Genomic DNA, 72,089 nt, shown 5'->3' with positions numbered 1-72,089 from the left:
TTTGTCTCTTTATTGATATTCTTTATTTGGTGAGACATTGTTCTCATAATTTTCTTTAATTCTTTAGATATGGCTTCCTATAGTACTTTTAACATACAATATTTACAATAGCTGATTTAAAGTCCGTGTTTGAGTCCAATATCTTGGCTTCCTCAGTGACAATTTCTATTGATTACTTTTGTTCACTATGTGTGGGCTATACTTTTCCTGTTTTTTTTTTTTTAACTAATTCATGATTCTTGTTGAAAACTGGACATTTTACATAATATAGCAACTCTGGAAATTAGACTTCACCCACCACACTGGGTTTGTTATTTTGTTGCTGTTTTGTTGTTAGTGGTGATGATAATGATGTTGTTTTGTTGTTCTTTGTTTAGTGAGTTTCCTTGACTAATTATGTAAAGTCTTCATTCACTGGGAAGTGCAGCCATTGCAGTCTTGCTCAGTTAGCTTAATAGTTAGCTAATAATTGAACAGAAATTTTCTTAAATTCTTTGAATCAATAAACCTATTAGCCTTTGCTTAGGGGGCTCTGTTTGAAATTTGGGGCACACCTTCAATGTTCTGGCTTGCAGCTGACAATTCAGCCTTAGCTTTCATGTATTGCTTGTGCAGAGCCTCATGGCCAGCCAGATGTCATATATTAGGGTCTTCTGAGGTCCTTCCTGTGCATCCACACAGCTCTGAACATGTCCATAGTCTTGCAGATTCCTAGAAATATGTTGGAGTTTTTCAAAGTCCACTATGGCCATCTCATTACATGGATTTTCTTAAGTATTTAGGCAAGCCTCTCATTATTTATTTATTTATTTAGAGGATCAGCAGGCTGCTTGTAGCCTCTCATTTGATCCAACTAGTATCGCTGCCTCAGGCAGCTACAGTGTTAACCAATTGCCACTGATTGATTTGCTTGATTTCAACAAATCCCTTGGGAATAAAGCTTTGCCTACTGAGCCTGAGCTCTGAATCAGGTCAAATAATGACAAGCCCTGTGAATGGGGCTTTTTCTGGGAAATGTTTTGACAGGTTGAACAGTGAAAAGTTTCTAGGGATGGGGATTTACAAGGAAAGCTAAACCCAGTCTGCTAGGCTGCTTCTTTTCACAGCTACCATAGTTGCAAAGCCACTGGTTTTCAAGGCTTCCATAGAGACCATGATGTGACTTATGTGCCCTGGCAAGGGGACAGACCTGACCAAATAAGAATTTCAAAAGGCTTATTTCTTGAAAGACCTATGAAGTTCCTTGAAGGAAGGGTGGGCGAAACATCACCAAGGATTGTGAAATGGCAAGGCTATAACTCAGTTCTTCTCCCTCTCAAATATGATCAACTATGTGGTATACTACATCAAGATCAAACTGCACCAAAGAAAGAGTCAGAGCTGCAGATGGCATCTATTTATACAAGAGGGCTTATGTGACAACCCTGGTTTATTCAAGTTCACAGAACTAGAACTTCCCCTTGAAGATCCAACCCAATTCTTTTCTTCTTCACCAAGTCCACTGAAAAGTCTATGAAAACCATAAAATATGTTTGTTCTGTGTGGGTGTATATATGTACATCTGTGAGTGAAATGTCAGGATTAAATCATATTGGGATAAATGTGTAACTTTGTTTCCATAAGAAATTCAGCCTATACTTTCTTTGTTGCCATTTGACAAAATAAAAGATAATATTTAATTTTTCTTTGGCACAAAAGAGTGATGTAGGTCATAGCCCAGGGCAGCAGGATCTGTCTTCAGATAAGGAAGGATGCCACATAGAAAAGGTTGCTGATGGCTTCTATATAGATTCAGGGAGGAGAACAAGGAAGACTCATACAAACTCAAAACAACCTACCAGGAAAAGATTTCAGTTCAACTTAAGAATATAGCTTTCTCCCATCCTGAAATGAAAGTGTGACATGTTGTGGCAGGAAATGAGAGCCTCTTTCCAGGGCTACTGCATAGGGATTGTATGTAGGTTTTGAGAGCAAGATAGAAGAATTATCTTCTGAATCTAAGGTCCTGTGTTCCTACGTACTGGGAAAAGGACACCCTATTCAAAGAATGGTGTTAGGAAAATTGGATAGCCATATGTAGAATAATGAAACTGCATTCATATCTCTCACAACATATAGAAATTAACTCAAGATGGATTAAAGATGTAAATGTGAGACCTGAAACTATAAAAATCCTAGAAGAAAACCTAGGAAAAACTCTTCTGGACATTGGCTTACGCAAAGAATTTATGACCAAGTCCTCAAAAGCAAATGCAACAAAAACAAAATAGACAAATGGGACTCAATTAAACTAAAAAGCTTCTGGACAGCAAAAGAAACAATCAACAGAGTAAACAGACAACCTACAGAAGGGGAGAAAATATTTGCAAGCTATGTATCTGACAAAGGGCTAATATCCAGAATCTACAAGGAACTCAAACAACCCATCCAGAAAAAAGAAATAGCCCCCTTAAAAAGTGGACAAATTACATTAACAGGTATTTTTGAAAAGAAGATATACAAATGGTCAAAAAACATATGAAAAATGGTTAACATCACTAATCATCAGCAAATTAAAACCACAATGAGATACCAATTGACTCCACTCAGAATGGCCATTTTTAAAAAGTCAAAAAACAATGGATGTTGGCATGAATATGGTGAAAAGGAAATGCTTATACATTGTTGGTGGGAATGTAAATTAGTGCAACCTCTATGGAAAACAGTATGGATATTCTTCAAAGAAGTAAAAATAGACCTACCATTTGATGCAGCTACTAGGTTTCTACCCAAAGAAAGTCATTATTTCAAAAAGATACCTGCACTCTTATGTTTATCACAACACAGTTCATAATAGCAAAAATATAGAATTAACCTAAGTGCCCATCAACTGTGATTGGTTAAAGAAAATGTGATACACATGCAAACACACATATACACACACACCATGGAATACTATTTAGCCATAAAAAGAATGAAATAATGTCTTTTGGAACAATTTGGATGGAACTGGAGGCCATTATCCTAAGTGAAGTAACTCAAGAATGGAAAATCAAATACTGCATGTTGTCACTTGGGAGCTAAGCTATGGATATGCCTGGTCATATGGAGTGGCATAAAGGACATTGGAGACTCAAAAGCAGGGAAGGTGTAGGGATGAGGGATGAAAAATTACCTATTGGGTACAAAGTATACTATTCAGGTGATGGGTACACTAAAAGCCCAGACTTCACCACTATACAATATATCAATTTAATAAAACTCCACTAAATATATTGACCCCACCTAAATCTATTAAAATATAATTAAATAAATAAACAAATAAATAATTTAAAAAACCATCAACCAAAACAACAAAGCCTCGTTTCTACTTTCTTCAACCTCTTCACATTCCTGAGATTTTTTTTTTGCATCACCTCCATCTTATTCCAGATAGCACAAGATCTCCCTAGTCTTTCTCAAAGCAAATCCATCCCTTTCAGCCTGGCTTTCCAGGCCATCTAGAATCAGGCCCACCACACTTACCCAATTTTGCTGCTTACTTTATCCTAATATAGACCTTCCATTAGCCTCAGGCCACTCTCTTCACTCTTCCCAACCCATCAACATTTATACCATGAAAAAGAAATTAGTGGATGTAACTAAGCACAATGTGAGTATATAGTAGTGCGGGGAAGGAGCACAGACCCTGGCACCAGCACAGACCTGGAAAGCTGCCTGGGCTCAAGTCCCAGCACTGTCATTTATTAGTGGAGTGACTTTAGGCAAATTACTTCAGCCCTGAGGCTTAGTTCCTTTATCAGTAAAGTAGAGCTATTAATGTCTAGCTAGAACAGTTGTTATAACAGGGATCCCATCTATGTTCATTCTAGAAATCAGATAGGACAGAAATGCCAATAGGATGGCCTCTTCAACTCCACAGAAGGAGCCTGTTTGCATGTGAGATCAAGAAAGCTTCTGGGGGAACAGATACTGCAAAAGATAGGAAAGTCAAGAATAATGACTCAGTGTTTAGTGGAAGGATTCTGAGTACAGTATAGGGTCTGCCACTCACATTTGCTCAATCCCTGAGGACTCATTTCTAAGCACTAGGAGCGCGGGCTTCAAGATATCATCAGAATATTTGTTTGCCTGTGTCACATGGAACTGGTAAAGGAAAGTCTGCTTTTCCCCCTAAAGTGCAAGTGATCCAAGTAGCAAGCAGAAAAAGGAAGCATTGCGCCAGAGAGACAGAGAAAAATGGGGTGAAATGACTAAGACCATGTGGTAATCAGAAAGAATATATTATCAGAATACATGAGAACATCCTGAGGACTCCCAGATCTTTTAAGGAAGTATTTCAGGGGGCTAGAGTTCCCACTGAGTGAGTCTGAGTACAGCCAGAAATATTTTTTGTTTGTTTTTTTCTTTATTGTAGCTCATTTTCCTCACAAGCTGGTATGACCAAGGGTAAACATGAATGATATGAAGATTCAGTGAGATAGTACTTCACAAAGTTCCTAGCTAAGACCTATCCCTTGGAAAATGTGCTTTCTTTTCCAGGTATGAGCAATTAAAGGCAGGCTGTGCCTTGGTGATACCTTGTCTATTTCAGGAGTGCATCAAGATGTACCTTGCTGCTCAGATCATCCCAAGGGTTGCTGCTCCCAATTTTTTTCAATGAAAAGGCGCTGGCTTATAAACCTAGCTTGATGCAATAACCTGTATAAAGGAAACCAAATACAAATTGTCATTATTTTTTCTGTAGCCTAGAAGTAGGGCAGATTATGTAAAATAACTTGTGCTCAATGGTTGGTGGTAGGGAAGAGGTTAAGGTCAGCAAACCCTGCCCTGTGGCATTATTCTCCAGACATTGACTGCCTGGCCTAGCCAATGACATAGATTTTGAACTTCATAGCAAAAAGGAGCCTTAAGACCATATGCTTTGGTGAGATGCCAGGGTGAGCTAGGCTGCACAGTCACAGGGAGAGTTTTAAAAATTCGAATTCCTGGGCCTCACCTTAGATCTAATGAATCAGAAACTCCAGAGGGTAGAGCCTGGGCACCTGTATTTTTTTAAATATTCTCAAATAATTTTTAATAAAAATTTTTAAGCATATACATAAGTAGAAAGAATAGTATAATGACCCCTTACATACCCATTGCCCAGTTTCAACATTTGTCTACACATGGCCACTCTATCTCCCCTTTACTCATTCATCTCCTCACTAGATTATTTCATAGCAAATCCCAAACATCATATCATTTTATCCCCAAATACTTCAGTATGTATTTCTAAAAGATAAGGATTCTTTTCCCCCCAACATTACCACAATATTATCACAACTTAAAAAGTTAATAATAATTCCTTAATGTCATAAATACTTAGTGTTCAGTTTTCCTTGGTTTTCTTATATTTTACAGTTAGTTTGCTTGAATTGGGATCCAATTCTAGATCCAGAAATTGTATTTGGTTGATTTATCTTAATTCTCTTTTAACCCATAAATTCTTAGTGATAGGCAAAATAATGATCCTCCCCCCAAAGATTCCCACATCCTAATTCCTGAAAGCTGTGAATATGTCAGATTACATGGCAAAGGGAAATTAAGGTTGCAGATAGGATTAAAGTTCCTAATCAGCTGGTTTTAAAATAAGGAGATTATTCTGGATTATCTGAGTGGGCCCAATGTCATCACAAGGGTCCTGAAAAGTGGAAGAAGGGGGCAGACGAAGAGAGTGACATCCTGGGTGGTCACTTCAATGCTGCCTCCTGCACCCTTTGGGACAAAGTCCAAGAGCATTTGTCGTCACAATTTGGTTTCTATACATTTATGGAGACAGGAATTATATGTTAAAATCATAAGTCAATACATGGAAAGCATACATTGGTTTGGCCCAAAAAGGTGAGACATCTCAAAAGGGTGGGGGTGCTTATAGGTTATAGGTGGATTTAAAGATTCTGAATTTATAATTGATTAAAGAAATGAAGCTTTGTCTAAAGGCTTGAATGTTTTTTTTTTTTTTTTTTTTTTTTTTTTTGTTGAGACAGAGTCTCACTTTGTTGCCCAGGCTAGAGTGAGTGCCGTGGCTTCAGCTTAGCTCACAGCAACCTCAAACTCCTGGGCTTAAGCGATCCTACTGCCTCAGCCTCCCGAGTAGCCAGGACTACAGGCATGCGCCACTATGCCCGGCTAATTTTTTCTATATAGATTTTTAGTTGTCCATATAATGTCTTTCTATTTTTAGTAGAGACGGGGTCTTGCTCAGGCTGGTCTCGAACTCCTGACCTTGAGCAATCCACCCGCCTCGGCCTCCCAGAGTGCTAGGATTACAGGCGTGAGCCACCGCGCCCGGCCGGCTTGAATGTTTTAAGTTAAGATAAGGATGTCTGTTAATCAGAGACAAACCACCAGACATTTATCAAAACTCAAGTGATCTGTTAAGTAAATTGATGGCCTGCAGATGTGGTTTAAACTTTCTCTTCCATGGCCTTAGGTCCTATTAATCTTATTGTTACAAAGAATAACTCCAAAAGGGAGGGGGCATAATGAGGCTTGTCTGACCACTCTTCACCTCATGGCTAGCAACTGAGTTTAAGGTTTTTCTGGGGTCCCCTTGGCCAAGATGGGACCCCTTCAGTCAACTAGGGGGCTTAAGATTGTATTCCACTTCACACTATTATCCCCATTTTACACATGAGCAAGCAGAGGCCCAGAGAGGTAAAGTAGTTTACCCCATTCACAAAGATTTCAGATCTGTCTGACTCTGCATTCTTGGATTCCCCACCCATGTCCTTCCTTATGCCCCTCATGTATCCACCTACAGACCCCAGTGTAAGAGTGGTGAACTCACTAGGTGCTCACGCACAGGTGGAGAAAGATTTTTCACACAAAGATTAAGATATATAAAAGTAACAAGTTTATTTCACCTTCTCAGAAGGAGAGAGAGAGTAAGAATGAGAGAAAGAGAGAGAAAAAGGAAAGAAAGGGAGAAAGAGAGAGAGAAGGGAGATGGCATGGCACCCAAAAGAAAGAGAAGGGAGGTGCCTGCACTGAGGCCAAGCAGCTTGCCATTTTTATGGGGACAAAGAGAAAGGAAAAACAATAGTGATTGCTGTCAGTTGATAACAGAAGCTGCTGTGGGAGTCAAAGAGTTGGCTTCTCCCCTTTTCCTCTCCCTTGGAGACAGGTTTATCATTGGGGATGTGATGTTGTCAGTGATGTTGCCCTTGAGATATGGCTTTGGGCAGGAATTGAGGCCTGAAGCTCACACCTCTCACTGTCCACTAGGAACTCTTCAAGGCTGTTAAACAAACTCTTAAAAGTAGTTTAATCTATAGGTCTGGTGAATGTAAAAGAAAAGGATTTACACTTACTTTCTGTCTGCTCAGCTCTTTTCAGATGTTGTGAAAACAGAACCCTGCTAGGTGCCAATTAGCAAGAGAGCTCAAATGATTGATCTTAGCCATTACTGAGAGACTGTGGGTTAGATAATTTTTTTCTGTTATTTTGTTAGCAAAGCTGTCCTTTCACCAAGCCCACCGTAGGTCCTGAGCCAGTCCTTATCAGAGCAGTAACTTGGTCAGCGGCTTCTGCCCACTAAGCAATCAGATTTAGAATTAAGCTGTATTGCCACTCAGAGTACTACCCAGGGCACCAGGGCATAAAAGCCACCATTTATTGAGCACCTACTACCTGCCAAACATTTCTTCTAAGAACTCACATGGATACCTTACAATACTATTTTTCACATTTAGCAGAAGAGGAAAATGAAGTTTAAAAGAGATTATTGAATTGCCCAAGGTCACACAACCAATAAGTGGAAGATCCAAGATTCAAACTCAGATCAGCCTAGCTACAAACTGCCCTTCTCCCATAACTATGCTACCTTAACACATGTGATTCTAAGCACGCAAGTGGCCTCTAAATGACAGCCCTCATTCCTGTTCACTTAGCAGCAAAGGAAGGTGACTAGGGGCTAACCAGAAAATGCTAAAGTCCCAGATGGGTTTGGGGACCATGAATGTTTGGGGCCAGGTAACAAGGGGCTGATAAGCAATTCCAGCATTGGGCTGCCCAGGACAATAGCAGCAGAGATCTTTGATTTGGGGGTTCTCCAGGAAGCATGGAGGAAGGACAGGAGACAAGGAAGGAGAGCTGATAGTATTGCCAAGTGAAATGTTGAAGCAATGGACCAAGAGGTACAATCTGGGGAAGGAAAGCAGGATGGGATAGACGGACCACAAATGGGTCTCAGGCCTGAGGCTTCTGTGATATCCAGGAGTAGATGGAGAGGAGGGACTGAGGGAGAGAAGAAGGAGACTAGGAAACATGATATGGGTATGCAGGGGCAGAGAGAGAACATGAAGTCATAAGATTTCAGAGTTGGAGCCCTTTTGTTTGTGGGCAGATCTGGATATTGGGGATTAAGATGGAGCAAAGATGAACAGCTTTTGATCTGGAGCTGAAGAGAACAAATTCCTTCTCTTAAGAGATGGACCTTGGGCAGCGAAGACTATTCAGTCTCTGAAAGTGGTTTAGTCTCAGTTTTCCTATGGGGCTGAATCTCTTCCAAAACATAGTCGACCTGTTTTATAGTGCTGAGCTCCTTTATACCAAACTCCCCAACACAGCTTATTGGCATGTGGGTCCCCTACATGACATGGCATGCAGTAACAATGGCCAGAGGTTTCCTTTGGTCATGTTGGGAACAGGGCCATTTAGGTATGCCCCAGAGAAGAGGGGAACCAGTAGGAAGAAATATAGCTGTTTAGATGAATCAGTAACCTAGAATAGGCTGGAACTCAGAAGAACTCGGTTCTTGCCCTTCCTCTGTAGTGGACTGATTTGTGACCCTGTGCTAGGCCCTTCCCCTTTCTGGGTTCAATATTCCCATTAGTATGTTGGAGTGAAGGGAAATCTTCCCCTTCACCTTCAGGTTTGCTGAAAAATCAATTCACAATAAAGCAGATAAATAAGAGAAAAGCTAAGTTTTATTGTTACTGTGAGCACGGGAAGAATCACAGAGTAATTACCCAATATCCCAGTGAAACTCAAATACTTATATATTTTCATTTTAGAAGGGAGGGAGGAGGTGTAGAATATAGGTAATTCTGTTGAGGGGCAATAAATGATTACTAGAGAAAATGAATAGACACTTGGGAGAATGAATGGATGGAAGGAAACAGATTGACTTGTAAATGATTCTTTTTGGAAGGTGAATTAACCTGAGAGACAGGCACTATTTTGAAAGTGGGTTGGGCCAGGTCTGGTTGCATTCTTGATCTTCTTTCCTGTAATAGATATTGAAATAACAGGGAGGGGAAGGAAAGACAATTGTTCTTCTTGATGGGTCCCTCTGGTCTTTATGGAGATAGAAGGAAACCCCCTTCCAATGCCTGTTGATCTCTGAGAACCTTTAATTCAAAATACTCTTTATACCAAGGAGTAATATTTTGAGGTTAAATTCCTGCACTTCTTCAAATACAAAGATGAGTTGGACAAAATTACTCTAAGTACCTTTCCAACTCTAAATTTCTAGGCTTTAATCTGATGGGGTCAGCTGTATAAGAAATGGGTTCTAATGTCTGGCAAGTTATTAAAGAGATTTGAATGGGATCACACAGGGGTTACTGAATTGATTTGTGAAGCATTAAGTTTTGTTGAAGTTTGCTCCCCCAGTTGGCTGGGAACAGCTGCTGAGTTTCTTCATATTGACACTGATCAAGCTGGTTAAATAACAGTCGTGGCTTCTAAGAGCCCTAGGCTTGTTGAATACCCATTCTATTCTCAGCCTCTCAGGCAAAATTGAGACTGACTTTTCTCCCTCCCTCCCTCCTCCAACTCTGAACTTCAGCAAAAGAAGGATGAATTGTATCTAAATTGGCATTTAAAAGATGGATTAAATAGATGCACGAGGAAATCTCATCAATCTTCCAGTAATCACCCTTCAGCTGGTATTCCAGCATAGCATTAGGTCTCCCCACCCCACTCAACACCTCCCCCATGCTGTGGCTAATCATGACCCATTCTGCAGAATGCTTCCGGGGAAAATAAAAAGGGAGTTTAAAGGGTTTCTAGAGCTGCCTACCATTGTACAGGGGGGAAAAAATCTCAAAGGCAGGACCTGGAATCAAGCTGGATATCTACCAGCTTCATTCCCCTTGTCAATAATTGCCAAAGCATAAAATCAGATAGGGGAAGATTGAGAGCCACAGGGAATTTTCAGCCAGAACTGTACTACTGTTTGGCTGTGGTAGTGCTTGGCATGATGTGGTTGGGAAGCAGGGCAGGGGAAGGGAAAAGGATCCAGTGCCCCATTTCTTATATGGCTGACCCCGTTAGATTCAAGCCTAGGAATTTAGAGTTGGAAAGGTACTTAGAGTAATGTCCAACTCATCCTTGTATTTGAAGTAGTGCAGGAATTTAACCCCAAAATATTACTTCTTGGTATAAAGAGTATTTTGAATTAAAGGCTCTCAGAGATCAACAGGCATTGGAAGGGGGTTTCCTTCTATCTCCATAAAGACCAGAGGGGCCCATCAAGAAGAACAATTGTCTTTCCTTCCCCTCCTTGTTATCTGATTTCCCCTCCCCTCATAAGGCAGAGTTATGGCTGGCCTAGCTATATAATATAGAAAGCCTAGTGATCTAGTGACTCAGGTCAAAGTTATATTCAGAGAGGCTGCAACCAGAGCACAGAGCACCAAGGCAGCACACTGGGGGGTGGGAGGGTAAACTGAGGTCCCAGAATTGGCTCAATCATTCCAAATCCTAAGGCCCAAGGAGGACCAGAGGTAGGATCAAGATCAAGATTTCAGAGGCAATAATGTTCATTCAAAAAGGATAAAATTAGAACAAGTGTAGGTCAGGGACAAGGACAAGGATGCCTTGAGAGCTTACCATAATGGCCTTAAAATATTTATGAGGCATTAGGCACCTAGTGTGTACTTCTTTGAGGTTGGCTTAAATGGCCAGAGCAAAAATGGAGTACCCCTATCTCCAACATGTACGTACTCTTCCCTGGTAAGGACTGGCCCTGGACTTTCTTGGATTTGTTGGTGAAGTAATCTAATGTGTTCTTGGGTGTTGCTAAGATGGACGGTGGCATTTCACAAGTTTTCATTTGTCTGCTAACCCCTTTACTACACTAGACGTTGGAGCTGGCTATGATGCTGACGAAAATGCAGAGTTCATCCATTCTGCTTTCCAGTTTTCCATCTCAGTTACCTGTAGCTGAACACAAGGCTAAAAGATGAAAAATGTGCTCTAGGCAGGCCAAATAGTGCAGCTGGCAGTGGCAGATAAGTGAATCTGCATAGACAGTGGCAGGTGGAAACAAAATGCTGTGGGGTTTGCTTCCTTAGTAATTGTTTTCCAGTTTTTTGCAGGGGTGTGGCTGATAAAGATTACCTCTCTAGGGAGATTGTCTTCTCTAGCACTGGGGACTGAGTGTTGGTTTCGCAATATTCTTCTGGAAACTCCAATGAGTTCTGTAGAAGTTTTTGAGAGTATGCTGCTCAAGCAGGGGCTGGCAGGCTGCTGGTGGTGTGCTGTGCGGCGGGGCAACAGCAGGGGTAAATGCTGTCATCAGGGTAGAATGGAGAACAGCAGCCAATTATACTCAGATACAGCATTGGTGAGGTAGGTAGACCAAGCTTATTGTCAGTAAGAAGTGTAGCAGCTGAAGTTCTCTCTTTCTAGGCTATGACTCATCCTGGGTTGTGGTTGATAGGCTAGAAAGATAGAGATGGCGAGGGCACTAAGCAATACTTTCCATTGTATGGTCACTGCCAAAATCCTGCTTTGGAAGAAGTCTCAAGTCTGTTATTAAGTTCGTGGTGATTGTGTCCAGGAGCACTTCCGGCTGAAAACCAGATGGTGGAGCTCTTTGGCAGGCTGGGTTATGCATTCAGGTTTTGGTGTCTGATTTCTTTTTCTTTTTTTTTTTTTTTAAGTTCTGTTTATTTTTATTTGACTGATTTCTTAGATTTGAGTCTCAGCTATAAAACTTACTGCATGACCTTAGGCAAGAAACTCAACTACTTGGTGCTTCAATTTTCTGTAAAATGGGAATAATAATAGCACACACTTTTTTGGACTGCTATGAGGGTTAAGGGGAGCACTATGTGAAGCACATAGTTCAGTGCCTTAACTGTAATAAATGCTCACTCAATAAAGAAATGCTATTATATTTTGGCTCTTTTAGATCTGTCTTCACCACCAGTGCATATTTCACAAAGGGAAATAATAATATATTAGAAGGCATCAGGTCAAAGGCAGGGCCATCAAAATTCCTACCAAGTCATATTTTTAAAGGGATGTAGAACCCTGCCATAGTAGCATTAAGCAAAAGGAGTGTATTTCTCTTTGGGCTTCTCTCTTGGAAACACATAAGCAGCCGTTTGTATCTTTGGGGTCCCCTGGGCTGGCTCTTCATTTTGCCCAGGTGATGCCATGTATGAGTATCTCTTCCTCCCTCTATTTGGATAAATATAGCTGCCTACCTGCAGTGAAGGCATCTCTTCTGCCTTCTGAATGGAACCCAGACGCCTCCTGGTGGGCAGCGTGTTTATGTGGTCAGGATGTTGAAGAATGCCTGGAATCAGGGTTGGCAGTAGACCCAAGGCACAGACCAAGGGCAGTGTCTCAGTGAGCTTAAAGATGGCAGAGTTATAGGATTTCATGTATGAAAGGTCAGGACTGTGGTGAGGTGTGAAAGGGAAGGGAGCAGGAATAACTACCACTACACTGGGTGTGCAGAGCTCTGTGGGAAAGGTTCTGAACAGCTGTAGCCCATGACCAGCAGGGGGCAGCATCTGCCCAGTTGGCCCAGTTAGTGGGTCAGGGCCAGATCTCAAACTGTCCAGAGCCCTTGAGCATGCTATAACATGAATTAGAAACAAAAGGTGAAAGCTGCTCTTAGCAGAAAAAAAGAAGGCTCACAGCACAGCTGGGCCCAAAGTTGCAGCAGGGTGACCAACCATCCCAGTTTACCTAGGACTAAGAGGTTTCCCAAGATGTAGGACTTTCCATTTTAAAACCAGAAAGATTCTGGGGAAACTGGGACAAGTTTGTTACCCTAAGTGAGAGTGCAGAGCTATCACCCTCTCTCCAATACTCACTTGTTCTCCCTGGTGCTCTGAAAATTCCACTCGGGTCAGTGAGAGCTATGCTGATTATATCAGAGGTCATATTATAAAGTGTCTTGAATGCTGGGAGCAAATTAAGGCTTTAGGAAATGAAGTAATATTACCAGATAGATATTTTATTTTTGCCAATATTTTATTATGAAAATACTGTGAAATATTATGAAATTACAATTAAATACAGCAAATTTTATAGGTAACACCCATAGTCTCCACCTAGATCCTACAATTAATATTTTTCTGGACTTGTTTTATAACATATCTATCCTCTATGTATCAGTCAATCCACCTAAGTTTTGATGCATTTCAAAATAAGTTGCACACATCAGTACACTTCATCCTTAAATATGCATATCTTTAATATTGATATGTACAATAATGAATAGCATTAATATTTTTACAAGTTTTTTCTTTTGAGGTAAAATTTACATACAAATTTGTTAAATACACAAATCTTAAGTGTATCATTCTCTGAATTTTGACATATGTATACACTTGTGTAAACCAAACTTTACCAAGGCATAGAACACTACCACTATGCAGAAAATAGTTAACTTAGCAGGCCTGACTGCTATTCTTTGAAAGGCCTACTTATGAGGTTGGTGCTCTGGCATCTAGGAACTTGAATTTCAGGAGTGTTCTCACCATTCTGTGGTAAGAACGGTTCGCTGTGACTAAACTGATTATGCTTCACATCTGCTTTCCTTTGGAGAGTGTGGAATTTTGGTACTGTTAGGCAGAGGGTGGCTATGTTACAAGCCCCCAGTTATTTAATAAAAAAGCCCCCAATTAAAAAAAACCTTCACATTGAGTCTCTAATGAGACAACATTTCACAGTGTTGTCACAGCTAATTGCTGGGGGAATTAAGTGTGTCCTGTGTGACTCCATTGAGAGAGGATTCTTGGAACCTTACACCTGGTTTCCTTTGGACTTCACCTTATGTGCCTTTTCTTTTTGCTGATTTTTCTTTGTATCCTTTAAGTGTAATAAAATCATAGTGAAAAGTATGAATGTATGCTGAGTTCTGTAGTCCCGTTAGCAAATCATCTGACATGGAAATGGTCTTGAGAACTCCCAACACAGCCACTACCCTAGAAAGTTTCCTCATTCCCCTTCTCTGTTATCTCTACCTCTACCTCCCCAGAAACAAACACTGTTCTAATTTCTTTCGCCATAGGTTAATTTTGCCTCCTCTAGAATTTCATATAAATGAAATCATACAGTATGCATTCTTGTGTCTGGCTTCTTTCACTCAGCAAATGTTTTTTGAGATTCATTCATGTTGTCATATGTATTAATAGCTCACTCCTTTTATTGCTGAAAAATATTCTATGAATATGCCATACTTTGTCCATTCTTCTATTGATGGACACTTGCGCTGTTTCCGGATTAGTGCTATTAAGGATAAAACTGCTATGAACATTCATATATAAGATTTTAGTAGACATATATTTTCATTTCTCTTAAGTACATATCCAGTAATGATATGTACTACTGGATCATAGTGCTGGGTCATAATATAGGTGGGTATTTCATTTTAAAAGAAACTTCTAGGTCTTTTCCCAAAGTGATTATAATATTTTACATTTTTACCAGTAGTGTATGAGAGTATTGGTTGCTGTACATCCTCACTAACATTCAGTGTCATTGGTCTTTTTTTAAGTAATAGCCATTCTAGTGAGTGTGTAGTGGAATCCATGGTCTGATCTTATTTACAAAAGTCAAACATGCTTATTAAAAATAAAACAATTCAGAAGTATAAAGTATAGTAAAAGTTTCACAGTTATAATTCCCCCTACTTACCTCCAACCCCTAACCCTATTACCTATATGGGGCCCTGGGGAAGAGTTGGGTGTTCATTCTTTCAAGTCTTTCTCTGAAGAGGAGTCCCTGTCCCAGCATCAAGGGGCTCCCAGACTTGTATAAGGAATAACTCTCTCTCTCTCTGCTTCAGCCAGGTTGGGATTCCCTCCCCTACACTGGCCAATATGGCCAACTTCCATGTGGGGTGATTTCTTGGGAGAAATGCTCTGGCTCCCAGCAATTGAGTATATTGTGGAAGTCACAGTTCCCAATTGGCAAAGTACCTCTGCCATAATTTATGCCCTTTGATCTCCAAGGAAAACAACAACATCACTCAGAAACTCAGAGTCAGTTCTAAATTCTTGGGAAATTGACAAGCCTGCACTCCTCGTCCTAATGCTATAGGCCAGAAATGCTCTAGTTCCTGATTTTATCTTTGTCCCTTGTTGAACCTGAGGAGGAAGATGCTGGGCCTCAAGGTCTAGAATAAGCCTTCTCATTCATCCTGGCCATGGTTTTTCTTCTCTTCTTTCTCCCAGGATCCCCTTTGCTTCCTTCTGAATTTTGACTGAATTTGTCCCCCTGACAGCATTCCCAATGCACTGCCCTATTTCAAGACACTTTTGCTTTTTGCCTGGACTATTGCAGTAGCCTCCTAGATGATCCCTATGCCTCAGTCTCTCCCTTGCATCCACCGTCCATGTTGCTATAAGAAAATCTTCTGAAATAAAGACTAAATTCTTTTGCCCGATATAAGTACTATGTGTTTTTATGCTTTTCAGCCTTTGATTTTTGCTATCCCCTTAGCCTGGAAAGTCCTTTCTTTTTTGGTTCCACATGCCCAAATTTTTCCCAGATTTCATGCTGCTCCCTCCATGAATTTATTTGTAATTTACCACTCTACCTGCTCAATCTGGAAACAAGCTCTCCATTGGAAGAATTCTATGCCATTTACCTGGGACATCATGGTATCATTTCCTACCTGGTAGTTAAAAACAAAGACTCTGAGGTTGTATAGATCTGAATTCAAATCTTAATCCCACCACTTATTAGCTGTGGGACTAGGCAAATTAATTAAGCAGTTTGAACTTTACGTTTTTTTTGAGACAGAGTCTCACTCTGTTGCCTGGGCTAGAGTGAGTACTGTGGCGTCAGCCTAGATCACAGCAACCTCAAACTCCTGGGCTCAAGCGATCCTACTGCCTCAGCCTCCTGAGTAGCTGGGACTATGGCTAATTTTTTCTATATATATATTTTAGTTGGCCAGATAATTTCTTTCTATTTTTAGTAGAGACAGGGTCTCGCTCTTGCTCAGGCTGGTCTTGAACTCCTGACCTCAAGCGATCCACCCACCTCGGCCTCCCAGAGTGCTAGGATTACAGGCGTGAGCCACCACGCTTTACTTTTAACAATAATTAATATGGGGAGAATAAGAGTAATTTCTGCCCCTATAAAGCTTTTGTGAAGTTTTCATGAGAAAATGCACGTGAAGTACTAGGTACAGTTCTTGGCACATTGCAAGTGTTCAATAAATGCCAGCTGTTGTTATTCTTCTGTTTGTCAAGAGTTCAGGAGGAAAATTTGGGAGAGAGATACAAATATGCAGGTGATTATTGTAGAGGGGCTGTTGGAACCAGGGGTAGATGATATCTCTCAGAGAATTTGTTGTAAATTGCAAAAAGAAGAGAGCTGAGGTTGGCACCACAGGGAAGATCAGCCTCCAGGAAGCCAGCAGAGCCACAAGAGTCTACAAAGAAGAATACAGACCAGACACAGTGGTTCATGCCTGTAATTCCAGAATTTTGGGAGGCCAAGGCAGGAGGATTGCTTGAGGCCAGAAGTTTGAGACCAGCCTGGGCAACATAGTAAGACTCTGTCTCTAAAAACAAAATAGAAAAATTAGTCAGGCATGGTGGTATGCACCTGTAGTCTCCACTCCTCAGGAGGCTGAGGTGGGTGGATGGCTAGAGCTCAGGAGTTTAAGGCTGCAGTGAACTATGATTGTGCCACTGCCACTCAGCAACAGAGCAAGAACCTGTCTCAAAAAAAAAAAAAAGAATACAAAAGAATGGCTATGTTAGAGGAGAAACCTCTACAGAGGATTGCAAGAAGTCAGGGACGGTCAACAGATCAACAATGCAGAAAAAGTTAACAACACACAGGACAAAGAAAGATCAAGTAGGATCAATTCAAGTCCATTGTGAAAGTCATTTTAGATTTCTCAGAGAGTCTCCATGCAATGGGAAACAGAGTCAACTATAGTGATGAGGATGAGAGTAAGGAAGTGGAGACAATGGTCACAGACTAGCTCTAGATAGCCAAACTTCTACATAGACTTAGAAGTTTGGCTAAAAGACAAAAGGAGAGAGAGTGGATGTGAGAGACATAAAGTAGAAGACTGAAACAGGACCCACAGCTTTCACCTCTCACAAAAATCAAATCACGGTGGATAACAGACTTAAACCTTAGGCGTGATACAATCAGAATTCTCGAAGAAAATGTAGGAAAGACTCTTACAGACATTGGCCTAGGCAAAGAATTTATGAAGAAGACCCCCAAGGCAATCACAGCAGCAACAAAAATTAATGAATGGGACATGATTAAATTAAAAAGCTTCTGCACAGCCAAAGAAACAGTCACGAGAATAAACAGACCACCTACAGAATGGGAAAAAATTTTTGCATACTACACATCAGATAAAGGACTGATAACAAGAATCTATTTAGAACTCAGGAAAATCAGCAAGAAAAAATCAAGTAACCCTATCAAAAAGTGGGCAAATGACATGAATAGAAACTTCTCGAAAGAAGATATAAGAATGGCTAACAAACATATGAAAAAATGCTCAACATCCCTAATCATCAGAGAAATGCAAATCAAAACCACAATGAGATATCACTTAACCCCAGTGAGAATGGCCTTTATCAAAAAAACCCAAAACAACACATGTTGGCATGGGTGCGGAGAGACAGGAACACTCATACACTGCTGGTGGGACTGCAAACTAGTGCAACCCCTGTGGAAAGCATTATGGAGGTATCTTAAACAGATTCAAGTAGACCTGCCATTTGACCCAGCAATCCCATTACTGGGCATATACCCAAAGGAAAAAAGGTCATTCTTTAACAAAGACACATGTACCCGAATGTTTATAGCAGCACAATTCACAATAGCAAAGATGTGGAAGCAACCCAAATGCCCATCAATACATGATTGGATTAGTAAGCTGTGGTATATGTATACCATGGAATATTACTCAGCTATAAGGAATGATGAAGATACGACATCTCTATGGTTCTCCTGGAGAGAGTTGGAACCCATTATATTAAGTGAAGTATCCCAAGAATGGAAAAACAAGCATCACATGTACTCACCAGAAAATTGGTTCCCCTGATCATCACCTAAATACACATCTGGGAACAACACCAATTGGATGTCAGACTGAGGTGGGGGGCGGGGGAGGGGATGGGGGTATGCCTACACAATGAGTGCATTGCGCACCGTTTGGGGAGTGGTAACACTTGAAGGTGCTGACTCGGGAAGGGGGGGTGGGGAAGGGAGGGATATATACCTACATGATGGGTGCAATGCGCACGACCTGGGGAACAGACACGTCTGGAGCTCTGGCTTGGGGGGAAAGGCAGAACAGGAGCAACGTATGTAACCTGAAATTCTGTATCCCCCATAACAAGATGAAATAAAAAAAAATAAAAAAAAATAAAGTCCTAAGAGGGTGTCATTTTTCCTCTTCCTTCCCTTCCCTTTCTTTCTTTCCCTTTTTTCTAAAAGATGAGAACTAATTGAGCTTGTTCATAAGCAGAGGAGAAGTATCCAGGATGGGGGTTGGGGTTGGGAGAAAGAAGATAAACAATTGATATAATGAGTAGGGCCCGAGGAAGCAGATGAGTGTGGGTCCAGACAGAAGTGGAGGGATTACTTTTGGCTGGCCGAGAGATCAGAGGGAAGGTTATATGTGGCTGTAGAGAAGTGTGTCTCATACATATCTGACCTTCCAAAGCTCAGCAGGGTGGAAGGTAGGATGCACTCGACATGCAACAGGCCTATTGGAAATGTCAGAGTGAAGAAGGACTAAGGAAAGTTGTGGGGAGACAAGCTGCAAGGGATAGGGACTTTTTTTTTCATTACATGAGTTTCCTGATGCACAAATGATAAAGTCTGATATTGGGGCTGAGGGATGAAGGAGGTGAAAGGACAAAGAAACAGAGGGTGAAGAAGATTGCATGTGTGTGTGCATATGTTTACACATATGACAGGATAGCAATTCATTGGAATGTCATTCCCTACAACCAATTAAGTTGAATTAGGGTTACTTCTCCTCCTGAAAAGGCATCTCTTTCTTGTTATCGGTTAGTACCAAGGCATCTGGAAGGAAGCAAGTCTGGGATTAGGCAATTGATGGCACCTCCTCCTATTTCTCCTGTCTACCCTTCTCCCCACTTTCAACCTAATTTAGATGAAATCTGTCTAGAAGGGGGTTAGATGACCTTTGCCAGTTCTCACTATCCTATTTCCAGCTTTAGAGACCCAAGCTGAGATAGATAAGAAACTATTTATTAGGAAAGAGGGAACTTGTCTAGGTGTGCTTCTGGAAGGCTGTGTTCTCAGTGGCCCAGTACCTCCTGGTGGAGAATTGCCTAAGCAGTTAGAGACACAAATTCTGTCCTCTGGAAGCTCAACTCTTAATGGAGAATGAAGGCAGACAAGCAGGGAAATCACCAAAAAAAGTGCTTGTCAAGAGGGCAAAGGCTAGCTTGAACCCTGGATAGGGAGAGATAACCCTCAGTAGCTTCCTAGTGAAGTATGGCTTTGCCTCTGCCTCAGTTTCCCTCCTTTCCTCATTGATTCTGAGCAAGACAAGATTCACATCTGAGCCTTCAAATTCCAAGTCTAGAGAAGGGAATGAAATGTTAAGGATCTACTTGGTATCACGTTCTTTTCTATGCACTCTTTTTTTTTTTTTTTTTTTTTTTGAGACAGAGTCTCACTTTGTTGCCTGGGCTAGAGTGAGTGCCGTGGTGTCAGCCTAGCTCACAGCAACCTCAAACTCCTGGGCTTAAGCGATCCTACTGCCTCAGCCTCCCGAGTAGCTGGGACTACAGACATGCACCACCATGCCCGGCTAATTTTTTCTCTATATATTTTTAGTTGGCCATATAATTTCTTTCTATTTTTAGTAGAGACGGGGTCTCGCTCTTGCTCAGGCTGGTATCGAACTCCTGACCTCGAGCGATCCACCCGCCTCGGCCTCCCAGAGTGCTAGGATTACAGGCGTGAGCCACCGCGCCCGGCCTTCTATGCACTCTTGAGATATAGAAGAATCAGACAGACCCAAATTCAGACACTTGACCCCTCTCAATCTCGATTTTCTTATCTCTAAATCGATGACACTGAGTGTTGCTAGGAAGATTTGATTTGTTTAGTTGCTTATCAAACACTCAATGCTGTTTACTTTATAAATGTTACCTCATTTACTCTACATAATCTAATAAGGTAAATTCTAGTATTATCTCCATTTTACAGATGGGAATACTGAGGTTTCAGAAAGTTAATGAATTCACCAAAGGTCACATAATTAGCAAGTGGCATTGCTGAGATTTGAATCCAGACTGTCTGGCTTCAGTATCTGTGTTCTTAGCCACCACACTATGCTGCCTTCTCTATGTAATAAAATGTGTGAAAGCATTTACCACAACACTCACCACACTATGAGCATCCAGTGAATGATGCTTCTCTCCTTCAATTTTAAAAATTTCATTGGAACCCCACACAGCAGATATTATCTCTATTTTATAGATGAGGAAAATGGAGATCAGAGAAGTTTAACAACATGCTTAAGAATGCACTGCTAGTAATTCTTCACACACAATGTCAAATTACAGGATAACAACGTATGAATACATCACAGAAAGTCTTTTAATATTTTTCATAATTTGTTCCTTATTTTGATTGGAGCAAAGCAAAAATGAAGGATCATTACAAGGAACCCTGTGCCAAGGAATTGAAAATAATTTCTAAAGGAAATTTTGACAAAGCTTCTTGGTAGGTAACTTTGGGGAAAATTTTGGGGCTAGTTTTTGGGTACATGGTTCAGGAAAGTTTATTTCATTGTCTGACTTCCTAGCTTCATAAATCAAATTAACAGTGTTGAATTGTGGTCTAATAAAATATAGTTGGTGTTTGCCCCCCCCCCCCAAAAAAAAAAAGAATGCACTGCTAGTAAATAGAGGATCTGTGATTTTAACCCAGAAACAATTAGTTCCTGGGACAATGTCACTTCCCTGTACTGTGCAGTATGGAAACCACTGAAGTGCACATGGGACTAGACTACTGATGGGGAGTGCTTGTTTAAGGATAGTGTTCATTCCCCAGCCACAATCAGAAGAGAATATGGTGGAAAGAGGGGCTTCTATCTAGTTCCCAGAAGGGCCTGTATCTTTTACAACCATTAAACAGACTGAATGGCTGATGGCAGCAGAGCCTCACAGTCTCATCATTCTTCAGGAAAGGCACCATGACTCCCAGCTGTCAGGTTTTCCTTTATGGGAGGCCCTACACAGGGACAATCCCTTACCTGTTGAACCCCCTAACCCTTTTGCACATTTGGAATTCTAAGTAAGTCTTCAACATCATTGTCATCACCACCACCATCATCATCATTGGCTTCTCAGGATGTGTCATAATTATTATCATCTTCTTCATAGCTACTATTTATTGAATGCTTTTCGGGTGCTATTCTGGGTACTTAACATTGTATTATTAATAGCTCATTTAATCTTCACAATAGTGCTATGACTATTAATAGTCCTGCCTCTTATGTGAGAAAACAGAGGCCCAGAGAGGTTAAGTAACTAACCCAAGGGCACATGGCCCTGAGTTAACAGCCTTCCCCAAGTTCACCTTGGGAGATGTTGATCATTATAAAAATACTGATAGTTGCTATGGGAAAGCTAAGGACATAATAGTGACATGGAACTGGACTTAAGAGCAGAACTGCTAAAATCATCTGGCCTTTCCCTGTGGAGTGAGTGCCTACCATCAGTGTAGGAGTTGTCAACCTCTGGCACAAAGCATGTATACAATTCATCCCTGCTGTGTCAAGCATGTAAAGAGTGCTGCAGCCTGGGTGATTCCCAGATTGGAAGGCCTAGGTTCTAACTCTGGCTTTGCTCTTACCTTGCTATGTGACCTTGGGTCAGTCAGTTCCCCTCTCTGAGCCTGATCTATAAAATGTGGATGACAATACATGCTCTACTAATGACACAGCGTTATTAATGTAAGCATCAAATGGGGATGTTGAAGAAGGTGCATTGAATATAAAGCATTTTACCCATATAAAGAATAATTTTCTTACTTTTCTTACTCTTTGGACTCTCCTTCCTCCTCCTTCTCTCTCTCCCCAATACCCCTTGTCTTGTTCTTTTATTCTATTTTTGTTCTTTCTCTTCGTTTCTTTATTCTGCCTTAACTGGGTCTTGGGGTTACCTGCAGCGCTGCACTTAGGCAAAAGGAACACAGACTTTCAAGGCAGACAGACTTGGGTCTGACCTGGCTTTTCTACTTTTTGGTTGTTTGTTAGGCAATTCCTTTACCCTTTTTGAGCCTTGGTTTTAGCATCTGTAAAAGTGGACACATTATAATATCTTCCTTGACATGTTATTGGCAGAAAATGTGGTAGATTTTCTACAAATGTGGCTGGAAACAATTGCTCCCTTCTCTGACATACATGCAGCTCCTCCCATCAAAAGATGGAGTCTATTTCCCAACTCTTAAATCTGAACTAGCCCTGTGACTTGCTTTGATTAATAGAGTGCAGCAGCAGTGTTGCTATATGACTGCTAGTTTTGGTTTTCACCTTCTTGGGTGCCAGCTGCCAGGTAAAAAAGTCTGATCACTCTACTGGAAAGAGAGGCCAAATGGAGAAAAAGAGGCCCTGGAGGATAAAATACTACAAAGGCGAGTACTGGGCACCCAGCCTGCAGCTGTTCCAGCCACCCCAGCTAAGTTGCCAGATGAGAGTGCAGCCATCTTTGATCCTCCAGTTCCAGCCAAGCTGCCTGAGGCAGTATCACATGGAACACAAATGAGCCATTCCCAGTTAGTCCTGCTCAAACGGCAGAATCATGAGCAAATAAGCGGTGATTTTTAAGCCACTAAATTTTGGGGTGTTTGTTTCACAGCAATAAATGAACTAGAAAGACTAAATGAGATAACAGTGCCCCACTACGTGGCTGGCAGGTGTAGGTGCTCAACACACAATTATTACCTTCCCATTCAAAAGTTTCCCTGGGAACTGGCTTGCCTGACTAGTGGTGCTCAGAGATCAAGACCTGTTACCTTCACCACAGCAGAATTGACAGACCTGACTTCCACTGTACCAAGGATGCAGAGCAATGACTACGCCTCCTATACTTCACAGGGACCCACTGAGGCTAAGATTAAGGTATACTCCTAGTTGCACAGCTGAGGGCCCTCCCTTTGTCTAGGACGAGCCTGAGCCACCTCAAAAGCAGGCTTGTAGCTGTACAACACCTGGGGTGATAGAGTAATGTCAGGTAAGATGAATTTTCTTTTGACTGGTCATCTAATCTACTTGAACCCAGAGACACAGGAAAGATAAGGAACATTTATTAAGTGCTCACTATGTACTTGGCATTGCTCACCAACCTGATGAAATAGGTGCTATTATTTTCTCCATTTTCTGGATGAGGATACTGAGGCATAAAAAGGTATTGTTCAGCTGTTAAGTTCCCTGAGAAGCACTGAGACAGATCAGCGTATAGGATATTACTTGGGGAGCTCTTGGGATCAATACTAGAGAAGAGGAAGGGGAAGGAGAAGGGGAAGGGGGCAGGATTAGACAGAGGGAAATGTTGACCTGTAATGCAGTCTTAATGACAACCTCAGCTCACCCTGTCACCCTACAGGGACCTCTGAAGCTGAGATGCTCTTTCAAAGTTGTTCCCTATTATATCCCTATAGGGAACCAGGCCTTTATATCCCTGCATCAATCAGTCACTGGATACCTAGGTCCTGATTTCAGGTCCAGAGTTATTTCAACCACTCCCATCATCAAGCCATTCTAAAAGGGAAAAGGGTTTAAAGAAAAAACATGATCATAGAAAAGAAGTAGAAAAAAATGGGCTCTGGAATTGGACAAATATGGCTTCAATCCTGAAATTTCCTCTTACTAGCTGTTTATCTGTGGACAAGCTATTTAACTTTACTGAGGTTAAGTTTCATTTTTTGTAAAATGGTGATAAGAATACTTAGCTTGTAAGGCAGTTTTGTAAATCAAATACAATCATTTATATAAAGCAACTTGCACAGGGATCTGGCACAGAGCAGCTGCTGAATAAAGGGAACTTATTATGATAATTGGTCAAATTATTATGTCTTGGTGTCTGGCTTCCTCATTTGTGAGTTGGAGTGAATAAGAGTGAAGAAGAACTACCCAGAAGGGCAAATGGCATTACATCTTTTGTATTATCCAGTACACAGAAGGCACTCAGTCAGAATTTACTTCAATGAACAAATGTTTATTTAAAAGGATTTATACAGACATAACACTCTTACTTTCAAAGAGCAGAGGAACCATTTATATTATGAACACACAAACACTGTGGCAATGTAAAACTACAGTTAAGTAAGGAAGGAAAAATATCCCCCTTCCCCAGCCAAGGACTAAGACCTGAGGCTAAATTTTTTCATTTAGCCAGCCTCCATCTTCACCGCTTAAGTTCAAGAATGACTTTGGTGGAGAGGAGAGCTGTGGAGCATAGGGAGCCTGATGCCTTTTCTTTTGGGAAGGGAGGCCACCTGAACAATCTACAGGACAGGGGTGGCCAGTGGCTGTCCTGAGCTGAGGCTGCCTTACAGAAGAAGGCAGACCCAAGAGAAGGAGAGATGAATGGAGAGAAAGTCCAACCTACCTGCATTTGTAAAAAGATGGGCACTCACTTGAATCTAAATCCACTTCTCTCCTCCCTGTGACCATTGAGCCAGAGTAATGGTTTGGAACAAAAGCCAACACAGATATCATCCTGGGGCCTCTTTCAGCCTAAGGCAGCACCTAAAGCAGAACCCTCAGGCCCAGTGACTTAGGCAGTGAATTAGGCAGGACTTGCTGAGTGGGTCTGGCTCCCTGATTTTACTGTGGGGAACTTCTACTACTGAAATGCAAATACTAGAGGTATGGGGGAAAGGCCCACAGATCTCAGGATTCCCAGACACACAGCCTGGTACCTAAGAATTTTAGTATTTCTGGCAGACTGAGGTGGGGGGAGCTAAAGAATAACAGCCAAGCCCCCAAATAAATATAAAAAAGAGGACTTTTCTAAGCTCCTGCTGGGCCTTAAAGATGAGATGAAGGTGGAAGTTGGGGAGATAGAAGCACCCAGCCTATTGGCAAGTCCAGCAAGAAGACTGCTGTCCCTTCAGAGCCTAAGGCAAAAGTACAGGAAGGGGAAACACTGAATCCTTTACCTGAAATAATATGTGAGCCTCCCCAACCCCTCAGACCCTACAGCTCCTTAGGCTCCAGGCCTCAGGCACAAGAGACAGAGAATCACATCTGGGCCTTATGCCCTTCCCTTAGCTCTAAACAAGGGCAGTAGTTGAAATGTAGGTGGGAGAGAAGGGATCATCAGACACACTGTCATTAGCACCTGAACCACATCTCTTCCTAAACTAGAAATTCCAAGAGCAGAAAGAAAGAACAGCAAAGTGAGAGAGGAGTTGTGCTTCCATTACATTAAATAGGAGACTTGGTGGGGTGGGGAAGGGTCGTTTCACATCAGGACATCAATCACTCTGGTCAAGGTCTGGGGGTGGGAGGTTTATGATCAGCAGAGCTCCATGTGCTCTCCCTCTCTTCATTCATCCTGCTTCCGTTTTGGCTTTTTGGGGTTCCGGGACCGACTCTTGGCTTTACACAGAGGGCATATAGGTGCGTTCCGATGAATCTGCTGGTGACATGATAAGCAGGCCTGGTGGGGGGCACAGAACAAAGTTAGCAGTCAGATTCTTCTAGGTTCAGACTTCTCATCCCCAGGGGCCCAGAAAGCAACTGTGATTTCCCATCATGAGGGAGCAGTAATCAGTGATTAAGACTCAAGTAGAGATATCAGTGCTCTTGGAGGCCATAGAAGATGTGAGTGAAGGATATAACCCAGTTAGAGAGGGGTATTGAGAACAAGTATCCAAAACTTAAAAATAAAATGAGAACTACATATCCATTCAGCATTATATTGGAGCATTGTCTAACAGGCTCACCCAATGATTACTTAATTTTCTAAGCAAAGTTTTTTATGTAAAGGCCAAGATAGTAAATATTTTAGACTTTTCATGTCATATGATCTTTGTTGCAACTACTCAGCTCTGTTTTACATGAAAGAAGCTATAGACAACAGCTTGTATGCATGTTGCTTGCAATAGCTTGTAAATATAAGCATGCTCAACAAAATTATCTCGACAAAGGTCATTTGATCATCTTCACTGGATATAAGGTCAACCAAAACCACCAACTATAGTTAAACAACAATAGCTAGAAGCCACAACATGTGACACTGGTCACATAGATCTGAGCCCAACTGCTGAAACCGCCCCCCTTAAAAAAAACACTGCATTTCTACTTAAAGGAAGGACGGTAGTCTCTTGAGATGCTAGCTGCTGCCCTACTCATTTGCAAGGAATTTAATAAACTAGTCTTTCCTTTTCCTCAAAAAAAAAATATATATATAAGCATGCATGTGTGCCAATAAAACTTTAACAAAAACAGGGAGCAGGTAAGATTTGGTCTGTAAGCTGTAGTTTGCTGACTCTTGAATGTTCCTTTGTTTGACTATTTACTGACTGATCAGAGCCAGATTCTGTGATGTTACATTGATAAGCTGCAAATGTTTTTTTGCCCAGTAGAAATGCAAATTATTTCTGTTCAGAAGAAAAGGTAATTACAAAGGTCACAGTTTTATTGCCATGTAGGATATAAACCAGTTCTGTATCTAACTTTGCAAATTTATTTCAGCTTTCCTCTCCTTTCCTGACTATATAAATGTCTGTTCCTCAAATGCTCTTGGAACCAGCTTTGTAATCTGCAGGCATCCTCATTTATGATACATGCTTACTACCTATTTGTGTAAAAGTCATGTTTCTAACTTTTAGAATTATACTTTAGCAGGGCCTGCAAATATCCCTGCATTCTAACCCCTCTGGGGAATGTGGGGTAACAAAACCAGTGGGTCCAACACAGCACACACATGCCACCCCTTCCTCTGTGTCCCAAGCAAAGGCTGTTTAAGGAATGCCCAAAATACATAAGGCCAAAGCCCAGCCTTCCACGGGCCTTCCATGGCAGGATACTTTGCTTCCTTTACAACCCCTATCCAGCTCACTCACCTTCATAGGCGGGGGCTGCTGCCTGAAGGTGGCCGTCTGTCGAGTGTCCTGCTTCCTAGCCACTTGGAGTTGTTGGGCAGCAGCGGCTGCAGCGGCCAAGGACTCAGGGATGGGGGGTTCCTGAGGCTCCGTCTGCCACTCAGCTTTCTGTTTCTCAAAGTAACTTTGGAAATGAGAGACATTGGATGAATCATTCTAAAATGACCCTCTTAAAGACTCCATGCCACAGAACCAAGAGTTGGGCTGTGGCTAACTAGAAAGTTTCTGTACCCTCTCCAGCACAAGGTTCTTCACCCTGGGTACCCAGCCCATTGTCTTCTGGGAAAGGTAATCTGCTGCTCCTTGGCTCTGATAGACTCAGAAGAGCAAGAAATCTTTGGGCTAGCAAGGTCCTTAAAGGACATTTAGTCCTATCCTCCATTCCGTGTTCCTTTGAGTATTCCTATTAAGTGCCTTCGGGCCTCTGTTGACATACTTCTAGGAATAGGAAGCTCACCACTTCCATAGGCAACCTGTTCTACCTTTAGGAAACACTTTCTTCTACTGGGCCAAACTCTGTCTCTCTGCAAGGTGAGCCTAGTTCTTAACCTGGGTCTTGAGATGAAGTTCTAGGCTAGCCCCTGCAGACCATGAAAGCTCAGCCTTTTATATTTTTAAAGGTTTCTGAATACCCCTTCTAGATCTTGACTGGGGAAGTAATATCTGAGGAGTCATAGACATAGTCTTATATTGTCAAAATCACACAAAGAATTTAAAAAGCCATCTAGTAATTCTAGTCTAATCATTCTTCTTCTGTTGTAACAGCCAGCACAGAGATTTATTTGCCCAAGGTCATGTAATAAATCAGCCATTGAAAGGCCTGGGACTAGGACTAGGTACCTTGACTTTCAGGCCAGGTTTTGTGTACATGCCTGTGTGCGTGGTGGGGAGGGGTATGTTGAGGGGACAGGGGGCAGGCAGCTTACTCCAATGAAAGTTTCTCCTCCTCTTCACATAAGTCAGGAAGCCTCTGCAGGCCCAGAGTCATGCGCAGGGCATCCACATGTTCCTTCAGCGGCTTATACTCATCATGCAGCCGCCGGGTAGACTCTAGCAGCTTGTTTAGGTCATTTTCAGACTGTTTGATAGTGTTTTCCATCTGGAACGTAGAATGGGGAAGGCACAAAGAAAACACCCCAAGGTTCTTAGAGAGGCCTCTATAGCTGAGTGGATAATAGCACAGGCTCCAGAGCCTGTTCAATCTATGTTCAGGTCCTCAATCTGCCATGTCCTCTTTATGTAACTTAGATCAAGCCTCAGTTTCTTTACCTGTACAATGGTGATAGTAATAGTGCCTATCTCATGCAATCTTGGTACAGATTCAATAATTGAATTCATATAAAGCACTCAGTACAGGGGCTAAGAGAGTAAAGGCTCAATAAATGGAAGTTATTGTTCAAATATAGCATCTTAGATCTGGAATGTTTCAGAGATAATTTAGTCCATCCTACCACCACCATTTTACAGGTCAGAAAATGGAGGCTCAGAAAAAAAGGGACTTCCCCAGGAAAATACTTATTAGGGGCAAAGCCTGGATAAATACTTAGGACATCTACTTCCCAGGCCAGTGGCCTTTCTCCCAGATCAGTGGTTCTCAAAATGTCAGCACCTGGTCAGCAGCATCAGCATCACCTGGGAAGTCAGAAATGTAAATTCTCAGGCTCCACCCCAGACATACAGAATCAGAAAATCTGGGGTGGGGTTCAACAATGTATGTCTTAACAGGATTTCTAGTTGACTCTGATGCATGCTCAAGTTGGAGACCCACTGGCCTAGATTCTCAGCCTTTCTGTGGCAAATATCTTCCTCATTTCATTGGCCCTGTATCCTTGGTTAACTCACAGTAAAACTGTCAATTCTTCATGAGTCCCAGAATTCTGTGATTGCTGACACAGAAAATCCCAGGTGTCTACTGTCTAAACCTCATTTATATTTCCTTTAAGATCCTAGGCCTGACAACATCAGGAAATGAGTATTGTCATAGAAATGAGCTTCCCAAGAATGTAAACTTAGCTCCTTCAAAAGTAAATTAAAAAAAAATTCTCTAGGCGTGCAAAAAGCTCATTAAAGAAAAAAAAAAAGAAAAAATACTTCCTATTGTCATAGGCTCTAAGGGTTGGAAAGGACCTCACAGATTTGCACCTATAACCTCCTTCCCGGTGAACAAATCATCAATATAGCAACCCAGACAGGTGACCATTCAGACTCTGCTTGAATAATTCCAAAAAAGGAGAGCTTATCACCTCAGCTATTAGTTCATTTCTCACATTCCAAGAGTCTCAAAGGAGAGACTAATGAGGAAAGCTTGCTTTTGTAGGCAGGCAGAGATGTTGGTCTGGTTGGAAGCTTTGGAGCACTTTAAGCTACACCCCAGAGGCAGCTGCCTGCTCTGCTTTTCCCCAAGGCTAGCTATCAACTACCAGACTCCCAGAATGAGAGCACATCAGAGCTGAAAGAGCCCTTAAAGGTTATTGAGTCTCTCTCACAACACAGAGAGGGAAAATGAGGCCCAGAGAGAAGGGACTTGTTCAGTGATATACAGTCAGTCAGTGCCAGAAGTAGGGCTGGCTCTCAGAACTCCTGGATTCTCCCACTCTACCACAGCCTACACTGATTGCTACCCCAGATTGGCCACAGCCACATCTACAAGGAAAGGCCATACCACTCACTACTGCGTCTTTCTCAAGGGGCTTAGAGGTATGTTCCAGTCAGCCACATACCACATTGATGTCAGCATGGATCAGTCGGAGTTCCTCCACATGGGCCATCTTCTCCTGTAGCAGGAGGTCCATCTCTTGTTTATATTCCTTCAGGTGCCTCTCCTCTGACTCAAGTGCCTCAAATTCAGCCTTCAAGCGGGCCTTGATCTTCTCCATCTGCAGGGTCTTGTTCCTGCCATTCCAAAAAAGCAGGAAAGAGGCCATCAGAAGAAGGGAGAAAAATGGAAGTGGAGTACAGAGTTAGACTCTGAGACAAGACTTTCTTTCTAAGCCATCTTTTCAAGCCTCCTGCTCTCCAGGCAGAGCCAACCTGAAGCCATCCCCCAAAAAGTTAGGAGCTGTTTTCTTCTAAGATAAAAAGCTTGCTGTGTCTCAAATGGGGTTAATTTTGTTTCCTTATCAGAAAGTTTCACATTTGGGACAAGTTTTAGCTATGAGATTGATTCAAGAGAGAGTACTACTGACATTTAGTGGACATGGGCCAGACATGCATCTCAATGCACATGTAAGTCCCATAGACAAAGAACTTCCACCTAAGATGCCAACAGCGAACTCTTGAGAAATGCTAGAGAAGCACCGTGCAATAAACTTTTTGCAGTGACAGAAATGTTTTATATCTGTGCTTTCCAATACTGTAGCCATTAGGCACACGTGACTATTGAACACTTGAAATGTGTCTAGTATAATTGAGAAATTGAATTCTTAATTTTATTTAATTTTAATTAATCAAACTTACTTAAACAGCCACATGTGACTAATGGCTCTTATATTGGACAACATAGTTCTAGATGGTCCACTCATCAGTTCCAGAAGAGGAAGGGGAAGGAAATTATTGTGGGTCATTTCTTTTTTAGAAAAACAAAAACCTGTTTCTGGTTGTTAAATCCCAATTGTATACTCTCTGGCTCAATAATCTCATATCTGGGAATTTATCCTAAAGAAGTAATTAAAGGAAGCAAAAAATTAATACACAGAGATGTGCTTTCTGGGCTTGGGGCAAAATTAGAATATTTGGCAGCCATTAAAGACTTGTGACAGAAAATGTTGAAGATATGATACTGTGAAAAAGTGTACACATTAAGACTGCAACTTCAAAATATGCATGCATGTGACTAACCAAGAAAAGGAACTGGCAGAGACATGGTTTCAAGAGATACTGAGACCATTTGAAGCCTGTCTATGGGAAAGGGCCACAACATTTTGAAGGGGGCCCCTCTAAGGTACATTGCTGTCCTCTCACTGGTTCCCTACTCCCTGGTTCTCAGGACCTGCCTAGCCATTAGCCCCTTATTCAGATTTAGCATCTCCTTTCTTCTGCCTCAGTAGTTGGGCCTTCCCATCTACCCCAGCCTATCCCATGGGTGCTCCAGCTCCACACTCTGAACTCTGGCCTCTGACATCAGCCTGCTTCTGTCTTCAGTCTTTCTTTTCTTTCTCAGCACTCCCCATGCCTCCGGCCTTAAGAGGTAGCCCTCAATGGCACAGAACCACAGAAAGAACTGTTAGGTAGGTAGGATGGTGGGAGAAATTTTGCTTTCTAAACTAAAAAAATTCTTTTCATGTTATTTATTTTGTTTGTTACCTTAAAATGGGGTTAAAAGGTTGGCAGTGCTCCATTTGTAGAGAAGTAAATTGAGGTTCAGGGTAGTAACTTGCCCAGCACCACAGAGATAGTAAATTGAGTATTGGAATTTGAACCTAGGGCTCTCTAACACCAAAGCCTACATACCACCCACTACTCCAAATTGCCTTTGACTGGGGTTACCAGGCTGAAGGACATAAATATACAAGCGTTCTTGGTATAGCTCATCCACTGTCTTGCAGAAAGATGATACCGATTTGTATTGGTCAGTTATGTATTTACTTAGATCCCTTTCTGTTTAGACTTCTATTCTCCTCCTCTTCTAGGATACATACAGAGCAATCTGAACTTTACCTACCCCTACCCTCATTTTACAGATGGGAAAACTAAGATTCATGGTGGTATAGTGTCTTACCCTAAGTAATACAGCCAGTTAGGGCAGTGCTGGGCCAAGAACCTATTTCTGCTGGCAGAGTCACATCATAAAAGAATATACACTTTAGACTCAGAGCTGGTTATAAATCCTGGTTCTGCCTCTGACTAGCTATTTGCCCTTAGATAATAACTATATTTATATTTAACTGTATTGAGCACCTACTATGTACCAATTTGGAGGGTTTACATATATATATATTCATTCAACAATTATTTATTGAACACCTATCATGTGTCAGGCTTTATACTAGGTGTCAGGGATAGAGCAGAGAACAGGACAGTATATGGACAGGAAGCTTAATCTAATGAGGAAAATAGACCCCAAACACATGGTTACATGTAAAACCATATGATGAATAATAGGGAGGACATGCAGAATGCAATGGAAGGATACAACAAAGGGACCTAACATAGCCTGAGGGACACTGTAGAGTCAAGGGGCAGTGAGGGGAAGCTTTCCTGAGAACCTGAGGATGTGACATCTAAGCTGAGACCCAAAGAATGAGTAGGAGTTAGCTGATGGGTGTAGGTGGATACAGAAGAGAGAAGTCCAGGCAGAGAGAACAGCATGAGCAATGGCCCCAGAGCAGAAGAATATGGCACATTAAAGGAACTGAACAAAGACTAGGGTGGCTGGAGCATCTACTGCAAGAGAGAGAGGGGCCTAAATAAAACTAAGAAGGTTGGCAGGGGCCAAAACACAGCTTGGAGAATGGGATGAGTTAGAACTTTTATCCTTAGGAGAAGGGAGAATCTTAGAATTTTAAGCAGCAGGAGAGTGACTTTATCTGATCATCTCACTTCATTTCTCTCAGCCTTAATTTCCTTATCAGTAACACAGGAATAATAATAGTGCCTACTTTACAGGTTATGTGGTGAGTAATTAAATGTGCTAAGACATGTAAAGTCCCCAAGAAAAGTAGGCACCACATGGTGGGCAGTCAACAAATGATAGTGCCTTTTCCTTCTCACTCTGCCCAACTCTTCCACCATGGTTATCTCCTTCACCACAGTGGTTTGGACTCTGTTACAAAGAGCCTACAGTGAATAGGGTTTGTATGTGTGTGTGCACATGTGTGTGTACATGTACCAGTGTGAGTGGCCAGGTATATTACTGGTTACTATGATTAAAATAATAATCATTACCAGTAGACACCTCATAATGTCAACATAAATAATGGCATTTTATGGAGCTAAGCCAAGCCTTCCTGATTTGTAATCAATTCAATTATGATGACATCAACTACCACTAAACAAAATCAGGGGTGAGAGGTCTCTCCCACTGACACTTAGTAGAAATCAGCATAGCACAGTTATCCCTACTTGGACGAGTGCCTTTTACCTACTCCTCTCTCCTCTCTCCATGCCTACTTCTGTTTACAGAACCCCATGTTGTCGGGCAGGAGACATTGCAAACTCAGATTAAATAAAAATAAACCAAAGCCTTTCACCTGGTGGAGTCACAGTTAAGAGCGGCCTGGGCATGGAAAATCAAAGACACAAAGCCTTTGTCAAGCACTAGTGGCATTTCCTCTCCCTGGGGAGGAGGGGTGTCACCAGCAAGATGGCAGCCTCATCCTTTGAGTACAAGGTACAGGGTAGCTGCAATGTTGCCTCCTCCCAAAGTGCTTTGAAGCCTTTGGCAATTGCCCATTGTGGCAAGAAATAGCAAGGACGAGACCCTGACTAAAGGGCAGAAGGGCCAAGATTCCTGATTAGGGGAGGGAAACAGGGTTACAAAGATGGGTTTTGGAAATAACCTCTATTTGCTATTTCTAAAATTAGTTTTGTGGGGTGGGGGAGAGCTTCACCCATGCTTCAGCAGTGTCACTGCAGGGTTCGATGGTGCCACTGTTACCTTTCAGCAGTGGTGTATCAAGGACAGGGAAGTGGGAGAAATCTAACCTCAGTGCAGACAATAAGGAGGTGCATTGTGTGTAGAAAATTAAAAGATAAAAATAGAACCAACTAAAGTTGTTATATTCTTTATTATCACCATGGACTAACAATCCTAAACAATGTCCACCAAAGGACATCTGGGCTGACTCTAGTTTTTGGCAATTATGAATAAAGCCACTATGAACATCCACCTATAAGTTTTAGGGTCACCCTAAGTCTTCATTTCTCTAGGATAAATGACCAAACGTGTAATTGCTGGGTCACATGGTAATTGCATGTTTAGTTTTTCAAGAAACTGCCCAATTGTTCCAGAGTGTACCATTTCACATACCCACCAGCAATGTATGAGTGATCCAGCCCCTCCACCTGGCCAGCCATTTTATTATAGCTGTCATAATAGGTATGTAGTGATACCTCAAAGTAATCTTAATTTGCATTTCCCTAATGGCTAGTGATGTTGCAGGGCCAACTGTGAGACTTGAGTATGTGGGATTTTGGTATAGGCAAGGTCCTGGAACCAATCCCCCACGTATACTGAGGGATGACTGTATTTGTTTTCTCGATGTTGAATTTTAAGAGTTCTTCATATGTTCTAGATATAAGCCCTTTGTCTGGTATGTGCTTTGAAAATATTTTCTCCCACTCAGTACCTTATCTTTTCATCCCATTGACAGGGTCTTTAGCAGAGAATTTAAAATTTTTTTGTACAGTTCAATTTATCAAATTTTTCTTTTATGGACCATGCTTTGGTGTCATGTCTAAGACTTCACCAAAGTCTAGATCCTGTAGATTTTCTATGTTATCTACTAAAAGTTTTTTGGTTACATTTACATCTACAATCCACTCTGAGCTAATTTTTGTAAAAGGTGTAAGGCTTAGGTGAATTTTTTTTTTTTTTTTGCCCATGGCGATCCAATTGCTCCAGCACCATTTGTTTTAAAGACTCTCCTTCTTCCATTGAACTGCTTTTGCACCTCTCAAAAATTAGTTGACCGTATTTGCGTGAGTCAATTTCTGGGTTCTCAATTTTGTTCTGTTGATCTACGTGTCTCTACTTTCACCAATACCACACAGGCTTGATTACATTAGCATATAAGTGTTGAAATCGAGAAGCATGATTCTGCCTACTTTACTTTTATTTTTAAAAGTTGTTTTAACTATTCTGGTTCTTGTGCCTTGCCATAGAAGTTTTAGAATAATCTTTTCCATATCAACCAAAAATCTTTCTGGGATTTTAATGGAGATTTCATTAAATCTATGTGTCAATTTGGGAGGATTGACATCTTTACTGTATTGAGCCTTCTAAAGCATGAATATGGTTTGTCCCTTTATTTAGATCTTCATTGATTTCTTTCATTAGCATTTTTTAGTTTTCAGCATAAAAGTCCTGTACATGTTTTAACAAATCTTTGTTACACCTAAATATTTCACATTTTGAGTGATTGTAAATGGTTTTGTATATCTAATTGTGGTTTCCACATGTTCATTGCTAGTATACTGACTTATCAGATCTAAGAGGTTTTTTTTTAATTGTATTTGTTTTTGTTTTAGATTTCTTGGGATTTCCTAAACAGACAATGATGTCATCTGCACATAAGTAGTTTTATTTCTTCCTTTTCATCTGCATACCATTTATTTACTATTTTGCCTAACTGTCCTGCCTAGAACTCCTAGTGCTATATTGAGTAGCAGTGCTGACAGTGGACATCCTTGTGTTCTTCCTGATCTTAGAGGGATAGCATTTATTCTTTCACAATTAAGTATAATGTTAGCTGTAGGGAATTTGTAGATGACATTTATCAAGTTGAGGAAGTTTCCCTGTATTCCTAGTTTTCTAAAAGATTTTATCATAAATATGTATTGAATTTTGCCAAGTTTTTTATTTGCATAAACTGACATGATCGTGTGATTTTTCTTCTTTAGCCTGTTTACCTAAGTGACATTAATTTTTGAATAATTAACCAGCCTTATGTATCTGGAATAAACTCCACTTGGTCATGGTGTCTGATTCCATTTATTATTAAATTCTATTTGCTAAGAATTTAACAAAGATTTTTACATCTCTATTCATGAGGGATATGGGTCTATAGTTTTCTTATACTGTCTTTGCCTGGAGTTGGTATCAGGAATGAGAACTTCAGAAGATGAATTGGGAAGTGTTTTCTACACTTCTATTTTCTGGAAGAGATTGTGAAGCATTGGTGTTAATTATTTTTTAAACATTTGGAAGGACTGTCAAGTGTAACTGCCTGGGCCTAGAGATTCCCAGGGAGATTTTTGGGAGTTATCAAATCATAAATTCAATTTCCTAAATAGTTGTATAGGGTTATTCAAATTATCTATCTTATTCTGGGTGAATTGTTATAGTGTAACAGTGAAATGGTCCATTTCATGTAACTTGTCCAATTTACATGTATACAGTTGTTCATAGTCATTATCATTTTGACATCTGTGGGGTCTGTAGTGATATCCCTCTGTTTTATTCTCAATGTCAGTGATTTGTATTTTCTTTGTTAGTGTTGCTATAGGTTTTGAAATTTTACATATTTTTTAAAATAACCTTTTTGTTTCATTCATTCCTCTACTTTTCTGGTTTCAATTTCATTGATTTCTGCTCTTATCTTAATTACTTTGTATTTTCTGCTTGCTTTGGTCTTATTTTTCTCTTCCTTTATTAGTTTCTTGAAGTGGGTGATTAGATTATTTATTTGAGGCATTTCCTCTAACCTAATGTAAGCATTTAGTGCTATAAATTTCATTTTCATTACTGCTTTTGCTGTACCCCACAAATTTTGATATTTTCATTTTACTCAGTTCAATGTATTTTTATTTCCCTTGAGACTTTATCTTTGAAACATGTACTATTTAGATATATCTTGTTTAGTATCCAAGTGTGTGTAGATTTTCATGGTACTTGTTTCTGACTTATTGGTTTCTAGTTTGATTTATTAATTTCAAAGAACATATTTGGTATTTTTATTCTTTTATATTTGTTGGGGATTGTTTTATTTCCCAGAGTATGGTCCATTTTGGTATATGTTCCATGGGCACTTGAAAAGAATGTGTATCCTGTTGTTGGGTAGTGTGTTCTACAAATGTCAGATAGATCCTATTGGTTGATGGTGATGTGAAGTTCTATATCCTTGCTGATTTCTGGCTAGATTTATCAAATGTTGATAGAGGTGTGTTAAAGATTCCAACTATAGTTGGACTATATATTTAGGCTATACTAAATTTATTAACAAATTTCTTTCTTCAATAATAAATTAACCTTAGCTTACTGTAACATTTTTACTATAAAAACTTTTAAATTTTTGTTAACTTTTTGACTCTTTTGTAATAGCACAGCTTGAAGCACAAACACATGTACAATTGTACAAAATGTTCTTTCTTTATATCCTTATTCTATAAGCTTTTTCTTTTTTTTTTTTTTTTTTTTTTTTTGAGACAGAGTCTCGCTCTGTTGCCCAGGCTAGAGTGAGTGCCGTGGCGTCAGCCTAGCTCACAGCAACCTCAAACTCCTGGGCTCAAGCGATCCTCCTGTCTCAGCCTCCCGAGTAGCTGGGACTACAGGCATGCGCCACCATGCCCGGCTAATTTTTTCTATATATATTTTTAGTTGTCCATATAATTTCTTTCTATTTTTAGTAGAGACGGGGTCTCGCTCTTGCTCAGGCTGGTCTCGAACTCCTGACCTCGAGCTATCCACCCGCCTCGGCCTCCCAGAGTGCTAGGATTACAGGCGTGAGCCACCACGCCCGGCCTCTTTTTTTAAATTATCTTTAATTTTTAAGCTTTTTTTGTTAAAAACAATAAGACAAATACACACATCAACCTAGGCCTACAGTCGAGATCATCAATATCACTATCTTCCACCTCCACATCTTGTTCCACTGGAAGGTCTTTAGAGTCAATAATAGGCATGGAGCTGTCTTCTACTATGATAACAATGCCTTCTTCTGGAATATCCCCTGAAGGACTTGCCTGAGGATGTTTTAAAGTTAACCGTTTTTTTTATAAATAGAAGGAGTACGTTCTAAAATAACAAAAAAGTATAGTAAATACATAAACCAGTAACATAGTCATTCATTATCATCATCAAATATTATGTACTATACATAATTATATGTGCTATACTTTTACATGACTGGCAGTGCAGTAGATTTTCTTACACCAGCATCACCACAAACATGTGAGTAATGAACTGTGCTAAAACATTACAATGGATACATCACTAGGCAACAGGAATTTTTCAGCTTCATTGTAATCTTATGGGACTACTATCACATATGCTGTCTACCATTGACCAAAACATCATTATGAAGCACATGACTGTATATACATGTGTGTGTGTATATACACTTAAATTGTGGTATATATCTATTTCTAAAATATAATTTTCACACAGCATTCTAAGACCCAGGATTCCCTGCTTCTACATAAGGCCATTGACCACATTTTATCTGTCAACTCTTCCAGAGATAGACTCCCATTTTGTTTCCATCTCTCAACCTCCAAAACAACACTTATATGAATAATATCCTTGTACCTTTCTCAGTAATTTGGAGGGGGGATGTGTCCCAGGAATGGGATTTCAGGGGCACAGGTAATGTATATTCTTATTTTGACTAATCAGTATCAATTTGCTCAGCAGGATGGCTATACCAGTTCTCACGCCTACCAGTAGTACATAAGGACTCCCACATCTGTGTTTGCATCCAGAATGCTGAAACAATGGGAAGGCATGGGGGGTTGCCCCTAATTGGAAACCTGTAGCAGAATGTGCCCTGAGCTGATCTCAATTCCCTCTTAAATAACACAAAGTCTCCCTAACCCTCCAAATTTATTCACCCTTCTTTGCGTAGTAAGAGAATCTCTGATTTTCAGCTGGGCATGTGGCTATCTGGAATATAGCCTATCTGGAATAAGAACTATATTTCCCCACCTCATTCTCAGCTATTTGTGACTATGTAACAACTTTCTGGTTAATTGTATGGGAGCAGAAATGATGTGTGCAATTTCTGGGTTGCAACTTTAAAGGGAAGAACCATTCCCTTTGCCCTCTTCCCACTGGATAAAATGTGTACAACAGTGGGAAATCTTGAACCATATAGGTGAGGGCAATACCCTATATATGGTGAAGCAACAATATAAAAATAGCCTGGGTCCCCAACACTAAGCAAAACAAACCACGGATACCTTGTTCTCAGACTGATAATGTGAGGAAAAAATGAACTTCTTTCTTGTTTTAACCACTGATACTTTACGACGTTGTTGGATTACCTTTAGCAATATCCTGGCTAATCATTTATTTTATTTAATTGAATCTAAGATGCCATTGAATGTAAGATGCAGGTTATTTTATGTACTACTAAGAAATAATGCTACCATTTATATTATGATAAATTATTTTCTTATAATTAAAATTTCTATTTTATACAAATTGAAAGACCTATTATAGACTTATTTAAGAGATTATTTTTATCAGATTTTTCTGATCTGAGTCTTTTTTCATACAAAATAATTTTTTCATTTCAATGGGGAATCATGGTTAAATAATTTTGAAAATATTTTAAATGGCAATTAAACTGAATACATAAAGTGGCAACCATGCACATAACTCAATTTAAGGGATGACAATACGAACAACCACAACAAAGTTCGCATGTGCTTAGATATTGACAACATCACAATTGCATCCTGGCCAACAGCAATCATAGGGTAGCATGGTTTTTAAGACACATCCTGACTTTAGATTTTTTAATTTAAAATATGTGTGTCTTAAATTATGGAATATTATATTTTAAAACCAAATTTGGAGAAATTGACCTCACTAGAGTACAAGAAAGGAGGTTGAAGTGGCATCCTAGAATCACAGTGTCTCAGGCCTATGGGTATCTCAAAGGGCATTTAGTCTAACCCAATCCCCCACACTCAGTTCATTTTCAAATTCTCTTTATAGATATATAACAAGCAGGCTTATTATATGTGCTTGTATGCCTCCAGTGATGGGGAGCTTACTTTCTTATAAAACTATCCCTTTCTCCGTGTATTATTGGTCAATAAGTTATGAATACTTTGGTGGATAACACCTAAGAAATATTAGGGTTAAACCAAATGAGATGGGCAAGGAAAACATGATTTGGTCATTTGGCGGCATTTGATTCTGTCTTTGTTTTGTTTTATTACCTTAATTGTAGAGGGTTGAATTAAAAATTCTTCTCAATTCTTGGCATGTTATCATCATTTGTCTAGACAAGGCCTCTCTGTTACTTAATTCCTTCCCTCTTTCCTTCTTCTCTCCCTCCTTCCCTCACTCTTTCCTTATTTCCTTCTTTTCTCCTTCCTCCTCTTTTACCCCATTCCCTATACCATTTACCTCCTCTACCACCATAGGCAAACATCCTAAAACATTTAATCTGTATCTATTGCATTCTGTGTGTTCTTGTAAAATATATCTTATTGTTTCATGTCCAACTATTAAATATATATGAACTTCTGTCTTGTTTTAACCACTAATACTTTAGGACTATGTTGGATTAGCTTCATCAATATCCTGGCTAATCAATTTTTTTTCTTTTATTTTTTTTTCTTTATTTTTAAAATTTTCTATAAATGCATATTTTGCTTATATAATTTTTTCCCAGCTAATTTTTTTTTAATTTCAGCTTATCATCATGGGGGTACAAAAGTTCAGGCCACATACACTGCCCATGTCCCACCCATCCCCCCAAGTCAGAACTTCAAGCGTGTCCATTCCCCAGACAGTGCACATTGTACTCATCATGTAGTTATACCCCCATCCCCTCCACCCACCCCCATCCCCTCCCCCGAGTCAGAACATTCAAGCGTGACCATTCCCCAGATGGTGCACAACGCTAAGATGCCATTGAAGGTAAGGTATACATTATTTTGTGTACTACTAAGAAAAAATGCTACCAATTATATTATGACAAAATGTTTTCTTATAATTTAGAATGTCCATTTATACATACTGAAAGAGATCTTGTAGACTTGTTAAAGACATTATTTTTATGACTGTTCTGGTCTGGTCTGAGTGTTTTCTCATACAAAAATAACTTTTCATTTCAATGGTGAATCATGGTGAAATCTTGAAGAAATTTTAAATGGCAATTAAACTCAACACATAAAATAGCAACCATGCATGTAACTGAACTGACGGGACGACAATATTAATAGTCATGGCAAAGTTCACATGTACTCAGGTATGGACAACAACATCACAATTGTGTTCTAGCCAACAGCAATCATGGCTTTTAAGCATTATTAAAACAGCAATGATTTTTAAGATAAATTGTGACTTTAGATTTTTAAATGTAAAATATGTATGCCTTAAATGATAAAATATGAGCTTTTAAAACCATATTTGGGAAATAAACTTGACTGTCACTTCTAGACAAGATAGGGTAATAGGGACCAGATTTACCCTCTCAGGAGAAATAACTAAAAACAAAAACAGACAAAATATATGAAAAATAGCGTCTTTAGGGTCTGGTCAGGTTGCAAGGTGGATATCAATGTATGAGACTTAAGAGTTTCCTCAGCATCAGACATGTGGAAACTGGGACTCCACGTTGCTTTATCTGGAAATCTGAGGCCCAGGCCAAGAGCTTGGGACCAGACAGTGCTCTTGGCATTGGCTGTATCGAGGGCCATCCTGTTATCCTCTATAATGCAGAAAGATAGGGTTTCACTGTTGCTCAGGCTAGTCTTGAACTCCTGAGCTCAAGGGATTCTCCTGCCTCGGCCTCCCAGAGTGCTAGGATTACAGGTGTGAGCCACCATGCCTGGCTTATTGAAGAACTCCCTTTAGCATTTCTTGTTGCTGCTGCCTCCTTTTCAACACTAGATGGTGCCTTAACCCCAAATGGAGACACTGAGGCACACATAGACAAAATAAGTTACCCAAGGCCACCTGGCTACTAGTAGAAAGAAGAGTAGAAGTGTGATTCTGGTATATGAACATAATTCCTGGAAACATACAATCACCTAGCAACCACGAGGGGACAAGCCAGGGGACACAACTGACAGACTGGGGATGATAGAAGGGAAAGACAGAAGATATACTTGAGACTCTGTCTTATCCAACCTGGGACCATCATACACCTCAGGCCTGAATTGGAGTCTCAGAATAAGCAAGATGATCGACCAGAGACACCATCTTCCAGAGAGTTTCAGTAAGAAGGAGAAGTTTTAGTTTGAGACCAGCCTGAGCAAGAGTGAGACACTGTCTCTACTAAAAAAATAGAAAGAAAAAAGTGGGCAAAGGACATGAACAGAAAATTTTCAAAAGAAGACAGAACAATGGCCAACAAACATATGAAAAAATGCTCAACATCACTAATCATTAGGGAAATGCAAATCAAAACCACAATGAGATATCACTTATCTCCAGTGAGAATGGCCTTTATGAAAAAGTCCCAAAACAATGGAATATTATTTAGCCATGAAAAAGAAGGAAATTTTGTCATTTGCAGAAACATGGATAGATCTGGAGGACATTATTTTAAGTGGAATAAACCAGGTACAGAAAGACAAATATTTCATTTTCACACTCATATATGGGACCTAAAAAAAAAATTGATCTCAAGGAAGTAATGAATAGAATGGTGGCTACTAGAGATTGGTAAGAGTGGTGGGAAGGGGTAATGAAGAGGTGTTGGTGGGCCGGGCGTGGTGGCTCACGCCTGTAATCCTAGCACTCTGGGATGCCGAGGCGGGTGGATCGCTCAAGGTCAGGAGTTCGAGACCAGCCTGAGCAAGAGCGAGATCTCGTCTCTACTAAAAATAGAAAGAAATTATCTGGCCAACTAAAATCTATATAGAAAAAATTAGCCGGGCATGGTGGCGCATGCCTGTAGTCCCAGCTACTCGGGAGGCTGAGGCAGTAGGATTGCTTAAGCCCAGGAGTTTGAGGTTGCTGTGAGCTAGGCTGACGCCATGGCACTCACTCTAGCCAGGGCAACAAAGCGACACTCTGTCTCAAAAAAAAAAAAAAAAAAAAAAAAGAGGTGTTGGTGAAGGGGTAATTCTGTTAAATAGAAGGAATAAGTTCTGATGTTCAGTGGTACAATGGGGCAACTACAGTTGACAATAGTTTATTGTATTTCAGAATAGCTAGAAGTTTTCAAATGCTACCAACATAAAGCAATGATGAATGTTTCAGGTGAATCACGTCCCAGTTACCCTGATTTGATCATTGTATGTTGTGTGCTTGTATCAAGATGTAACATGTACTCCATGGATATGTACAATTATTATGTATCAATAAAAAATTAAAAGAAAGCTCCAAAACAATAAATGTTGGCATGGATCCAGAGATAGGAACACTCATACACTGCTGGTGGGACTGCAAACTAGTGCAACCTCTGTGGAAAGCAATATGGAGATATCTCAAAGAGCTACAAGTAGAACTTCCGTTTTATCCAGCAATCCCATTACTGGGCATCTACCCAATGGGAAAAAAGACATTCTATAAAAAAGACATCTGCATTAGAATGTTTATAGCAGCACTGGAATGTTTATAGTATCACAATTCACAATTGCAAAGATGTGGAAACAACCCAAGTGCCCATCAATACATAAGTGTATCAATAAAACGTCATATATGTGTACCATGGAGTTCCAGTCAGCCACAAAAAACAATGATGATCTAGCACCTCTTGTATTATCCTGGATAGAGCTGGAATCCATTCTACTAAGTGAAGTATCTCAATAATGGAAAAACCAGCACCACATGTACTCACCATCAAATTGGTATTAACTGATCAACACTTAAGTGCCCATATAATAATAACATTCAATGGGTGTTGGGCAGATGGGAGGGGGGAGGAGGGGATGGGTACCTAATGGGTATGGTGCACACCATCTGGGGGATGGACATGCCTAAAGCTCTGACTTGGGTGGGGCAAAGGCAATATATGTAACCTAAACATTTATAGCCCCAGAATATGCTGAAATAAAAAAAAAAATTAAAAAAAGAAAGAAAATATCTGAACATACTTATAACTAGTAAGGAGATTAAATCAGTAATCAAAAACCTCCAGACAAAGCAAAGCCCAGGACTAGATGGCTTCACTGGTGAATTCTAACAAACATTTAAAGACTTAAATCAGTAATCAAAAACCTCCCAGCAAAGAAAATCCCAGGACTAGATAGCTTTATTGGTGACTTCTAACAAACTTTTAAAGAATTAATCCCTCTCCTTTTCAAACTCTTCCAATAAACTGAAGAGGAGAGAATACTTCCAAACTGATTTTGTTAGCCCAGAATTATGCTAATAACAAAGCCAGATGAAGATACCACAAGAAAAGAAAACTAGAGGAAAATATTCTTGATGAATATACATATAAAAATCCTCAGCTGGGCACGGTAGCTCACGCTTGTAATCCTAGCGCTCTGGGAGGCTGAGGCGGAGGATCACTTGAGGTCAGGAGTTCAAGACCAGCCTGGGCAAAAGTAAGACCATGTCTCTACTAAAAATAGAAAAAAAAAATAGCCAGCCAACAAAAAAAAATATAGAAAAAATTAGCTTGGTGTGGTGGTGCACACCTGTCATCCCAGCTACTGCAGAGGCTGAAGCAGGAGGATTGCTTGAGCCCAGGAATCTGAGGTTGCGGTGAGCTAGGCTGATGACATGGCACTCTAGCCTGGGAAACAGAGCAAGACTCTATCTCAAAAAAAAAAAAGCTTCAACAAAAGATGAACAAATTGATTTAACAACACATTAAAAGTATCATACACCATGACCAATGGGCTTTATCCCTGGGATGTGAGGATGAGTCAACATACAAAAATCAATTAATGTGGTACACTGAATTTACAGAATGAAGGATAACAGTGACATGATCATCTCAATAAATGCAGGAAAAGCTTTGACAAAATTTAACACCCTTTAATTATTTAAAAAAACTCTTTACAACTAGGAATAGAAGGAATTTACCTTAACTTAATAAAAGCCATATATGAAAAGCCCACAGCTAACTTCATACTTAATGGGAAAACACTGAAAGATCAGGAACAAGGCAAGGATGCCCACTATTGCCACTTCTATTTAACATAGTACTAAAAGTACTAGCCAGAGCGATTAGATAAGAAAATGAAATAAAAGGCACCTAAACTACAAAAGAAGAGGTATTAATAGTATTATCTCTGTTTATAGGTGACAGGATTTTATGTGTAGAAAACCCAAAAACTCCACACAAAAACTGTTAGAATTAATAAACAAATTCAATAAAGTTAAAGGAGACAAAATTAACATACATAACCAGTTGTGTTTCTATACAGTAACAACAAATTATCTGAAAAGGATATTCAAAAACAATCCCACTTACAATACCCCCCCCAAAATAAAATACTTAGGAATAAACTTAACTATAACAAATTGATTAAATAAATTAAAGAAGATACAAACAAATGGAAAAACACCCTGTGTTCATGGATTGGAAGACTCTACTACCCCCCAAAAATCTATAGATTCAATACAATCCTTATAAAAATCCCAATGGCATTTTTTACAGAAATAAAAAAAATTCTAAAATTCAGTTTACTATAAAAATTACTAAATAACCAGAACAATCTTGAGAAAGAACAAAGCTACAGGCATCACAGTCCCTGATTTCATAATATATTATCAAAGATATAGTAACTAAAACAGTACTGTACTGGCATAAAAAATAACATATATATTATGGAAAAAAATAGAGAGCCCAGAAATAAATACACCCATATATAGTGAAGTGATCTTCCACAAAGGCGACAAGAATAAACAATACAAGAAAGGATAACTCTTCATTAAATGCTGTGAGAAAAAACTGCATATCCACATGCAAATCAATAAAATTGGACCGTTATCTTACACCATACACAGAAATCAACTCAAAATGTATTAAAGACTTAACATAAGACCTGGAACTATAAAATTCCTAGAAGAAAGCTGTATAAATTTGGTCTTGACAATAATTTAATGGATATGACATCAAAAGCACAGGCAACAAAAAGCAAAAATGGACAAGTGGAATTATATCAAACTAAACTGTTTCTACACAGCAAAGGAAACAACAGCATAAAATGGCAATATCCATAAAGGGTGAAATATTTTCAAACCATATATCTGATAAAAGGTTAATGTCTAAAATACACTCAACAGAACAAAACTAATGACACAACATAAAAATAGGCAAAAAAGTTAAATAAACATTTATCCAAAGAACATAAAGATTGCCAACAGGTATAATGTTGCTTATCATCAAGGAAATACAAATCAAAACTGTAATGAGATATTACCTCACACTGGTTAGAATAGCTATTATCAAAACAAACAAACAAACAAACAAAAAAAAAAACAACTGTTGGCAAAAATGATGAGAAATTAGAACCCTTATACATTGTTGGTGGCAATGCAAAATGCTTCAGCCACTTAGGAAAACAGTATGGGTGTTTCTCAAAAAATAAAAATACAAATACCATAATATCCTGCAATCCCACTTCTGGATATTTATCCAAAAGAATTGAAATCAGGATCTCAATGACGTATCTGCACTCCCATGTTCACTGCAGCATTATTCACAATATTCAAGATATGGTAACAACATAATTGTCCACCAACAGATGAATGGATAAAGAAAATGCAGTATATTCATACTGTGGAATATTATTCACCATTAAAAAAGAAGGAAATTCTACAATATGTGACAACATGGATAAACCTCAAGGAAATAATCCTAAGTTAAATAAGCCAGTTACAGAAGGACAAATACTGCATGATTCCGCAGAGAGTAGAATGGTGGTTGCTAAGGGTTGGGAGAGGGGAAACTGTGGAGCTGCTTATTCACTGTGTATAAAGGTTCAGTTATGCAAGATGAATGGCTTCAAGAGATCTGCTGTACAACATTGTGCCTCTAGTTAACAATACTGTATTATAAATATAAATATTTGTTCAGAGTGTAGATCTCAAGTTAAGTGCTCCAACCACAGTAAAATAAAATAAAACAAAAATACAGGTAACTGGAGACCAAGAAGAAGTGGGAAAAGAAAACATTTGAAGAATGAATGACCAAATAAGTTTCAAATTTGAAAAAATCTATACATCCACTGATCCAATATAATTCATCAAACTGCAAGCATGGGAACCATGAAGAAAACCACACCAAGTTATATCCTAATCAAATTATTCAAAGTGATGATAAAAAGAATATCTTAAAGCAGTCAGAGAAAAAAAGGCACATTACATACAGAGAAAGAAAGAATAATGGAAGTAAGATGACAGGTGTGTGTCATTTTTAAAGCACTAACAAAAATCCCTGAGAGTATAAAATTATTTACCCAGCGAAAATAACTTTGAAAAACAAAAGTAAAATAACTTTTTCAGACATAGAAAAGCAAAAATATTATATCACCAGCAAACTGGCACTACAAAAAATGTTAAAGAAAGTCCTTCAAGCAGAAAGAAAATGACAGCAAAGGGAAACATGTATCGAGACAAAGGAATAAAGCTCACCAAAAATGGTAATTATTAATACACAAAAAATGATTAGTCTTTTTCTCATTATATAAATTGCTTAAAAAGATAACCAACAGTTTAAACCAAAAAGCACAACAATGTAATAGCATAGAGGACAGAAAGAGAGAAATAAAAATATAATGTTGCAAGTTTCCTACACTATATCTGCAGTAGTATGAGCTGTAGATTGTGATTATTTGAGATGTATTTAATAAACCCTAAAGCAACCACTAAAATAACAAAATAGAGTTATAGCTAATAAGTCAGAAAAAGAGATAAAATGGAACCATAAAAATACAATATAGTATCCTGGTTTAGTTCCTGAAATATAAATAGGACATTTTATTTGATTTCACACTGGCAATACCCAACAAATTAATCTACAGATCCAATGCAATCCTATGAAAATCCCAGTATGGTTCTTTTGTAGAAATTGATAAGTAAAATCTAAAAACTATATAGAAATTGAAAGGGCCAGAACAGCCAAAATTAACTCCGAAGAAAAATAACAAAGTAGGAGAACTTACATGACCTGATTTCTAGAATTATTATAAAGGTACAGTAATCAAAACAGCAAAGTATTGGCATAAAGATAGACAAGTAGATCAATGAAGCATAGGGAGTTCACAAATAATCCCACAAAGATATGGACAACTGATTTTTGACAAACATGCAAAGGCAAAGCTGGGGAGAAAGAATAGTCTTGCAAACAAATGCTCCTAAAAAACCTGAACATCTACATGCAAAAAAAAAAAAAAAAATCTTCAACAACCTTGCACCGTATACAAAAAGTAAGTGAAATTGGATCATAGACCAAAATGTGAAAGCTAAAGTAAAATTTTGAAAGAAAACATAGGTGAAAATCTTTGTGACTATAGCTTAAGAAAAAATTTCTGTTACATGACACAAGAAGTCAAAATGCATAAAAGAAAATACTTATGAATTGGATTTCTTCATCAACATTAAAAATTTCAGCAATTCAAAAGACACTGTTGAGAGAATAAAAAGACAAGTCCCAGACAGGGAGAACATCTTTGTAAACCAAATGTCTGATAAAGTATTTGTTTCCAGAAAATATAAAGAACACTCAAAATTCACAATCAGTAAACCAAAAATAACCCCCCAAAACAAAAAACTCAATTGAAAAATGGGCAAAAAATTTCAACAGACACTTCACTGAAAAGGATATATGGGTAGCAAATAAATCCATGAAGACATGCTCAACTGGAAAATGTAAGTTAACACCACAATTAGATACCTCTTCACAGCTCTAGGAATGGCTATAATGTCTTTTTTAGACAGATAATATCAAGTAATGTTAAAGATGCAGAGAAACTGGAACCCTCTCATACACTGCTTTGGGGAATGGAGATTTGGACAACCACTTTGGAAAATCCCTTTTAAGTATCTTTAAAAATTATATAGGTATTTATCATATGAAACAGAAATTTCACTGCTAGGAATCTAAGAAGGAGAAAATTAAAACATATTTCCACACAAAGAATTTAATGTAAATATTCAGAGCAGCATTATTTATAAGAGTTGAAAAGGTGGAAACAATTAACATGTTCGTCAACTGGAGAGTGAACAACTAAAATGTGATATATTCATGCAATGGGATATCATTTGTCAATAAAAAGAAATGAAATACTGCTACATGCGAAAGAATCAACAAAACGACGTGCTAAGTGACAGAAGGCTGACCCAAAAGACCGTATTTGTATAACTTCATTTATATGCTAAGTCTAGAAAAGGCAAATCTATAGAGACAGAAAGTATGTATACTGCTGGTTGACTGGGGCTGTGGGTGGGAACAGAGATTGACAGAAACTGGGCATAGGAGCTGATTTTGGGAGGATGGAAATGTTCTAAAATAGTTCATGGTAATGGTTGTTCAACTCTGTAAATTTATTAAAAATCATTTAATTGTACATTTGAAATGGACGTTTTCTATAGTATGGATTAATAAATAAATCACAACTCAATAAATATCCTGCAATGGCTTCTTACTGCACCCAGAATTAAATCTAAATCCACAACTCCTGCTCAAAACACATTCAAAGCATGCCCATGTTTTCCCAGAAAAATAAATGACTTGTCAAAAGGCTTGTGTAGAGGGAATGCATTTTTAATGAATTAGTTGCTTAAGGTAGCCAGGAGGAATAAGAAGGGGCTTAACGATGAACAAAAATAAGTGAGGGCTTATTACCCTTGAGGATGATTGTCTTCACTATGCTCTTCAGGCTTAGTATCTAATGCCCAGCCTTCCATACTCTGTCCAGCAACTGAGTAGTGTCAGCTTATATCAAATCTAAATAAAAGGTCTTTCCTTTCTCTAATCTACACATAGAGCACCATGCCAGCCACTGCTTAGATACACACACATACTAGCTTCCCTCTCTACAACTTTGATCAATCAAACCAATAAAAAAAATTTATTAAGCAAGTACCATTTATCCAGCAGTGTGCTGGTTCCTGTCCGTGAATGATGAGAAGACCCCTTCCTTCAGAAAAAATAATGAATTGAGATCAAATATAGAAAATAGAACAAATCATAACTATTATGGTTGAAGTGAAAATGGGTCTCCCAGAGTCCTTAATCTCTCTTCAAATCTAACCCTTATCTGATTCTACCTGAGTGGCTATTGATGTATCTTTCTGGAATTCTCAGGGCTCCTAAGAACATTATTTCAAAGCCGCCCATCAAATCTATCCTTTTTATTTCTGAAATGAGGAAACAAAGGTCCAGACTTGGAAAAGACTCAGCGCAAAGCACACACCCATGCTGCTCTGGGTCCTCCAAATGTACATATAGACTTATGCATGAAGCAAATTGAAATCAGGATAATTATAAACATGAGAGGTTTCTAGGCACTGGCACTATACCATATAACTCTCTTTAACTTCCACATCACCTCTCATTACTTTGGACATAAGCAGGGCTCAACAGTTACATTTGGAATGAAAAGAAAAAAATGAAGGCAAACAGGTGGTAAATCCAGGGAACTGATTACATCTTCAGTAGCCTCCGAGAAAGAAAGACATTACCATGGGTGGAGAGGATTTCATTCATTCAGTTAATGAATGAAGACATTTATGAAGAGTTTATCAGTGTTAGGAACTGGGAAGAAATTGTTAAGAAAGGCTTTACGTAAGAAAAGCTTTATTTAATGATAATACCTATTATATTTGTGGTGCCTACTATGTTCAAGCATCTGTGCTTGGCATTTTATAAGCTATTGAATTTAATCCTCATCAGAACCATATAAGCAGGTATGTCTAGCTTCTTTTTTAGAGATGAAGAATTTGAGGGTGAGAAAAGTAAAGTGACTTGCCCAAGATCACAAATTCAGGAAGTGGAAAATGCAATGTTGTGAACCTGATCACCTTTCCATCACACCAAAAACTTTCATCATATGATGGATTTAAAACCATGGAAAACAAGCCAGGAGGGTGAGTTCTTGTCCTGGCTCAGTCATCAATTTTCAGGGTGAAATAGGACACATTGTGGAACCTCTTCAAACCTTGGAAGTTCTACCTGGGAAGTAGGAGTGGGTGTAGGCTTTCACAGAATTGTTGGGTGACTTCATGAGATGAAATCTGTGGAATGTTTGGCCATACAAGTGAGGAAATCATCCAAGTCATTAAATATACACTATCATAAGTAAAATTTCCTAAGAAGATCCTCCCAAGATGCTAATGCATAGCTGGTGTGGCCACTGAATCCCAGGAAAATCCCAGGATACCTCCTTTGGGTTTTCACAATCACTGGGGCTAGGTTGTATGTAACTTTTGAACCAGTATTCCTCAGCTCCTGTGTTAGTTTGTTTGTATTTCTATAACACAGTACCATAGACTGGGTAATTTATGAAAAACAGATATTTATTTCTCACAGTTCTGGAGGCTGGGAAGCTCAAATATTAAGGTGCCAATAGGTTCCGTGTCTGGTGAGGAACCATGTCTTTTCTTCTGATATGGCACCTTGTTGCTTCATTTTCAGGAGGGGAAGAACACTGTGTCCTTGTATGGCAGCACAGAAGTACAAAAAAAAAAAGGCCCATGCTAGTTCCCTCACGTGCTTTTATAAGGCATGAATCCATTCATGAGGGCACAGTCCCCCTGACTTAATTACTTCCCCAAAGGTCTGTCCTGTTACTACCACTATGATGGGGATTAAGTTTCAGCACATAAAGTATGGGGGACTTTCAGAACATAGCACATCATGATTCTACAGCCTCTTCAGACACAGTCCTGGGCCAAGACAAAAACACTCAGATGGATACCTTTTTTCCTATGATTTCCTGCTGCCTAATGTGGAATAGGAAGTGTGCCGAGAAGGAGAGGTTCTAGGTCTATGGATCATCCACTCCTGGGACACACTTGGCAGGCTCATCTGTCACCCAGCTTTAGAAATGACTCAGCCCCAATGCTCACTCAAGAAGCAGGATAGGACAGCTGGGACCTGTAGGCCTCGAGCATGGGGTGATAAAGTGAAAAGATACTTTCTAGTGGAGATGGATCAAAAGGTACTGGCATTTGTTGATGAGGTGAGGGGATGATAAGGAGCGGACAATTTCAGATTATATTGGTATAGGTACAACTCTCCAGGTCTTACTAGTGCCGTGTTTCTCCATGTATGAGTTCTGTACCAGAAGCAATGGCATTGCCAGGGAACTTGTCAGAGATACAAATTCTCAGATGCCACCCCAGATCTATTCGATCAGAGACCCTGGGGATGGGGCCCAGCAATCTATTAATATAATGGATGTTTAGGTGGAGCCTCATGCATGGTCAAGTTTAACAACCACTGTGCTAATGATTTGGACTGCAAGGTCCACAGAGAGAGAGAGAGAAATAAAGAATAATTTCCAGATTTCAGGATGGTGTGTCATTTACTGAGATGGGGAAGACTGGGAAAAGGAGTATGTTTAGGGCCAGGGGTAGAATTGATAATTCTGTTAGAGCCTGTTTGAGATGCCAGTGATACATGCAGAGGGTTGGCAGTTGGATATGCGAGTCAGGAACTCAGAGGAGAGATCAGAGCTATTGGAAGATCCTTCAGTAAAGGTTTAATTCATTCTAAGTGATGGGCCACCTTGAGTATGGCCCAGAAGAGGTGCTCAATAAATGTCACTAAATGAACAAAGAGGAGCCAGCTTTTCCTGCTTACTCCAGTCTGGTGAGAACATCGCCTAAATGCCACGTGTTCTTTCATTTAATATTTATTTGTTCATCTGAGAACACAGCTACTGTCAGAAAAGCAGGTTTCTTAGAACAGTTCACTTTGAAGACTTTCTTATAGCTCAATACCAAATGCTAACTCCTTTCAATTCTCTCTCCTGTGGTCAGCATTCACCAAGACAGGTGACAGAAGAGCATGTTGGGGCTCCTACAGCAATGCCTCAATGAAGGAAGGAAGGAAGGAGACACATGTCAATTTAAAAGTGCATTATAAGGCTGAATAACTTGAGTGCTATAATAAATCTCCCTCTGGAGTTTGGCAGGCTATGGAAAATAATTCATTTGGACTGGGGAATGAGAAGGTTTTAGACAAGAGGTGGCATTGATCTGGGTCTTCCTTAAAAACTGAGTAGGATTAACAGGTTCAGAATGAGGGAAATACATTCAAGAGTGAAGAATCTGCATAGGGAAAAGTCTGGAGAAATGGAATTATATGAAACAGTGAAGAACTCCTATATGGCTAAAGAATAGGGTGAATGAAAAGGAATAGCAGATAAGATCAGAATGGTGAGTCTGGGCCAGATTTGTGGGGAAGGGAGACACGAATGCCATGGTAACAAAGATAGGCAAATGTGGGTCCAACAGATACATAGTAAGAAATGACATGAGAAATGAATTTCACATTGTGATACAATACACACATACACAGATTTAAAACTGAAACAAAATTTTCAAAGTATACCTACCACTTCATATGCAATGTTTGTTGATAATTTTCTTATTCAAAAAATTGAAAATGCTACTAGTAACTGACTAAATTTTACAAGTTAATAATAGGTAGTTGCCTGTAATTTTAAAAGGACTGTTATATGCAATGGGAAGTCAGTGAAGGTGTTTGAAGAATAACATAATTCCATGCTTTAGGAAAGTAGTTCTCATCACAATATGGATGGCATTGAAGAAAGGTGACAGACTATAGAAAGGGAAGTGATTCTAGAGGTAGAAATGGATACAATATTACAAAATATCCAGGTCATTTATGAAAAAGACCTGAAATGGGGCATTGAGTTCAGACGTGGAGAGCAGGGCAGGGATTAGAGCAAGATGGTAATAGTAGAAACAGAATTTGCTAAGTGATTGCAGATGAATCTTAAAAGAGAAAGTGTAGTCAACATTGACTTTCAGGTTTCAACCTGAGGTAACTGTGCAGAGAACTATGCCATTAAACCAGAGATTTAGGGGGAGGAGCTTGATTGTCGTGGGATGAGATGAAGATGTGAGAGTTGGCCAAGCTAAGCTATATCTGTAGAACATCCAGGTGGACAAGCCCGTAGGCTGTGGGATATATGGGGCTGAAGCTTGGAAGCGGGTAGGCTGTAGAGGTTGGAGACATGGGTGGTAATATTTGAAACTTTGAGAGTATAGGAGTTCACCCAAAAGAATTTGTACAGAGAAAAAAAGAGATGATGGACCCAGGTCAGAGAGCTTAAGAGGATCTACTTAACACCACGATATCTGCTTCCAAAATGAGTTTATTTTTTTCAAGTGAAGAAAGCTGTTTGTGTATGGATGTGTGTGCAATGAGGTACAGGTGTGTGCAATATGTATAAATGGATGGCATGTGCACGTTAACAAAATATTGCTTTGCACTTGGGGAGCTGGTGAAGGGCTCTGGTTCATGTAATGGTAGCTGTACTCACTTTCTCCATCTCATTATTGCTCTCTTCCCTTTCCCTTTTTACTATCTCCCTTCTTTTGTTCCACTCTTGTCTTTTCTTTTCCATATAGCCACACGCTCCTTCATTACCACTTAAAAGTCCAAGGAATACATGGGCAAAATAGACTAGTGTGGGATTTGGGGGCTGAAGTTTGGAGCATAATGTAGAAGTGTGATTCGGTTGGGAGGAAAGACAGGGGTGGGCATACGGTCAGAGTCAGAAGCAGGGAATGGACTGTGGTGGTGTGAGAGTCCACTCCTCAGAATTGTCCCACTGCAAATTCTGCCATTGGTGTGTGTGAGTGCTGGGTATGAATGTGTATAATTCTGAGACTGTGTCTGGGTGTGTGTTAGGCTCTTAGCTTTACTTAATTAGGTTGTTAGGTGATAATGCCATCATCATTGCTGCTTCAGCACAGAAAACATAATATTTTTGACAGAAATAGGCTGTTCTGCTTATAATTTAAGAGATTTAGGATTAGAGCAGTTGAAGAACCATGAATAATGGTTAATCATATAATCAGCACTTATAAGGGTGATTAATGACATTTAAATGAACATACCATGTGAATAGAAGGATATATTCTTTCTTTCCTAGCTGTGTAACCATGGAAAGGCTGCCTAATCTCTCCAATCTTCAGTGTCCTTATCTGTAAAATAGGGATAATAATCCCTACCACAGATTTAGCCAAGAGCTTTTAAATTAGTAGGTGCTTGACAAAGGTGTTAGTTTTTTTTCTAGTTCCTTTTGACTCTTTCCTTTGCTCCTTCCTTCTTTCTACCTCCCATATGTGTTTACCTGTCCATATGTGAATATCAAGTATATATTTGTAGTGCTTTCTCCATTTTAAATTCTTAAACCAAGTGGTCTATCGTTTGTATATTACTATACAATTGTCAGAGGGGTTTAAGTCACTTTTGAAACATACACATTTTGAATTGTTATGTCTTCTTCATGGACTGACCCTTTTTCGTTATGTAATGCCCCTCTCTGTCCCTGGGAATTTTCTTTGCTCTGAATCTGTTTTATTTGATATTAATATAGCCACTCCTGCTTTCTTTTGATTAATGTTTATGTGGTATTTAGACAATTTATATTTAACATATTTATTGATACATTAAGGCTAAGTCTGCTTTTTTAATTTTTGTTTTGTTTGTTCTCTGTGTTTTTAGTTTCTGTTTTATTTGCCCTGCCTTCCTGTAGGTGACTTAAACAATTTTTAGAATCTCATTTCGGTTTATTGATAATGTTTTTGAGTGCATTTATTTGTATGACTTTTAGTATTTGCTCTTAGTAATACATTATATACATAATTTATCCAATGGTCTTCTGACATCATCATTTTACCTACTTGAGTGAAGTATAGAAACCTTCCCTCCCTTGTACATTTTTTTATACTCCCTTGTCTATAATATAAATCTCTTAAATATTTCCTCCCACATACACTGAGACCACATTAGACAATGCTATAAATTTGGCTTCAATCATCAACCATAAGAAACCTCAAGAGAAAAAGGAAAGTCTACTGCATTTACCCATGTTTTTGCTTACTGTGTTCTTTCTTCCTTCTTAATGTTCTAAGGTTTCTTCTTTAATCATTTTTCTATTTTAAGAACTTGCTTTTGTCATTCTTTTAGGGTAGATCTAAATTCTCTTAATTTTACTTCATCTGAGAATGTCTTGATTATCCCTTCAATACTGAAGGATATTATCACTGAACATAGAATTCTACATTGACACTTCTTTTCCTTCAGCACTTGAAAAATGCTGTGCCACTTCCTGCTAAGGTCTTGTCAGTTTCTAATGAGAAATCTATCAATCTAATGTTTCCCCTTGTAGGTATAGGTAAGGTATTATTTCTCCTTGGCTGCTTTCAAGATTTTTTATTTTTCTTTCATTTTTAGAAGGTTGATTACAATATGTTCTGGAGTTGATTTCTTTGTGTTGAACACATTGGTATTTGCTCAGCTTCTTGAATCTAAAGGTTTATGTCTTTTGCTCAGTTTGGGAAGTTTTTAATCATTATTTCTTCAAGTACTTTTTCAGTCCTACACTCTTTCTCCTTTCCTTCTGGGAATCAGTTGGCACGAATGTTTAAAGCTTTTGTTCTAGTCCCATAGTGAAATCTATTGTTACATGTTTTTAAGCCGTCTGATCCTTTTCCTGTCTTCTCCACTTTGCTGTTGAGTCTATCCACTGAGTTACGGAGTTTTTAGGGGGGTTTTTTGTTATTGTATTTTTCAGTTTTAAAAATTTCATTTGTTTCTTTTTATGTTTTTTTTTTTTTTTGTACATTGGGGAATGAACAGTCTCTTTATTTTTAAATTTTATTTCAAAATATTAAGAGGGTACAAATGTTTATGTTACATGGCTTGAGTCAGGGTTACAAATGTGCCCATCACCCAAATAGTATTCACTGTCCCCATTAGGTGGGTTTTGGCCCCTTCCCTGTTTTTATGGTTTATATTTCTTTTTAAGACTTTCTATTGATTTGCTAAGATTTTCTATTTTACCATTTGTTTTAATTGTGTTATAACTGCTCATTGAAGTATTTTTATGATGGGTACTCTAAAATCCTTGTCAGATAATTCTAACATCTGTGTCATCTCAGTATTTTCATCTGTCTATTTTCTTTTTTCATTCAAGTTAATATCTGGTATGATGAGTGATTTTTGATTAAAAGTTGGATACTCTTAATATTATTTAAATCTTTTGTTTTAGCAACTCTCCTCTGACACTCTCCTGGATAGAAGAGGGGCAGTAGAAGTCCAGTTTCTCTACTGAGTCTCTCTTGACATCCAGGTTGGGGAGGGGCTCTTTGTTCCTGCTGATTAGTAGTGGGAGTTCAGGCTTCTCTCTAGGCCTCTGCTGATTCCATCTCAGTTGGTTGGGGTAGAAACTCCTGATTACCACTGGTAAGGGTAAAAATCCTGGTTCCTGAGGTGGCCTCCACTGGGAGTGGTCTATTTTTATTGGGGATGAAAGTACTTGCTCCCACTTGGTCCTCTGGGGATGGGGTGGGGGTTCCTTTAAAGCCCATTAAGAGTAGAAATCTAGGTTCTCCACTTGCAGGCCTAAGCTTCTTACCAGCTGCACTGTTATTATGACAGCTGGCATTCTACTGCACCAAAGTGTTTCACTTCCTATCTCCCAAAACTTTTGGGGAAAATAAAATTGCAACATATCCCGTCCTTCCCAGTCTTTTCATGGGACATAATGGGAAGAGGAGGGCCTTTGCAGGCAGATTAAAAAAATGTGCCATTTTCAATCTGTTTGGCTCTGGGAAAGTCACTCAAATTCTCTGAGCCTCCATTTTCTCAACTATAAAGGAAAAATAGGAAGCTCACAGGACTCATGCTGGAATGAGTAAAAGTAGGTCAAAGGGCCTGGCACATTCCAGGTTCAATAAATGACTGTTCCTTTCCTTTTCCTCCCCTGCAGAAGGAGAGATGCAACCCCTCCTGAGGAAGAAGAAACCAAGGTGCTTCACCACAACCACCACCATGGGTAGATGTCACTGAGGCACTCCAAGGGTTAAAAATCTCATGATCAAAGGCTTATTTCTTGACATCCTCCACTCCTTTTCCCCAGGTTCTTGGAAAACCCTTCAGGCAGAAAGTCTGACCCAAGCCACTCTCAGAATGAGAGTGGGAGCCAGAGCAGGGGCTCAGGCATAGCAGAGGTCCTAGGAGAAGGAAGGCCTGGTGCGAGCCCACGCAGTCAGCCCGCCCAGCGCTATTGTGTTCTGAGCAAGTACAACATCATCGCCTTGCCAAAGCTGCTCCTAGAGCAGTGGGATCACAGACTTGTCAACTCCCACTTTGCCAGCCCACCTGTCATCTCCGGCCCAGAGCAGCTGTTGTGTTCCCAACATCACAGCACAGCGACTGCGTCTCCAGTCCTAAACGCTCCCATTACCCTCCCGAGCGCGGGATAGGAAGGAAGAAAGTGGCGAATGAATGAAAAGAAAACGAGCGTGCGCCATCCTCTCAGCCCCGCCCGTGAGAATTCCTCTACACCCCCTGCCCGGCAGCCCCTGACAGCAGCCACCAGCCCCAACGCACTAGACTTCGCTCTCAAAAGGTTTTCCTGAGCTCCAGGTTCTGAAGTTGACAGGAGACCGAGGGGGGAAAAAAAATCTCGACTCCTAAAGAGCAAGGAGCCAAAGACACCTTGGGGCCAAGAAGTACTTGAAAAAAATGTGTCCTTGAATGCTGACCACCGATCCCCATCCCAAGAAGAAAAAAGCTGTCTTGGGACCAACCCGGTATGTCTCCAACTGTGCTTTCTCAGCCACATCTAGCAAGAGGTCGCGCTCACGCTCGTGCTCACTCTCTCTCGCTCTACTAATCTCAGTTTTGACTATCCCCAGACCCCCTCCTATCCTCACTTCACTTGGAAGTCTGTGGTGAATGGACCCCTTTCCAGCTCCCCTAGGCAAGTAGCCTAACAATAGATACTTTTCCATAGGTAACTCAGCCCTCTTCCACAAGGAGGTATTCGATTTGACCGGGGTGGGGGGATGCTGCAACGTACCACTTACCTGATCTCTTTAATGCTTTCCAATTTGCACATGATTTCTTGCTCATCTGCCATGTTTTTCACTCTCAATTTCACGCCCGAGAAATGCACAAATACACCAGCCAAGGCATACAATAGACACAATGTAGCCACCTCCTCCCGGTTTGGGGCTCTGAGCCTGTGCGGTAGGGACTTGGAGAGGCCTGGGAGCTGTAGTCCGCAGCTCCAGGGCCAGCCAGGCAGCCCGGGAGGCTGCGGGACTACAACTCCCAGAAGGCCAAGCGAGACAAGCCAGTTTCTCTTCCTGCAGCCGCACTTTAAATCAATTTGTCACAGATAATTATGTCAAAGGTTGTGAGGAGTGCAAGGGAATGGGGATATTCGTCTGGCCCATGTGTAGAAAAATGAAAAAAACATACTCTTGAAGGCAACTGGAGAGACAAGAGACATACTTATTCACGGCCCTCTGGGGGCCCTCACGCCTGCCTACCCACTCCTAAAAGGTTACCAAAGTCGCCAATTATGGCTTGGGGCTGGAGAGAAACTCTTCACTGGAATTAGCTTCTGAGAAGTTCAGTGTTCTAGCTGCTGCCTGGGGACTAGTAGCTTTGGCATTCAAATAGAGGTGGGGAAGAGGAGGATGGGAGGAGGGTGCGGCTGCAAAAGCTGGGGAAACCGGCGGTGGGGAGGAGGGGTTGGGGAGGAGGACCTCGTTCCTTCCTGCTACCCACATAATTCAACAGTTACTGAATTCAGACTTTGCCAGTCAATGAAGGAAGTAGTGAGGGAGTCACTGCGTGAGGCAAAGATAAATAAAAACAAATCCTTGCCTTTGAGGATTAGGAGAGACTGAAAAGTTACCCATTAATTACAGTATAGTGTGGTGTCATAATACAGGAATGAATAAGGTGTAACCTGTGCAGAGAAGATGTAAATAGGTCTCAAAAGTAAGAATTGGCCAGACCATAGAGAAGAATGGGCTTTCCAGGAGAAGATACACCACACAGAAAGAAAGGGACGAATGTTCCAGCATGTCTGGAATATAGGGTTCTTATACGGGGTGTAGAGGTGGAAAAGAGAAGTGGGAGATGTAATATCTAGAAAAAGTACGTTTGAACCGGATTGTGAAGTACGTTGAATGTGAGACTAAAGAGTTTGGACTTAATCCTACAGGCACACTGTTAGGGTAGAAAAGACTAGCAGGTGCTCACGACGCAGGTGGAGAAAGATTTCTCATGCAGAGATTAAGATATATAAGTAAAATTTATTTTATCCTTTAGAAGGACAGAGAGAATATGAGAGAGAGAGAGAGAGGAAGGGAGCAGAGAGATGGTGTGGCATCCCAAAGAAAGAGAAGGGAGATGCCAGCAGAGAGGCCAAGTAGCTTGCTGCTTTTACGGGGACAAAGAGAAAAATAGTAATTGTTATGGAGTAATTAGCAGGCAGTTGCAAGAGGTCAAGTTGTCCATCTTTCTTGTTTCTGGAGACTTGGTTATCTCTGAGATGTAGTCAGGCCTATCACAGGGGATGTGATTTTTGCCCCTGAGATTTGGTTTTAGTCAGGAAACAAAGGCCTGGAGTTTACCGGCCTCTGTCTTGGGGAGACCTTCTCAGAAACTCCTTGAAGCTGGCAAACAAATTCTAAAGGCTATGAGCTGGTGAATGTAAAAAGAAAGATTTACATTTCCTTTCTGGGCTCTTTTCAGGTGTTTGTGAAAACAGAGTCCCAGCATGTTACCTGCTACTTTGGGACAGAAACTAGCTGCAAAGAATAGGGAGAGCTCAAGATTGATCTTTAGCTGTTATTAGAAAATTGAGAGATTCAAGGCCGCACTAACACACACATTTATCCAATTTACATTTATTAAGTGTTTACTGTGTGCTAAATAATGCAGAATTATGTTTCAAAGCATGGGAGTGATAAGATTGGAGGAACATCTTAGGGATGTGACTCTGGAAGCAAAGTAGAGAATAATTAAAGGAGACAAGAGCAGGCAAAAAGGCCGTTACTCAGAAAGCACAAATAGTCCCAGAGTGCTGGGCTTTGGACAAAAAGAAGACCCGACTCACTCCTAACTAAAGATGACTCAGAACTCTCTCTGCTTGACTTTGTCTCTTCTTTTTCTGAGCCTCAGTTTCCTCATCTGAAAAATGGACCTAGTGAGTCCCACCTCAATCACTTGTTGTAAGGACTCAATAAGATCATCCCCACGGTACTGAATACAGGGCTTGGTATTTTGTGGAAGCTCAAGAAAAGTTTGTGGAACATGACTCTCAGGCCATTCCTGGGTGTACACACTGATTTTAAGTGTTTTCCAGGGAAGAGATTAAAGCTCTTCTTTTCTTTGGATCTCAGACATTATAACCTTCAGAACCAAGAAATTCTCCCTGGTATCTAATCTAACATTTTCCTGATGCTTTTGAAGGTCCCTATCTTACAGTGCCACTAGTTGGAATTTAAAGACCATTGAGGCCAGGTGTGGTGGCTCACACCTGTAATCCTAACACTCTGGAAGGCTGAGGTGGGAGGATCACTCGAGGTCAGGAGTTTGAGATCAGCCTGAGCAAGAGTGAGACCCCGTCTCCACTAAAAATACAAAGAAATTATCTGGCCAACTAAAAATATATATAGAAAAATTTAGCCGGGCATGGTGGTGCATGCCTGTAGTCCCAGCTACTCAGGAGGCTGAGGCAGGAGGATTGCTTAAGCCCAGGTGTTTGAAGTTACCGTGAGATAGGCTGACGCCACGGCACTCTAGCCCAGGCGACAGAGCGACACTCTGTCTCAAAAATAAATAAATAAATAAATAAATAAATAAAATAAAGACCATTGAATCGGTTGGCCACAAAGCCTGTGAGTCCAGAGTCAAGGACTGGCCTCAGCCCTGTCCTATCAAAGGAAGAGGAAAGGAACAAGCCCCTGTAAGTGCCAGGCATGTTCTGGCTACTGTGCTGAGGGCTGTATGTATAGTCTATCATTTCATCCACACAACCACTATAAATAGGGCAAGTAGATTCATCCTCTTTTACAAGGAAGAAAACTGACTCAGGGAATGCGGCTTTGCCATGGCTACACAGTAAGTTACAAAACTAGAGCCTGGACTCAATTTGGACTAAGTTACTTTCAGATTAATGAAGGGAATGTGTATGAAAAAAAAATATGGCAACCAAAAGTACAATGGGGTGCTGGATGTACATATTTATGTCAAACATAAAGTGGTTTACAGTGTGAGTTAATGCTGGTTTGGGGAGAAGTGAAGGCTGTGTATAGGAATGTGTGGGAAGCAGTTTACAAATGGCCTTTGAGGTTTTTAAACTGTCTCTTTCCACTACTCACTTCCTCTAAGAATCCATACCTCACAATATGCTCACATGTCTGAAAGGAGCTGGATGTGGCTATGTACATGTTTAAATTAAATGTGTTAATGGGTTTACAGTCTGATTTGGCAGTAATTTGGCAAATATCTTGTCTTTCAAGCCTCACCAAAACCCTATCTCACAGGTGATGAAAATAAGGCGAAGGCAGGCAAAGAACTTATCTAAGGTCACCCAGCATGGCTGACACAGAACCAGGTCTCCTGACTTACAGGCCTGTGTTCTTCCTGTGGCCTCACATATCCTATATCAAGTTGCTGATGCCCCTATGGTGCCTGAATGCTTGTGTTACTTTTCAGCCAGATGGTACACTTTAATACAGGGTGCCTGCAGAGGGCCAAGCATGCCTGATGCTCCCAATTCATATACATTAAAGGGAGATTGGCAGTTAATCTTGGAGAGGAAGCCTTCGGACCACCTGAGCTTGAAAGAATGTTAATCCATTTGTAGCAATTAAGATGTCCAATTAAAGAGTAATAAACCTCTTAGCTTCCATGGGTTTGCCTTGGATCCTTGACCTCTGTAAGAACAGATATCTCACCTGCTCCTTGCGGAGTTGTAAGAAACCAGGCTAGCAATGAGAGGGAGAAAGAGGAGGAAACCATAGCCTTCCGCCCCTTCTCCTAAAGCAGCACTTAAAACGGTATCTCCAAGCCAAGCTGGTGGCTTTTCCAGAGTAAGTGTTCAATAACTCTCAATTGATCACAAGTCTGTAATGGCTGAGATAATATTTAGGAACTGTGCTAACAGCGAGTTCTAATGAATTATTTCATTAGAAGAACTGGTTGACTTGAAGTAGTAAGCATTTAAAAAGTCTCAGGTTTTTCAGGGCCAACATTGTTTTTTTGTTTGTTTGTTTGTTTTTGTTGTTGTTTTTTTTTTAGAGTCTAGCGGCTTTTATTAGTTTTGTCTCCGATGCCTCACAGGGCATAGGTTCCAGCAAGGATCAAGGTCCTTTTCTTATGCTTCTTACAAAGTGTGCTATGTACGGATCCGGTCCCAGCACCTCAGGCTCCTCTCCACTGCTTCTCACAAAGTGTGAGACACCTATTACGCCATAAATTCATAGGGAATAGATTCCAGCAGCTCGGGCTCCTTTCCATTGGTTCTCACAAAGTGTGCTTCTCTGGGTGGAGCAGGCTGGCGCTTCAGTTGAACCCAGGTACCTTTCTCTTTGGCTTCCTTCTTTTTCTGATCATTTTCCTTCACACGTTTCAGGAAGCTATCTCGGCTCTTAGAGTGCTTAATGTGCTCAATACGCACATTAATCCTCTTGGCAAGAATCTTGCCCTTAACTTGTTTGTTTACAACAATTCCAACAGCATGCTGGGTAACATTGTAGACTCTTCCAGTTTTACTGTGGTAACATTTGTGGGGCGTGCCTTTTTGAACAGTACCCATTCCCTTGATGTCTACAATATCACCTTTCTTGTAGATTCGCATGTATGTGGCCAAAGGAACAACTCCATGTTTTCTAAAAGGCCTAGAGAACATGTATCGGGTACCTCTCCTCTTTCCCTTTGTGTTCGTCATTTTGGCGAATTACTGGAAGATGGCGGCTCCCCAACATTGTTCTTATTGCTAAGAAACAGGTAAGGAGGGCAGGGTGTGTTGGGGTGTATACCATTAAAATGCAGGAAATTAGCAAAAGGGAAGCCAGTCAGTCTTTTATTAACATGACTCATCTTTCAGGCAATAGATCAAGATTTTGAAAGTGGAGGTCAGAATGTTTGAATTCACAGATATTCTCCTGTGCTTCAACAGTGAACTGAAGTAAGAGAGTAGGCAGAGATGCAACAACAGCCTTCAGTCTGAATTGACTTTTGAAAAGAAGTTCAAATTATTTACTAAGTTTCTCACCATGTTCCTTAATAGCATTTCTAAGAGAAAAATGAGGCAAAAGTTTTGGATCATTCAGCCAAAACATATTTATTGTGTACCTATTATGTGTCAGGCACCATGCTAGGCAGTGGAGATCCCATAGTAGATATGACAGACACAGGCCTTGCTCTAACAAAGCTTACCATTTAGTGGAAGAAACCAGCTGTTGAAAAGATCACACGTAAATATATAACTATACCCAGAAATCAGGGCTTGGAAGAAAAAGTCTAGGTTCTGTGAGCACACATAAGGGGAGTACTAACTTAGTCCTGGGCAGTGAGCAAGGGGACAGTCAGGGAAAATCTTCCTAAAGGAAGAATCCTGAAGGAAACTAGGCAGGAAGGGATGGAAAGAGCAGGAGCCATCAAGGAGTCATTCATGCAATCAGCCAACAAATATTTATTGAGCACTTACCACATGCCAGGCACTCTCCTAGGTTCCAGAGATATAGTGTTTTACATGCATTAAGTTAGTTTAATCCTTGCAACAGTCCTATGAAATATATATTATTATTATCCCCATTTTACAGAAGAGGAAGCTGAGGCACAGAGAAGTTAAGTAACTTACTCAGAGTCTCACAGCTAGTAAGTGGCAGAACTGGTATTTCAATTTAGACAGTCTGGCTCCAGAAGCCAGGCTCTTACCCACTATGTTCTATTGCTTTCCTAAAATCCCAATCCTCAGGAAGTTTACATACTAGTAGGAGGAGGCAGACAATAAACATGGGAAAGAAAAAAAACAAATAAATATAATAAGATTAGGTGGAGATAAAGCCATAGACATTAAATGAGGATAATGGGATAGAATGGTGGTAGAAGGGAGAATGTTTTAGGTAGGATGGTCAGGGAAGGCCTCTTTTTGTAGCCAGACCCCTTGAGATTTTAGTACTTCAGCGTTTTTAGTGACTGACATAATATAAATTCTGATTAGGCACTTCTTTGCTTGCACGTGATAACTACTTGCTTCCTGCCCAGCACCCCTTGTTTTCACAGTAATTATTAACTGCTGGTGTACTGTTCCTTTGTCAAGCAGGAGGAGACAACACTAGGGTCACAAGAAAAATTTATGAATTTGTTTTGCAAAAGGAATGAATGCCTTTGAGAAAGTCGCAACAAGCTACTGATACCCAGAAATCTGGTTACTCAAGGTGTTATCAGAAACTAAAGCAACCCAGACTTCCTCCTTTGGTTCCCAGGAACACTCCCTCCCTCCTTCCCTAGCCCAATAAAACCTCCCTACTTTATCTCTTTGTTAAAGTGGATCTGAGAGATCTTGCTCTCCTATCTTCTTGCTTTGGCCAAATCAAATAAAGCTTTCTCTGTGTCCAAGCACTGCTAACACAGTGTTTGGCTGCAGCTGTGCATTGGGTGCATGAGCCTGAATTTGGGGTTTCAACAACATCTTCAGAGATGACATTGTAATAGACACCTGAGAAGAAATGAGCCATCCAATGATCTGAAGCAGAATACTCCATGCAGAGGGAATAGCCAGTGCAATGATCCTGAGGCAGGAAATGCTTAGTCTATGAAAGAAGGCAGGGAGGGCTCTGGCTGATTAAATGGATCACTAGTAGATTGAGGAGCCAGGTAGGAAAAAACCAGATCTTATAAACCATGGTGATGAGTTTAGATTTTATTCTATTACATTAGGCATCCATTGAGGGTTTTAAGCAGGGGAGCAACATGATCTAGTTTTTAAACATTACTCTGACTGCTGTGAGAAGAATAGATTGTACTGGGCAAGAGTAGAAGCAGGAAAACCAATGAGAAAGCTATTAACAGCTGTCCAGGAAAGAGATGATGGTGGCTTGGATTACAGTAGTAATAGGAGATATGAAAGAAAATAGACTGATTGGAAACCTATTATTGGACACAGAACTGATATGATTAGCTCATGGATGGGATGGGGAGGCACAGAGAGAGAGAGATGAGATATCTAAAATGACTCTTGGATCTTGGACCTGAGCAATTCGGTAGTGCTATTCACTGAGACAGGAAAGACTGGAAGAAAACCATAGGATATTAGAGCTGGAAGGACCCCCACATGAGGCATATGGAAAAACTGAAGATCAGAAATGATAATTGACCTGCCTGGGTTAGGGAGTTAGGGGCTGAGATAGGTAATCTCACTCTTTACGCTCTCCCAGAAAACTTTCATATTCTCCATTCCTTTAACCCTTCAACTGGGAAGGGGGGATTGGTAATTGAAGCCTTACCTAAGATTCCCCCAGTAGATGGGAGTTCTGGGTGATTAGCATATAATTTGCATCTGCCTACATAGCTTGTGCTAGGCACTCTCGGGCAATGTTTCAGCTGAGATTCTTTTTTTTTTTTTTTTTTTTTTTTATTTTACAGAATCAAAGAGTCTAACAGTATATCTTGTTAGATACAGTATGTCCTCATAATGTATACATTATTTCTTGTACACTGATATGAAATAATATGGGAAATATTCATGATAAATTATTAAGTGAACAGTGCAAGTTAAAAACAATAGTTTCATATTTTTTTCCCCACCCCCCCTTTCCCGAGTCAGCACCTTCAAATGTTACCACTCCCCAAACGGTGCGCAATGCACTCATTGTGTAGGCATACCCCCATCCCCTCCCCCACCCCCCACCTCAGTCTAATGTCCAATTGGTGTCGTTTCCAGATTTGTATTTAGGTGATGATCAAGGAAACCAATTTTCTGGTGAGTACATGTGATGCTTGTTTTTCCATTCTTGGGATACTTCACTTAATATAATGGGTTCCAACTCTCTCCAGGAGAACCATAGAGATGTTGTATCGTCATCATTCCTTATAGCTGAGTAGTATTCCATGGTATACATATACCACAGTTTACTAATCCAATCATGTATTGATGGGCATTTGGGTTGTTTCCACATCTTTGCTATTGTGAATTGTGCTGCTATAAACATTTGGGTACACGTGCCTTTGTTACAGAATGACCTTTTTTCCTTTGGGTATATGCCCAGTAATGGGATTGCTGGGTCAAATGGCAGGTCTACTTGAATCTGTTTAAGATACCTCCATAATGCTTTCCACAGAGGTTGCACTAGTTTGCAGTCCCACCAGCAGTGTATTAGTGTTCCTGTCTCTCCACACCCACGCCAACATGTGTTGTTTTGGGTTTTTTTGATAAAGGCCATTCTCACTGGGGTTAAGTGATATCTCATTGTGGTTTTGATTTGCATTTCCCTGATGATTAGAGATGTTGAACACTTTTTCATATGTTTGTTATCAGCTGAGATTCTTGCTATTTTTGATGGCTTTATGTCACTGAACTTTCACTCTATTCTTTCTCACTTACCCAGTGTCACTGACCTAGATCTCCCAAGTGCAAAGTGCAGGGAACAAAGAAGAGCTGACAGTGGGAGCAATGGAGCCACACCTTTTCCCTCTTCAAGTCTGTAAACCCTAGTTTAAAAAACCCTATTATAAAAGTAGTCTAGTGTACATCTGCTGAGTTTTCTTAGTAAACTTTCACCAGCTTCCTCCAGAACTCAAGGGAGGAGAAGACACACTAACTTCTGAGTCCAAGACCTTGGATTCAAATCCCAGCCTTGACACTGTCTCCTGTGTGTCCTTGGGAAAGTCCCTTCCCCTACTAGGCCTCAGTCTTTCCATCTGTAAAACAATGGGGTGGAACTCTTCAACGTTCTCTGGAACTTAAGAGAAAATAACTAACCAAGGAATTGTGCTTAAAAGCCCCATTTTGTAAGCCCAACAAGATGTGAAGCTAGGGCCCTCTCTGGTTTGTTTCCACTTGTCATCCATCCCCCCTACCCCTGGTAGGTGTGAGTCATTTAACCCATTTGCTCTTGTCCTTTCCTATTTATCCTGCTCTAAAGGATGGAGTGACTTTCTCATTTCCTTGAACTTTCTCCTTATGTGCTTGTTCCCACAGCACTTGCATTCTGACCAGCAGAGGCAAGAAATCACATGAACAACTGCTTTTGTTGTATATATTTCTTAAATAAATATATGCAGGTTTTCTAAATTTGAAAGTGCTTTCACGGATCAGCTTCCATGAAGAAGCAGCCTAAGAAAACAGGATAGCTGCGTTCAGGGACTGACTGCACCACTAACCAGCCTCTCGGGGATTCAGTTCCCTCACATGAAAAGTAACATCACACTGTGTGATGTACTCTGGGGCCTGCTCTAGTGCTGACATTCTGTGTTGTATTTTTTACCAGACATGCTTTAAAAATTCATCAATTTACTGGGAACATTTGCTACCAATACTTTCCTCATTCATTTCTCATTTACTCAGAATCACTCAACTGGGAGGAGGAGGCAGAGACTTGGGTTTTCTGCCCAGCTTTGCCATTACTCCCTGTGTGATTTTTTGCAGTTCTGCCCCCTTTTCTAGGCTAGTGTTACCCCATCTCTAACATGAAGGGGTTAGAATAGCTGGTCTGGTGTTCTAGCTCTGTCATTTTGGGATTCCATCATGCTGTGATTGTGATTGGGTATCCCTCAGGACTGCTGGGCAGCCAAAGGCGCTAAATAACTATCTTTGTGACTTTTCTGACTCTGGATATACCCCTCCCCACAAACACAGACTCTGATAATGGTTAGAAGAATTTTCTAGGACTTGTGTGTTCACCTGAGTGGGAATATGTTTGCTACTCACTAAATGCTTTTACCTAATATGTTTTATTTTTGCTGCAGCGGGTCCCAGCCCTTGTTGGCATCTATAGTAGCAGAGGAATTGGCTGACTGCCAGGCTCGGCCTATGCTGCTGCCAAGGGAGATGGTCAGAGCTGTATTCCCAAGATGACATCACACAGAGGTGGGGTTCCTTCCCTTGGTTTTTAAGCCATAGCACTGTCCTCACTGTCTTCTTCTCTCAGTGTATTTCTCCTTCTTTAGCTTCTTTTCCTTCTTTTTCTTTCTCCTGATTCTGAAATAGAAGTACTCCCTGAGGTACTGACATGAAATCTTTCCTTTTCTTCTGTTTTCTCTCTCAGGGAACTGACAGCACCCCATGACCCCTTCAATTCTCACCTCTTTGAGAGTGACCAAAACTGATTGTCTAGCTCCAATTACCTTCCATTTCTAATGGCCTGCTTTATATCACCAGGACCAAGTATGAGGTTGGGTTTCCAAAGGGCTGAGTCTTGCCAGGTTTCCTACACATCTTTCCCAGGTTGAAGTACTTTGGAACTATACAAAGGGCCTTCCTCACCCTCATAGACAATTAAATAGAGACAAAGTGTGAGAAAACACCTAGCATCATACCTGAAATATAGTAGGCATTCAGTGTATTTTAATATCCATCACCTTTCTCTCCACTTCCCCTAATTCTGAGTTGTTTTGAGAGAGAATTCTTTCAAATTTGGAGAGAATTCAGTGAACAGAAACAGGATCCACTTAAGTGTTGATCACTTAATGCCAATTTGATGGTGAGTACATGTGGTGCTTGTTTTTCCATTCTTGGGATACTTCATTTAGGAGAATGGGTTCCAGCTCTATCGAGGATAATACAAGAGGTGCTAGATCACCATTGTTTCTTATAGCTGAATAGTATACTCCATGGTATGCATATACCACATTTTATTTATCCATAAGTGTACTGATGGGCACTTGGGTTGTTTCCACATCTTTGCAATTGTGAATTGTGCTGCTATAAACATTCTAGCACAGAAGTCTATTTTATAGAATGTCTTTTGTTCTTTTGGGTAGATGCCCAGTAATGGAATTGCTGGGTCAAATGGTAGTTCTACTTGTATCTCTTTGAGGTATCTCCATATTACTTTCCAACCCTCATCTGATCTATGTTTGTTTGCCTGTTCATTTTTTTTTTCCACTTTCTTCTAAAATCTGTCTTTCTTGCAGAGACACTCTGGTTGGTGGTTTTTCTCATCCACCATCTTGCCCCCTATTTTTGTTCTTAATCTCAGGCTTCCTAGTGGCTATGATCTGAATATTTGTGTTCCCTCCAAAATTTATAAATTGAAATCCTAATCCCAAAGGTGATGGTATTAAGGGTGAGGCCTTTGGGAGGTGATTAGATCATGAGGGTGGGGCCCACATGAATGGGATTTGTCCTTTTATAAAAGAAACCCGAGGGAAATTCCCTGCCCCTTCTACCATGTGAAGTTACAGTAAGAAGACAGCCATCTATGAGCAAGCAGGCTCTCATTGGACATGGAATCTGATTCTGTCTTGATCTTGAATTTCTTGGCCTCTAGAACCATGATAAATAAATTTATGTTGCTTATAAGCCACTTAGTGATGGCATTTTGTTATCACAGCACAAAAAGAATAAGACACTGGTTATAGCTAAGGGCCTTCCTCTGTCCTACTCCCCTGGAGCCTCCTCTCCTTTCCATTTTAAACCTGCCCTCTCTTTATTTCAGAATAACAGGAAGAGTTACTTGAGCACTTATGTGCCAATACTGTGCTGTATGTTTTATCAATATTCTTTCATTTCATCTTCAAGGCAGTTATTATTTCAACTCCCATTTTACAGTTCAGGAATCTCAGCAGCAAATAGGTGAAGCAAATTTGCTCAAAGCAACTTCTGAATGGCTGAGCCATGATCCTACTCACGTATATTTTCATATCATGTGTCTAAGATAATTATTTCACCTTAAAAGGGGTCTATATAAGAATTCTAAAATTTTTTTGTTTCCATTTAAAAATTACCTCAAGTGTTTTATTTTGCCAGTTATAGAAACACAACTTCACCTTTACAAGATGATTCATCACTGAATTATAAGTAACCTTCACTGAGTGAATACTATATCCTAGGCACTGTTAACCATTTACATGTATTAATTGGCTTGATTCACAACAACCCTGTGAATTAGGCTATATTGTTATTCTCATTTTAAAGCTGTGGAAACAGTCACAGAAAGGTAATGCAACTATCTAACTAACCTAGTTAATAAGTGACACAGATAGGGTCAAAACAAGCCAATCTTACTACAAAGCTCCTGTGCTACCACTATGCAATACTCTATATGAGTAAGTTAAATAAAATTTTAGTTTATTATATCTGGGTTGTTCAAATCAGGGTGTTCTTAGGGTATCCAAGAAAAGTTTTGCTTTGTATTATTCAAGTTTCAGAAACCCTACACTCTTTTTTATTGCCAGTTTGCTTCAATTGCCTTTATCTTTTTCAGCCCATGAACTTCATGATTGAAAGGTAGGTTCAGAAACTCAGTTCTCAATTATGAATTATCTGTGATATGCGTTTTGTGCTCTGCTTGGCTTTTTTTCACTGAAGCAATGATGTGGTGTTAAAGCAACAGAATTCAACAGATACCTATGGTAAACAATTTACCAATTTTGAGATGGCTTAGTCATAGGTGAAATATTAGCCTCTTAATCCTATTCTCTTATCTCTCACCTCCTTCCATAAAAAGAATTTCATATGGTTTACATAGATACACACATTGTTAAAACCAAGAAATAAAATGAAAGAAGAAATAGGGACAAATGGGAAATAAAGGCATAAAATAAGATAAATATAAGGGTAGGACTAGAAAACCAAATCTTGGCAATAATTGCTAGTGGTAACCACAATTATATCTCAGAGCTTCTTAGCAAAGTCAGAAGAAAATTACAAAATCGGTCATGCTTTTCATAGGATTCATAGGGTAGAAGAGCAAATCAGCATCTCAGGATTCCCTTCACCTTAAAAAAATGGATATTCTAGGTGGTATAAGGAAAATCACAGAATAAGTAGCTCCATTCTCATCCTCCTATGGAAAACAAGCAGAAACTGTCAGAATCAACTTTATCAGACTCTCAAAAAGTCAAAAGTTTAGAGCAACTGAGAGAATGCTGAATCAAGAAAGAGGCAACTTTAAAATGGTAGGAACGCTTGTGGTATACTTACTTGCCTTTTCCCTACTCCCTCCTAAGCTGAGCAGTGGT

The 72,089-nt window shown here is 40.0% G+C and overlaps 2 protein-coding genes across 3 annotated transcripts; both read right to left on the bottom strand.

The window, feature by feature from the left end:
* Positions 1-25,710: 25,710 nt before the first annotated feature.
* Positions 25,711-59,017, bottom strand: ZC4H2 (zinc finger C4H2-type containing). 2 transcript variants are annotated; one of them, XM_069463788.1, is made up of 5 exons: positions 58,964-59,017; positions 30,084-30,255; positions 28,290-28,462; positions 27,325-27,487; positions 25,772-25,916 (listed from the first exon to the last, which is right to left on the bottom strand). In XM_069463788.1, the coding sequence occupies exons 1-5, from the start codon at positions 59,014-59,016 to the stop codon at positions 25,803-25,805; spliced, it is 675 nt and encodes a 224-aa protein (XP_069319889.1). In that variant the 5' UTR covers position 59,017; the 3' UTR covers positions 25,772-25,802. The 2 variants fall into 2 exon arrangements, with proteins under 2 accessions (XP_069319890.1, XP_069319889.1); XM_069463789.1 differs by lacking the exon at positions 27,325-27,487 and having other exon boundaries at positions 25,711-25,916.
* Positions 59,018-63,318: 4,301 nt separating this feature from the next.
* Positions 63,319-63,869, bottom strand: LOC138378413 (large ribosomal subunit protein eL21-like). Its single transcript, XM_069463757.1, has one exon. The coding sequence runs from the start codon at positions 63,847-63,849 to the stop codon at positions 63,367-63,369; it is 483 nt and encodes a 160-aa protein (XP_069319858.1). The 5' UTR covers positions 63,850-63,869; the 3' UTR covers positions 63,319-63,366.
* Between the last annotated feature and the right edge of the window lie 8,220 nt (positions 63,870-72,089).

This window comes from Eulemur rufifrons, chromosome 30 (genome assembly GCF_041146395.1).
Source record: "Eulemur rufifrons isolate Redbay chromosome 30, OSU_ERuf_1, whole genome shotgun sequence".
Lineage (NCBI taxonomy): Eukaryota > Metazoa > Chordata > Mammalia > Primates > Lemuridae > Eulemur > Eulemur rufifrons.
Note: the sequence above shows the minus strand (reverse complement) of the source record. Positions and strands in the feature narration are given on the sequence as shown.

Excerpts from the sequence above, each read along its gene's own strand:
- ZC4H2 (XM_069463788.1), bottom strand. The coding sequence starts at position 59,016 with ATGGCAGATGAGCAAGAAATCATGTGCAAATTGGAAAGCATTAAAGAG. Across the intron at positions 30,256-58,963 it reads GAAAGCATTAAAGAGATCAG|GAACAAGACCCTGCAGATGG; the intron begins GTAAGTGGTACG and ends TTGGAATGGCAG. Across the intron at positions 28,463-30,083 it reads TCCATGCTGACATCAATGTG|ATGGAAAACACTATCAAACA; the intron begins GTATGTGGCTGA and ends TCTACGTTCCAG.
- LOC138378413 (XM_069463757.1), bottom strand. The coding sequence starts at position 63,849 with ATGACGAACACAAAGGGAAAGAGGAGAGGTACCCGATACATGTTCTCT.